The sequence below is a fragment of the Acomys minous genome (genome assembly GCF_964271855.1).
Source record: "Acomys minous genome assembly, chromosome: 15".
Classification (NCBI taxonomy): Eukaryota; Metazoa; Chordata; class Mammalia; order Rodentia; family Muridae; genus Acomys; species Acomys minous.
This window is the reverse complement of record NC_140497.1, coordinates 22,692,905-22,764,993: the sequence shown is the minus strand read 5'-3', so window position 1 is coordinate 22,764,993 and position 72,089 is coordinate 22,692,905.

Genomic DNA, 72,089 nt, shown 5'->3' with positions numbered 1-72,089 from the left:
ACAGCTGACCCAGGGTGGTGCACATGGCCAGACAGCTGACCCAGGGTGGTGCACATGGCCAGACAGCTGACCCAGGCCAGGGCTCTTTTCTTTCTAGATTATTTTCAGTTATTGATGCCACAAGAAACCTTGGTGCATTTGTCTTTTCTCCACCTCCATATATTGTGCCCATTCCATTATTTACATTTTCACTTTCTTCCCAAATTGTATTGAGTGGTTATCTATAAAATATAAGTACACTTGTATGAGCATGAACAGTGTACCTCTGAGCTCACCTGAAAGTCAGAGCATATGAAAATAGCTGCACATTTACCCTACAATTCTGTGATTGATGGTTTGACGTTTAGGTAATTGTAATTATTTATAGACAATATACGCTGTTGCATTCAATCTACATTGTGTGCCTTTGCAATATGACAATTCACATGTTTTTCTTACTTTTTCTAGGACAGTCAATGGTACCATTGAAGAAAATAGAAAGGAGGAATAAGGGCTTAAAGTATAATGTGGATCGATGTAAGAGAGGGAATAGATGATAAAGAAAGCAAGGGGTTTTGTGAAGTCATTTCAGAATATCTAGGGCTTTGCAATGTTGCCTCTCAATTTAATAATTCAGTGTTTTGGGGATATAGAGTTTTTCAGTGATCTAATACAAGCTAAACAGGGGACGAATAAAAAAAATGGTTATGTGTTGCTTTATGGAATGTATTGTCAGCTACTGGATTTAATTCTACCAGTGGATGCAAAGTCACACTGCACAGTATGAGTTTGATAAGGTCCAAGTAAGTGTCAAATCAGAAATGAATATTTCATGGTCTGAAATTATGGCTTCTAAACAAATGACTTTTAGGTAATTAGCTTTTAATTTTCTTCCTGATATCTTATAAGGGATGGTTGTAGAAATAATAGTTCAGTATATTAATAGTAAATGGACATAATAAAAAATCTGAGGTGTGGAGAGATAAGATCCTGTTTATGAAATATATTTAGATACAGAGGATGTTGTGATTAGAAAAGCAGCAAATGAAAGATGATGCTCACTGCCTAATTTTAGCTTCTGTTTGGATTACTTTTTCTGTTGACACATTTAGTTAATAAACTCCTGCCTAGGATTCTGTTTGTCTATCCAAATAAAAACTTTCACAATTCATTATAAAAGAGTAGATGAAGTAAGGGCATATGATCTGCTCCTGCAATAGCCATGGTCATTTTGGACCATGTTAATATGTATACAGGGGCAAGACATAAAGATACTGTAGCATCAGCATCCATACTTGTCTCAAGCAGCACCAGAAAAAGCCTTGGAAAAGAAGTATGTTGTACTTGTTTCATAATTCAAATATATTAGAATAAATATTTGGATTAGATTTCCTTTTCTCTTTTTACTTTCATTTCCCCTCCCCCCTCTATGCTCCCACCCTATTTTCGTTTACTCTCCCTCACGTCTTAAGTATTCTCAGCTTTAAAATGCCAGGGTCAAGAAATGCTCTTACACCAGCTCTTCAAGTAAGTGGCCAAGATGAGAGGGACACACCTTATGGTACCCACACTTTATGCCTCTGTGCTATTTAATTCCTTAATATTTATGAATTAGTGAAGTAATAAAATTGGATTATTTATTGATATTCAGGAGGAAAAGGATATACTGTGCAGATTATATAGTTTAGTGCAAATTGTTCATATATACCGAGAAATATAGTCAGTTAATTGGAAGTAAGAAAAAAGAACACATATGTAGTTGTCCTGTCAGTAAAAAATGGTTTTGGTTTTTTGATAAAAGAGTAAAAACTAGTAAAGGACTGCATGAATAATGAGGTGGGTGTAATACTATGGTATATTTTTCAATGAAGAATATTACAATACATCCCTCTGTCTGTTTTCCATATCTGGAGTTAATGGAACAGCTTTTTCAAAGTTAATTTCTAATAACTTTATGGGGACCAAAAATAATAGTGTAGAAGATTATGTTTTTCCTCATAGGCAATGTATATTTTCATTATTAAACATTTGGAAAGTATAGACAATTAATGAATGCAAGTGACCACTTACAATGCATTCTGTAGAGACAATTAGTGTTAATGTTTTAGCACTTCTTCCTTATAGTTTAATTGTTTTGGTAATTTTACATAGTCTTTTTAATATATGAAAATGGTTAATTCTTTGTGTGAATACAAAATAAATTCAAGTTCTGTTTTGGAGAAAACTAAACAAAATTGTCAAAAAAAAAAAAGATATAAAGAAGATTATTTTAGGTCCCTAGAAGACAGTAACAGCAAATTGCAGCTATTGTTGATGACAAGATTGGTGACCAAGCTTGGTAAAAAAGAGGAGAAGATCCAGTCACAGCCATAAATTCACTGTGTTTTGTATAGTGTGCCCTAACTGTAGTTATTTTCTATAGCTAAGTCTTGGGTCTATTCCGTGGGAGTGGTCCTGATGGAGCAGGAACATCTGTTGGAAGCAAGCATGCTCAGCATCGAGAATGTGGATACTTGATGTGACTTTTGACCACAAACTTGCGATGTGAAGAGACCTCACCTCAGGCTTTAGCTGCTCCTTCCTGAAAGGGGACTGAGGGTGACAGACAGGTGCATCCCAGCTGCAGGTGGTTTTCTTTCTGATGTCGATTCCGTGAAGAAATGATATGGGTCTAGTGAGTTGTGTTCCCTCCCCCTTGGCCTCCCTGGCTTCTCAAATGCTCTTCTGGAACATGGCTTCCTCATTTTCCCATCACGGTAGTTGCTCAGGGCATAAGTGTCACTTTTCTCAGGTTTAGATAAGCAAATGAAATCAATAAATAAATCCCTTTAGTATTTCCCACACAGTAATGGGACTCTGTTTATTACTTTTATTCAGTTTTCTGGTCCGGAAAAGGCTGAAAATAAGCACCCAGAAGAATGAGACAGCAGATGGCTTTCCTGTGATGTAACCTAACAATTCCTGAGACAAGATTAGTAATGACAACCATATATAAGAAAAGAGCAGACTTAATGTAAGCTGTTTAATAATCTCTTGGTTCTTCTAGAATGAGTCAGGGGAACAAGAGAGTATGAATATACAATACACTAATCAGTTAACATTTTAACTTTCTTTATGAATATGCAGGTGTTTTGCCTGAATATATGTTTGTGCACCACAGGCATGCCTGATGGCCAGAAGATAGTATCAGATCCTGTGGTACTAGAGATACAGTTGGTTGGGAGCTGCCATGTGGGTACTGGGATTTGACTTCTGTTCTGTAGAAGAGCAGCCGAGCTCTTAGCCACCAAACCTTCCCTCCAGTTGGGATCATTTTAATTTTCAGTTACCATTCTTTGAGCTTTATTCCCCGACTTTTTGACAGAGATTTAGGGATGCTGTTAGTACTTTTAGTGTGGAGGTCATCCCTCTTTTAGACTGAGACTTAAGCAGAGCAGAGCTTGCCTCATAACTAAAAACAGAGTAGATCACTCATGTAGGTGATGGTGGGTAGCAACAGTGGCATATGAGAGGACACGCAAGAGGGTGCATACAGCCTGGAGGAGTCTCAGAAGGATTTTCAAAATTATTCAGGTCTTAGAACATATTATCCCTGAGACATTAGGGACTTGGTATCAATCTTCCTGAGGAAAACTGGGTGTGATCATCTTTAATGAGAATCAGACCTGAACAGTTGTTTGATGGAGAACACTGACCAGCTGATCTGAAGCAATACTGGGCTTAGAAATATGTTTTATAGTATTTATATTATTAGACAAAGGAGATTTGGTCCAGTCATAAGAATTAAATGTTAGAAGTTTCACAGATAGAACCAAATCATTACTTTAAAATTAGGTTATTAATTTCTTTGTATATATTTAAGGAAATATGCAAACATATATTGCATATTTAAGGTATTTGTATTTTATATGCATATATTTGCATATGTGCAAATCTGCTTACTGTCACATTAGACTAATGAGTGCAGCAGCCCTCTTAATTTCACAATTGCACCACTATGGGACTCACTATTAGGTACCTACCAGTTATTGCTCTAGAAGGCACAGGAGGACCTAAGTCACAGCCTCATACCATGGCAACAGCAAGGTGATGCAGTTTAGCAGAGAAAGGATAGTTCAGTGTGAACCTCTTCTGTCTACATTCTGAACCAAGACAGTTTGGACATTTACAATTTACATTTTTCCCCTTTGTTGACAGAAAAGTGCATCAAGCAGGCAACACATTTCTTTAAGAGCAGTGGTGCATTTCACAGCACTGACAACTGTCCACTTGGCTTTTTGAAGTTTCCAGAGTTCTGAGTTGTTTTTTCATGAATAGTCTACGGCATTTTTTTTCTTTACCTTTTCTACTTAAACTGAAAAAAAAAAAAAAGGAAACCACCTACTTTAAAATATTTATTGCATGCAAATAGATAAGTTCTCAATTCTGTTTTTTTTCTCCAAAAATAATAAGCATCAGTAACCTAAAACAGTCTTTGGATACAGTTATTAGATGCCCTAAGAGCTTCTTGTGGCTGATTATATTATCCACATAATTAATAATCTGTTATAAGCCCAATACATGTCTTTATGTGCTGATAATTCCTTTCAGTCATATATGACCAAACTTTCTTGTGGTAAAAACCATTAAAATGAGAATAGGGTATACAAGGGAATCTTAAAATTCTCTGTTTTGAACAATGATGAGTCAGAAATATGGCCTAACAGAAATGAAGCACTTGATTGTATTTTATTCCTATCACCATGAGGCCTCATGACTTACTGAATAGCTGTCACTAACAATGCAGCGAGAAGTTCAATGGTTGAAATATAGAGTTGTTTTTTTTTAAACCAAGTTATCTTTCAAAGTAATGGGTTTTATGATAGCATTTTTATACCAGTATGAAATTATTCCTTGTCTTTATTCACCCTCCTTTTCCATTGTCCTCACCCATGAATCTCTCCCCTTTTTGTTACTCAACTGCCATCACACAGGTGGTCTTCTGCCTTCACGTCATGTGTATTCCATAACCCTCTCTCCCCCAGTTCCTGAACAGCTCTCCCCCACCATTTATAGTTTCTTCTTCTTTTATGTCATATATGTGTATGGTATATACACATACACATACTTATATATGTACATAAATATATAGATTATGTATATGAGGTAAAATGTTGAGACATTTCTTTCTGAGTGTGGCTTATTTCTCTTATAATAATAATCAGTCTAACTATTTTCCTGCAAGTGTCATGATTTCATTATTCTTTACACACGCGTGAAAATTCCATTGTGTATGTGAAGCATATTTTAAGTAGCAAGCTATTTAGAAAATGAGCAAACGATAGACGGTGATGACATTGGTAAAATGGCTTGGTAGGTAAGGGTGCTTGTCTCCAAGCCTCATGACCAGAATTTGAGCCACAGGAGCCAGTGGTGGAAGCAGAGAACTGCACTTACGTTTCCTTGTGAGCTGCCTCTCTACACTGTCCCCCACATACACACTCAGTAGTTAAGTCTAATAAAATTAAGTTATGCAACTTAATAGTTTACCAGAGGGAGATCTATAGATGGCTTAAAAGTTTATTAAAATGATGCTCAAAGTTATTAGCTTTCAGGGAAATGGAAATTAAAGTTATAATGATATATCATTATCAGCCTATTCAAATGGCTAAAATATAAAAGTTACTGAGAAAACAAATCCTGACCAAAGTTTTGAGATATTGCCTCACTTGGGTATTGCTATAGGAATTTAAAATGTTATAGCCACTCTAGGAAAGAGTTTAGAAAGTTTACACAAATGCCAAACAAGCAATTATAACCACACAATTAACTCACAAGTGTGTTCACACAAAACTTATTGAATAATTATCATAATCATATAAACTTCATTTGCAGTACCTAAAAAGTGGAAACAGCCCAGAAATTCTCCACTGGATGAATGTTGAAATACATGTCACGGAACGGGACTCAACAATACAAATAAATGGACAGGCTATTGGTATATGCAGCTGCCAGAATTAATCGTTCTCTGCAGAGAGAATTGTGACGAATGAGAAAAATAGGAAACCCCAGTCCCCCAAACTAACTTAATATATGATTCTGTTTATAGAACATTTCTGAAATAGCTAAAGTAGGAAACTGGCAAACATGGCGGTTGCTAGCTGAGGTAATGGGTGGCAGAGGAAGGGAGTGCCTGTGACTATAAATACGCAGCTGAGGAATGGTTTGTGCTGATGGAATTGCCCACACCTGACTGTGTGGATGTCAGTCTCAGGGGTGTATTTCACACTTACATCTTTACGCTTCCATTGGAACAGCTGGGCTGGAGGTACATGGTATCTGTGCTATTGCTTACAACTGCTTAAATGACTCCATGGTTCTCTTACAATGTAAAGTTTAATTAAAATTGATATTACATAGAAACCTATTGAATATTTTCATTCATGATCTAGCATATAAGAGATAATGCATATGTCTCATACATAAGAAAGGGAAACATCTTAAGAGAAAGGGCAAATCCATATAGATAACTCATGAATAACCATAAACAAATTTTGAAGTAATGCCCTTTATTTAAACAACAATTATGGAATAATCTAGATTATAAAGCTATCATCCACTGAAGCTCCCAATTCTTTAAATTTTTCTTCCTGTTCAGTTCTTATTTGGGGTCTGCTTTATGACCACTGCCATAGGTGTAGGCATCTTTAGAGTCCCCCATAGGGCCTGACACTACATTGTGTGGACTGGGATGTGAGGCCTTGCCAGAAGCACACGCTTGTTTATAGAGGGATGACTAATGCTACGTAAATCAGGTTCTTGCTTGGGTTACTTGCTAAGTTGAGGTAAAAATAAAATAAAATTAATGTAAAACTCTTTGTTTTTGTTTTTTCTGTAGGTTAGTCATTTTTTTATTTAATAAAGTTTTATTTTCCCAAATGTACAGCTGCTTAAACCTGCTCATGCATCGTCACCAGCAGCTGGGGCATCTCCACCCTTTGTGTTTCTTTGTGTAAATTATTTGGGCTCTGTGCCTTGAAACCAGCTTGGTAAGTCCTTTACTAAGTAGCTCCTGAAGGGCTGCCCTGCTCAAGGACCCCTGAATCTTCAGTGTCTCAGAGACCACAGCTGGAGTAGTAAGCTTATAGTTGGGAACTTCCTTACAGAGTTTGTCATATGTGCCTTTGTCAAACAGGACTAAATTGTTGAGCTTGTCCCGAACTTTGCCTTTGGACCACTTCTTCTTTTTTGCCTTGCCACCAGACTTATTTACTTACTAAATCTTTGTCTTTTTGGCTGACTTCCTTCTTGTCATTCTTGGGTGGCATGGCGAAGCTAGGAGAGTGATTACAACCACTGCAGCCTCACTAAGATGTTGGGGGAGAGTATGTTAGTCATTTATTGGCATTCGGGCTATAATTTAGACATATAATGTATTAAAAGGCAAACTTCTAATACATTTTGCAGTTCATGACCACTTCCCAGGAAAACAAATATTTGAAAGATTGGAGATACTTATATTAATGTACATGCAGTGTAATTCTGAATTCAACCAAGCTCATAGTTTTTATTTTGGAATGTAAACATGTATAATATTCTGAAGGCATTATGTATATAGAAATATTTATGTATCTACTGTATATGTGGTGAATGTTTTATACGATCACAATCACAGTTGAATTTCTTGTACTATAATGTATCATTTGGTGGAGGATTATTATTTCTAACATATCGTATGCTTTATAAATGAGAAAAATGAGTACCTTAACAGAAAAAAAGGCAAAAGCCATGATGATAAATATTATGAACAATACAGGAATACTCAACAACTTCTTAAGAAAGAATTGTAGAATAAGACAAAACCTTTTAATTACTAAAATGACTTCTCCCATTAAGAAAAAGCCAGTCTAAGACCACAGGGATGATTTAAAATATGATTTACAGAAGTATGCAGAACTGTTGGATAGTGTGCTGTTAATGTCATTCATCTTTTTTCCAAATCAGGGCGTATATTACAGTCTGAGTGGGAGTTTATTGCAGTGTTGCCCATGTCTGTGCCCCTCTGTGACTGAGGTTCTCCCAGCAAAGCTGTTATGGAGCTGTTTGTAATTTGGGGAGCTGCAGTGCCTTCCAGTCTTCCAAAATGCTTTTCCAGTAAAAACAAAACAAAGCAAAACAAAATAAAAAAAAATGGTTGATGTTTAGGGAGTCTTTAAGTTGTGTTAAATGACAGATTCAGCTCTTAGTTATGGTTTCTATTGCTGTGACCAACACCTTGACCAAAAACACCTTGAGAAGGACAGTATCTGTATCATCTTACAGCTTATAGCCCACCATCCAGGTAAATCAGAGCAGGAACTCAAGGCAGGAACATGGAGGCAGGCACTGGAGCAAAGGCCATGAAGTGGTCCTGCTAACTGGCTTGCTTGCCACAGCTTGTTAAGCCTCCTTTCTTATGGCACTCAGGACCACCTGACCTTAAGTGGAATTGCCCACAGTAAACTGGGCTCTCCAATGTCAGCCATGAAGAAAATGCACCCAAGGCTTGGCCAGAAGCCAATCTAATGAGACCATTTCTTCAATTGCGGTCTTTCCAAATAACTCTAGTTTATGTCAAGTGGACATAAAACGAACTAGGACAGGTTCTTATTAATTTTGACAGGGATGTAAAAGGTAACATTATTTCAACTTTGTTGAAGCAATGTAGACGAAAGAGCTGCAGGAAATAAGTAAGAAAATGTAAAAGACTGTTATTTTGTAGCTACTGTTTAGAAAATGTATTCTCTTTACAATCAATAGCTTATGCACAAAAGAAAGTAATTGCAATATTGTTTGTAATGGTAGAGTTAAGAGACCATCAGCAGAGAAATGTTCACATTACATCACCACATACAGAGTTCCATTCAGGCATATAATTATGTCTCTGACGAGTTTTGCTTTTATAATATGGAAAAATACTTAAGTATAGTGTTAATTGATTAAGCAATGAGCTTATGTTTAAAAGCGGCAAGAAAATATAGTAGTAGGTCTTACTGCTAATCAATGGATTTGTGAGGCATTTTTCTCATTTATTCTTTGAATATGACAGGTTGGGAAGTTTCAGCATACAGCCTCTGTAATCAGAAAAAAATACCCTGTTATTTAAATTGTCTAAGACTTATATTCAGCATTAGAAATACTCATACATTTATGTAGCTAAAATAGGTAATAAAATTGGAGTACTCCAGTAGCAAAATCTCAGCTTTGTCTTTTTCTGCAGTGTTTTGGTACTGCTTGAATTTTGCATTATTTACCTCTTAGACCTGGAATGATAATAGGTGTGTTTATGAGGAGGGAAACATTGGACATTATGATTGCATTCTATTGTAGTGAGGAGTCTGAACAGTTCTGGTGTTTGGTGAACTCAATCTACATTTTCCTTTGCCTACCTTCCTCCCTCCCTCCCTCCCTCCCTTCCTTCCTTCCTTCCTTCCTTCCTTCCTTCCTTCCTTCTTATCCTCCTCTTTCTCTACCTCCTTCTCCCTCTTCCTGGGTGTGTGTGTGTGTGTGCATGTGTGCATGTGTACATGTGTGCATGCGTGTACATGTGTATGTGTTTGTATGTGTGCATGTGTGTGTGTGCGCACGTGTGTGTGTGTATGTGTGTTTGTGTGTGTGTGTGTGTGTGTGTAAGAGTGTTGCTGCTAATCCAGGTCCCTGAAGGACTCGGGGAGGGGGGAGTATTACTCACAACTTGGCTGGAGGCAGAATGTCTGCAATTATTCTCGCTGCTTTTAACTGACTTTGACTTCTGTCATTTTAACCAGAACACCTGGCTCTCTGCCATCAGAAGGTAAAAACTGTTGATTTTTTCAGAGGTCATTTTCCCTTTGGTTATGTTGTTGGTAAAAAAGTTGCATTTGAGTCTGAAATTGGAAACATTTTTTCATGAGGGAATCTGAGTGTAATTCTGTGAAAGCCTTTCCCTTAGCTATGAGAAGATCTGCATATATTCTGCCCTTCATTTACATCGATGTGAAAAACTGACAGTTCTACCATTTAATGCTTCTAGTCCTGTCGTACAGTTATTAACTGACATAACTTTGAGTCAGATGCAGCAAGATCCTCTTTTCCTATGAGGACCTCTTTCTTCCTTTTCTGCTATTTTGTTAGTTTCCTTGTTTGAACTAATAGCCCTGCCCTGTAAAGACATTATTTGCTATAAAGAAAAAGGTAACTCTTTCTGATGTGTTTGTTCTTCCAGCAGTTAGAATTCTTTTCACATACATTTATTTGTTCTTACTCTCCTGAAAGAACTAAAAGTTTTTATCACATTAGCAAGAATATTGGGAAATGTATATACATCTTAAGGTTCATAGTGATTTTGTCAATTGCATTTAATTCTCACACTGCTTGGAACACATTTTTACCCATTTTCCATGGGGGAAAACTTTTTATTAAATACCTTTATTGTGTTTAAAAAATATTTGGGGATTGATAGCTCTTTAAAATACTTCTTCCATTGTAAATTTTAAAACTCTATTCACAGGTCTTCCATAAAGAAACAAAATATCCATAATTTGGCACATTCAAATCTAATGTTTAGAAAACATGTACCTAACAAATATCTACTGAACATGTCACCCAAACACAAAAGAATATACCTTATCATCAGGACCTCACGGAACCTTCTCCAAAATTGATCACATACTAGGTCACAAAGCAAACCTCAACAGATACAAAAATATTTAAACAACCCCTTACATCTTATTAGACCACCATGGATTAAAGCTGGAACTCAACAACAACAGAAACAACAGAAAGCCTATAAAATCATAGAAGCTGAACAACACCCTACTCATTGACCACTGGGCCAAGAATGAAATAAAAAAATAGAAATTAAAGAGTTTCTAGAATTCAATGAGAATGAAAGCAAAATATAACCAAACTTACTGTGTACAGTGAAAGCAGTGCTAAGAGAAAAGTTCAAAGCTCTCAGCGCCTTCACAAATAAATTAGATATTACGAATAAAGCTATAAACATAGTTGAGCAAATGTCCTTATTGTATGGTGGAACATCTTTCAGGTATATGCCCAGGGGTGGTTTAGCTGGGTCTTGAGGTAGCACTATTTCCAATTTTCTGAGAAAACACCAGATTGATTTCCAAAGTGGTTGTACAAGTTTTCACTCCCACCAGAAACAAAGAACTGTTCCCCTTTCTCCACATTCTCACCAGCATGTGCTGTCCCTGGAGGTTTATATCCTAGCCATTCTGATAGGTGTAATATGGATCGCAGAGTCATTTTGACTTGTATTTCCCTGATGACTAGGGACGTTGAGCATTTCTTTAAGTGTTTCTCAGCCATTCAATATCCCTTTATTGAGAATTCTCTCTTTAGTTCTGTACCCCATTTTTTAATTGGATCATTTGGTTTGGTGGTGTTTAATTTCTTGAGTTCTTTATATATTTTAGATATTAGCCCTTTCTTTGATATAGGGTTAGTGAAGATCTTTTCCCAGTCTGTAAGCTGTCACTTTGTTCTGTTGACAGTGTCCTTTGCCTTACAGAAGCTTTTCAGTTTCATGAGGTCCCATTTATTAATTGTTGATCTTAGAGCCTGAGCTGTTGGTATTCTATTCAGGAAGTTATCTCCTGTGGCAATGAGTTCTAGGCTCTTCCCTACTATTTCTTCTAATAGATTTAGTATGTTTGGTATTATGTTGAGGTCTTTAATTCACTTGGACTTCAGTTTTGTACAAAGTGATAAATATTGATCTATTTGCATTTTTATACATGTTAGATCAGCACGATTTGTTGAAGATGCTGTATTTTCTTTTCTCATTGTACGGTTTTGGCTTCTTTCTCAAAACTCAAATGGCCATAGATGTGTGGGATTATTCCTGGGTCTTCAATTCTGTTTCATTCATTATTCTATGCCAGTATTATGTTGTTTATATTACTATTGTTCAATAGTACAACTTGAGAACAGGGATGGAGATTCCCCCAGAAGATCTTTTATTGTACAAGATTGTTTTAGCTATTCTGGGTTTTTGTTTTTCCATATGAAGTTGAGAAGTGATCTTTCAAGGTCTGTAAAAAGTTGTGTAGGTATTTTGATAGGGAGTGCATTGAATCTGTAGGTTGCTTTTGGTAGGATGGCCATTTATACTATGTTGATTCTCCAAATCCATCGGCATGGGAGATATTTCCATTTTCAGAGAACTATAGAATATGGCATTTAAACATATTTTTACTGTTTTAAAGATTCATTGACAGTAAGAAATGTTAGCTCCTACCTCAAAGAAGAGAATAAACATCAAAGAACCTCCTAGTGGAGATGGCTTCAAATGTGGCAAACCAGCCACTTGGCAAATGTTCTGCCGTAAACAGAATTCTGCCTAAAAATAGGCAAGGTTGAATGCAGGCAGAGTTGATGGCCAAACTCTGCCAAGACAGGGTAAGCAAGTCCTCAAGAGTTCCTGCCTCAAAAATAAGTATGTCAAATATACTAGGCCAGAAGGCTGAAGATAATGCTCCAACATTATAGAAACTTTTGGGTGACTGTTCAGGCAGGAAACTGTCTCTGTCATTGCTTTTGCTTTGGAAGCTGCAAACCTGCACTTCCTGTTTGCTCACATAATTAATTTTATTCATTCTCAAGTCTCTGATGGGATTGAAGACCAGATAATTTAGTTTTACAATTAAGCTTAGTTGTTTAGGGGTTAAGAGGTTTTTGCATCTAGATGGATGTTTTAAGTTGATAGAGATGAGATATAATAGATATTGATTTGCATTTAGGATTTTAGACGCACCAAGATAGAAAAGATTTTTTTTGGTGTGGTTGCCAAATACAAATAGCCAAAACACTATGAATATAACATTAATAGTTACATTTTGTGGTTCTTCTTGCTGTATGTATTTTATTTTATATATGTGTAATAATATAAATGTATATGTAAAAATTAAAAAATATTTTAAAAAGAAATTGGAGAGATCCCATACTAGCAGTTTAACAGCACACCTGAAAGGTCTAGAACAAAAAGAAGTGGACATATCAAAGAGGAATAGATGACAGGAAATCATCCAAATCAATAAATTAAAAAAAAAAGAGTCAATGAAATCAAGAGCTGTTTCTTTGATAAAATAGATAAGATAGACAAACTCTTAGCCAAACTAACTAAAAATCAGAGGAGGGTATCCAAATTAACAAAGTCAGAAATTAAAAGGTGGGCATAACAGTAAACACTGAGGAAATCCCAAGAATCATGAGGTCTTACTTCAAAAGCCTGTATTCTACCAAATTCAAAAATCTAAAAGAAATGGATGATTTTCTTGATAGATTTCACTTACCAACATTAAGTCAAGATCAGGTAACTAGTTTAAACAATCCTGTAGCCTATAAGGAAATAGAAGCAGTAATCAAAAATCTCCCAACCAAAATAAGCCAAAAACCAAATGGTTTTATGTCAGAATTTTACCAGACATTTGAAGAAGAGTTAATACTAATACTTCTCAAACTATTCCACAGTGTAGAAACAGAGATAGCATGAACAAACTCTTTCTATGAAGCCATAGTCAACCTGATACCCAAACCACACGAAGACTCAATGAAGAAAGATAATTTCAGGCCAATTTTACTCATGAATATTGATGCAAAAATTCTCAATGAAATAGTCACAAACCAAATCCAAGAATACATAAAATACATCATCCCCTATGACCAAGTAGTTTTCACCCCAGAGATGCAGGGATGGGTCAACATATATTTATGATTTAAAATCAAGTATTTTTCTTTCCCAGGACATGTTAGTAATTTTGAATCACAATGTAAGATATTTAATGGGACTTCTTTTTAAAAAGTTAGCTTATCAATGACTATTTTATGGGGAAAAAAATCCTTTAAAGGCCTTAAAGAGATATAAATACCCTGCTTCTGAAAGCAAGATACATTGAGAAGACATTCCTCTAGAGTATGATTTCAATACTAACAGAGCCAGTACACCAACTGACTTCCTGCTTAATATTAGGCATTTTCTACTTACTTTTGGACTGCAGCTGAAATTCTAGACAATCTTAAAAGGGGTGGGTGGGTAGAGAGGTAAAGAAAGGTAGAGGAGAGCCAAGGCTGGCCACAGCAGTGGAGCCTTCTGACCAGAGGGCACCACCAGCCAGACCTCTAGTCTCTGCCAGGGGGCTCGCTTGCTGAAGTAGAGAACGGTAGGAGATTTGCAGTCTGCATTTATTTCTCAAGGCTAGATACAAGTTGAATGTTTATCCCCCTGGCAGTCCATACAAGATTTGCTACTCTCTCTACAAACGGTGTATTTGTTCACTGCTTTGTGGACATTATGTGAGTACCTACAGTAGAGAGCATTCTTTTGTGAGTACACTTTTTAACTTTTATTCATCTTTCGTGATATGTGTTTGCCACCCACTTCTATGTCTGCGTGAAAGATAAAGACACCAGGCCCTCTGTATTCCCCCAAGCCATCTTACAAAATTAAATCAAAGATTTTTTTTTTTATGTAGGAAGTGAGTATTTCACACTATGCGCCTGCTCCTGACCCAGCCTCATCTATTGTCCTTCCCTTTTATGTACTCTGCAAGACCAGCAGGGACTTTTCCTTTGTCTTGTGTAACTTGCCCCAACCTCCATTTTCATTCTCTTGATGGACACCTGTTTCAAAGGTTCTCCTATTCTCAGGTACCCAGAATCTGTTGAAGAGTTTATCACAGCACACATCCTTGAGTCCACTTCCACTTGGTGTTCTTGTGGGCCTCCTAACAGTGGCACTCAGGCTAGGAGCATGTCTATGACTCTTGCCAGCCTGTAGGACCCCTTTCCTCCCACAGGTCACCTTCTCCAGCCTGGATATGAGGTATTGCCTCATCATATTGTACCTTGTTTCGCCATGTTTGGTTGATACCACTAGAAGGCCTGTTCTCTTCTGAAAGAAAATAGAAGAGTGGATCTGTGGGAGAAGGGAGATGTCAGGAGGGACTGGAGGAGAGGATGGAGGGCGAACTGTGGTTGTAATGTAAGACATGACAGAAGAAAAGTAGTAAATTAAAAAAGCAAATCACAATGGGTACCAAACCAAACCCCTCTGTGATTTGTGATTTATGTAATATAAATATCTTATATTTTATATAATTATATATAGCTCCATGCATATTCTTTATTATATTCTTTGCATATATTCTTTATGCATAGTATATATATATTTATATATTATTTATCATACATATTTTATATACACATATATATGTGCATGTCTATTTATATATATGTATAAGAATATATGCGTAAGAATACACACACATATATGGAGAGAGAGAGAGAGAGAGAGAGAGAGAGAGAGAGAGAGAGAGAGAGAGAATCTTAGAGCAACTCCTATGGCATTTTTATGTTATCCTTATTGTAAAGATACATAACCTGAAGCTCCAGTGGGTTCTTTCATAAATACTTTATACTTTATGGCTGAATTCAGCATGTTCTTACTTGAGACTCGACCTGATCCACTGCCTCTAAAATTAACTCTCATTCATCCTGTGGCCTGTCATGGTAATGGAACAGCAGGACCTATCTCTGAATACTGAAGGTAAGCCTCGTGTTAGCCCTGCTGGAGATGGCTTCTGCTTTCTTCTTGTCTTTTTGTTCTTGGCATTCAGGGTCAACCCTTGACTTACATTCTATAGTCCACATACTTCTTTGCCTTCTGTTCTGCATCCTCTAGGTTACCAAAGGCATATCTCTTATGCCTTCACATGTACAGCTTTTCCACAACATTCCAGAAACGTCAGAATAATCAATAGTTTATTTTCTCCTTTAGACATATACAAAGCATGAAAAAAAGAGATACCTGTAGATTTTACAATATCATTTTCACTTTTGGCAAATACCTCTATGTATAGCTGAGGATAAAATAGAAATTATTTTCAAAAGAATTTTTGATTGAAAATTTGCTTTTCAGTCTTTTGTTTAATTAATACATAACCTATTACTTAAATTCTTTCTCCATAAATTGTTCTTTTCTTTCATCCCAATTCTCTTGGGAGTATTGTACTTTTTCAGTGCTACTTGGAAACCATTGCTATGATTTTAAAGATAATCAGCTCTTTTCAGTCTTGTTCTCAAAGCTATTACCTTTTTAGGAATAACAGCAGATACTTGCTTTTAAGGAGGAACAGGTTTGAATATTTTTGCAGCCATTCAGTTTTCTAATAATTCACTAACTGGAATTTCATATTCCATGTCACTTGGTGGGTACCTGAAATAATTTAGCAGTTAGTAAGATAACAGGTATGTGTAGCTCTTCCTTCTGGAAATGGGATATTTTTATACTCTGAAATGAACTCACGGATCAGCACTTTTACAACTGTACAAGCCTGTTCACACTGGGCAAGCTTGAAGTTTGGCTTATGGATTCTGCTGAGCAGCACAACAGCCATAGTGACAATATGAACAATCATACAACTCTCCTGGTTCTTCACACTGATGCTTTGCCTATTTGGCAACTTAGAGTATCAGAGATTAGTTATTTATTAGACTTACTCTGTTTTTGTCAGGCAAGTCAGTCTTTACTTTGCTATACTCATAAAACAAAGATTTCTAAGCCTATATTTCAGTTGAAAACAAGAATATAAACAAAGCTTATAATTAACTGGATTTTGTTTATTTGTTTGCTTTTGTTGCTGTTGTTTTTTGAGATGGGATTTTTCTGTGTAGTCCATGCTGTCCTGGAATTTATTCTGTAGACCAGGCTGGCCTCAAATTCAGAGGTCTTCCTGCCTTTGTCTCCACATCCCGAGTGTTGGGATTAGAAGGATATGTCCCTCTGCCAGGAATAAATGATCAACTTTATACACGCGTCCAACAGAACTTTGCCTAATACTATGAAAACAATTATAGCTGCTTTAAAAGCATTGCCACAGAGCAAGTGATAAAAAGAAAAATAATGTGAAAACAGTGAGAGGAACTGGAGGCTGCATTCTTTTCACTTATTGGCCTTTCCTAAATCTTGGTCCTAACTCCACAGTGGGCTTGAAAAACAAGTCCAGACTAGGTGTTTCATGTATGTTTGTGTAAGCACATGCTTTCTATCAGAGTTCACCTTTTTTCGAATGTGTTAAATTTAGAATAAAATTTGGATACCTCGTATGTGACTTGTGAATCTAAGTACAATGAGAAGCTCATGGTAATGCTTAATGTCAGAGAAGGATTAAATAGATTGGAAATTAGGTGCCTTCCAAAGTCACCAATATCGCTATTGAATCCTGCCATCCATCCATCCATCCGTTCATTCATTGCTGTCCTACGTAATAGGGAATTGGCTACTCCCCACTAAACATGTATATATTCATAAATTATAATGGAATTGGCTGTACGGCTATTTAAGAAAACATGAGAAGAATTAAAAGCACTTTACTGTTGGGTAAGGGTATTTCATTTTCACTGCCATTCAATGATAGCATTACACTAAGATGCTAAAGAAGCAGTGGCAATTTATATCAATATTAAAAACCACACATTCAAGAACCTACAGAACTCACATCATAGTTGCCATGAACTCTAATGAAGAGGTTTTTGTCAACGAAGACTGAATAAATTGCATGGTTCATATACATGTTACAACATGCCAATGTTTATTTATTTATTTTTTATTAAGGAGAAGCAGACGCCATCATCTTTTGTGGGTCACATCCTGAACGTATGCCATCCTGGCTACATCATAGCAAATGAGAGTTCCCAATCTAACCCCCTTTCCCCTTCACAAGTGAGAGCCCCTCCCCAAGCCCTCTATGTTTAATCAGAGAAAGTGCCCCAGCCTCTTATCTTCAGATGCTGCTGCTTGCTAAGTAGATCGAAGATAACAGCAAGTGGCAGGAAGAGCCCTTCCAGCAAGCAGAGGTCAGAACATCGCTGCTGAAGCCCTTGACAGTGGCTTTAGACATTCAATATCACAATAGTATTCAAATTCAAAATATAACCACTACCGCCCATCCATTCCTTAACAGTTTAGGATTTTGTTGTTGTTGTTGTTGAAGATAGACTGCTGGTTTTATGTAAAAATGTAGCACCTAACATACAAAGAGTTAACTCCTATTTTTAAATGTTTATAATGAGAAAGAATATTTCTAACATAACTGCAAAAGGAAAATCTTTCGGCTTTGGGGGGCTCTTACACTATGAGCTAGGAATGGAGACAGTGGAAGTAATTGATAGAGTACCCATGACACCCTGATGAGCATGTCACATGGGTTCCTGCGATTTGACATGGAAGTCTGCCTTTATACTGCAGTGCGAAACCTTTCTTTTAGAAGCATTTTTGAGATGTCTGCATTGTTTGAGTGTTGATCCCATCTGTGTTGGCCTCTCAAGTGAAAGGCAACATGGCAGAAGCCTGTGATCCCGAGTGTGAAGTAGAAGAAAGGCACTGACTGACTTGTTAGCCAGCCTCTGCCTGCCCTTCCTGCAACTGCATAGAATCACATCAAAGGCCCCAAAGCTGTTTGAACAGCTGCTTTAAAAAGAAAGCTCTCTCCGTCTCTCTGCAGTATGAGGGTCTGCATAACTGCACAAAACGCATGGTATAAAATGAAGGAACTGGCAGGAAAAGCCTGTCAAGGAAGAACTCCATGATCCTGGGGTGACTGTATCTTTTCAAAGACCAAGTACCTTCTCTAAATGAAATGCTGCGTACAGACGAATGAGGCTACAGGCAGATTCTCCTTCCTTCTCCCCAGTGCTGATTTCTAGATGTTGTCATAATCCATTTATCAGAAGTTTGTTCCTTCCTCATTGCATTCCTCATCCAGGTATTTATCACTGACAGTTCTTTACAGAGTCATTATCAGTTCGTTTCTTTTCTTTTTTTCTTTTTTTATTTCATACTCCATCAAACAGAATTTCCTTCCAACTATGTTCAGGCTTTTTACATGACACAACTATAATTAGGGAAGATGTGAACAATTATTTATAGATATCTACATTATATTCAAATATGTACTAGCTAAAATGTGTGATTTACCAAAATGAAAGGTGTGAGGGACTTGTCTATCCACCCCCTTTACCACCAGGCTAAGAATTAAGGAGCCAAACTAAAGTAAAATTGAGACATAAGTGGGAGATAAATAAGGTGTGTGCTGCTGAAGTACTAGATAGTAAGTGTCCAGGGGTGGCTGTGCTCCTCTCTCCAGCCAAGCATCCCTTCTGTGGAGGTAGGGCTCAAAAGTGAGAAAAGCAAGCGAAGGAAAGATCTTTTCCAAGAGTGAGGAACAATAGATGCAGAATGGTCCATAATGGTCCCTGTATGTGCTGCTAGGCAACAGCTCAATACATAAAAACATTGGTAAACACTTCACTTGTCTAGATTCTGCAAAAGTTAAATATTTACCAGGGGATCCTGCTGGAGAAGAAGGCAAAAGATGAAACAATTACCCTGAAAAGGGCAACTATAGTCATTTGACAATTAGAAAAATAGGAACAAATTAAAATGCACTTCTTATATAGGTTAGCCTTCAAGCATTATAATCCTTGAGATGGAATCAAAATTATGTTTATTTGTGTATTTTCATAGAAATAGTTTTATAATATAAAAGTATACTTATAGCTGGGCAAGGTGGCGCACTCCTGTAGTCCCAGGCCTTGGGAGGCAGAGGCAGGCAGATCTCTAAGAGTTCAAGGCCAGCCTGGTCTACAAAGTGAGTCCAGAACAGCCAAGGCTACACAGAGAAACCCTGTCTCAAAAAAACAAAACAAAACAAAAAAGTATACATATATATATATTATGTTGCTATAGATTACATTTTCTGAAGAGGGTACCCTCAATACATTGCTTCCCATTTAACTTTCTAAATTGTGTTGAAGCTGTCCATGGAGAGACAGGATCATTGCTACCTTTTATTGGATATGAAACAGTCTCAAAGACAGAGTTCAACCAAGTAGAAGTTAGGTCAAAATTTATTGCTCAATTTTGAAATCCAGCCACAGCTGTGTGAAAAGATATAGACCATCATATGTTGAAAGTTTGCGTGGAGAGTCCCCAAAATGAAAGTGCAGGACCTAGCTGACTCTTAGTGCCATTACTACATGTATGGATAATGGAGCCTTCAGATGCATCTAACATAGTGTCATGAACATACTCTTCCTCCAGAGGCCGCAGACATCAGGAGAACATCATGCTCACAATTCTGAACTCTCAACCCACAAGATCTACTTGTCTTACAGCAACAAATTATTGAGTGATTGGTTACACAGCCACAGTAGAGAAAAAAAAATCAACCAAGTTGTTATGTTGTCATGTATGCTAGCTCTTGATATATATTTAAGAATTTATGTGTAGTTTACAAGTAATCTCACCTTTAAAACAATGAAAATGCCATTTCAAAATAGCAGACCAGTAAACCTGCCAAATTCTAAAATTTTTAAAAAATTTTGACCAGCGTCCCTAAAATGTGTTATAATTTTCCTTATTTTGTAAAGTGTTCAATAAAGTAGACTAAATTAAAGGCTACACTAATGTCCCTTGTCCCTTGAGCCTTTCCATACCTGACCTGAATGCTAAGTAACTGCTGCAGCAATCTGTTCCTGTCTTCCTTGTGGCAAAGACAGAATAGTCTTCCAAGAGGCACAGCAAGGGAAAGTTAAAGAGTGGCTGTGACAGAAGACAATCAACTTGTGATGACCTGGACATGATTGCTGTGTGGGCTTCATGAAGATTAGAGAGAGTGCGCTTTAGAAGTAGTGTTGAAATAATACAGAGAGAGAGAGAGAGAGAGAGAGAGAGAGAGAGAGAGAGAAGAGAATATATCCGAAGAAATAAATATTCTGTGTGTGTTTGTGTGTGTACATATACATATATGTGTATATATATGTTGTTACTAGTTAAAGCACATTTATTCAGCATTTTTTCTTAATGTTTGGAAACATTGTATTCATGAAGGGCAGTGCATGTTGTTCAATACTGGGCAACTAGTTTATTAATAGGCAAAATTATTCCCCTGAAATGTATGCTTCTTATTTCAGGATAACGTATTCACCTTTTATTCTTTGTCAACACATTGGCAGTCTCAGCAGGCTGCGCCATGAACTCAGGTGGAGCAAACCAGGTTGATTGTTGAGCCAGGACCTCATTTATCTTATGCAAATGAGTGCTCTCTTTTATTCATTAGAGGTTATGAACAAGCATTGTGCTTTGACATTAAAGTATTAGCATTTTGTAGAAACTTGAAAAAATGTTAGCCACCTGGTAGGTACTCAGAATTTCTGTTCATTGATCACCCCCGCACAGTATCTTTGCTCAGCAACGTTAGCTTGTTACTAGTTGTATAAATGTTTCAAAGTTTGCAGAGAACATAGAATTCATCTATTAAGTGGATTAAATGACGGGTAGCGTAGACAAAGGATTGTCACACACCTCTAAAACAGTACCTAACAATTTCCTCTTGTTAAAATTGGTGCTGAAATTGACTTCTTTAACAAAGTGGAAAGAAAAGAAAGTGTGTGTGTCTCTGTGTGTGTGTGTCTGTGTGTGTGTGTGTATTGCAAAGCAAAATAACACCATTATTTTTCCCATTTTTAAAAAACTGCTTCATAAACTAAAGTTGCCTAAAGTTTCAGGATTTCATTCTGAAGCACTAAACATAGAAACAGACTATATATTAATTGTAGGGATTAACGGAGTATCTAAGGAGTCACTAGGCAATGAGACTCTCTCAACACTGGTTACATGGACATGTCTCCTCCCTTTCTGACAGGTATGTACATGCCAGGTTAATACAGTGGATTATCTGTGAAGTGGTTATAAAATCTAGTTAATAGTCTCAAGGGGGCCTGAGTTCTGTTAAAAGATGGCAATAAACATAAATCCTCAACACCGCCACTATACTTTTCGAAAATACCGCACCTGGCTTTGGCTTTCTCATTGTGCTTCAGTCTAAACACCTACGGCTCTTGATGCCTCTCAGTTATTTATATCATGTGTATCAGCATGGGGTAGAACTTTTGGTTCAGATAGAAATAACTTTGAATGTCATTTCTACTATGTATTACCTATCTGTGTGACTTAGAACTGCTTAGCATTCTGATTCTTCCTGTCTCAGATTTTCTTATTTCATACTTCAAATAACGAGCTTGGCACAGGGCCCTCTCTGTAGTAGACATGAAGAGGATCTGGCATTACTTATAATTATAATTATTTTCATGTTCTTCACTGTCACTATCAGCCAGAACACTTCTTCTCTTACCTACCCCTTAGTCCAAACCAGCAAGAGATCTGATTTATGTTCCTACCTATGTCGGTGCCTTTCCATCTCATTTAACCCATTAACTGATGGACTATACACCATCTTATTGCTAATATAATGGTGTTTGGCACCTCTAAATAGCAGACATTTCTTATCTCTCTGTTTCTATGGATCAAGAATCCAAAACCCAGTTTTCTGAGATAGTACCAGATAGATTTCCAAAGTGGCTGTACTAGTTTACATTCCCACCAGCAATGAAGGAGTGTTCCTCTCTCCCCACATCCTCGCCAGCATGTGGTGTCACTTGAATTTTTGATCTTAGCCATTCTGATGGGTGTAAGATGGAATCTCAGAGTTGATGTCCCATGAAAGCCTTCACTTACCAGGAAACTGGGACAGAGGGGAGGATATCATATTGGGACTCTAGATGAGAGAAGCATGGGAGAATAGCAAAGTAGAAGGATCCAGAGGGTCCTAGAAAACTACAAGTAGAACATTATGATAGGCAGATTTGGGCCCAGGGGTCCCACTCAAACTAAGGCACCAGCCAAGGACAATACAGGCAGTAAACTTTAAACCCCTACCCAGATCTAGCCAATGGGCAGAACATTCTCCACAGTTGAGTGGAGAGTGGGGTATGACTTTCTCACATACTCTGGTGCCTCATCTTTGACCATGTCCCCTGGAGGGGGAGACCTAGTGGCACTCAAAGGAAGGATAGCAGGTTACCAAGAAGAGACTTGATACCCTATGAGCATATACAGGGGGAGGAAATCCCCCTCAGTCACAGTCATAGGAGAGGGGAATAAGGGAAAATGGGAGGGAGGGAAGAATGGGAGGATACAAGGGATGGGATAACCATTGAGATATAACAAGAATAAATTAATAAAAAAATAAAAAATAAAAAAATTTTAAAAAAAGAATCCAAAACACTTTCATTGGGTAGAGTCAAGTTTTCTCATGAGGTTATAATCAAGCTTGTGGCTATACCTAATATCTTTAAAGACTTGGTTGAGATGTAGCAATACACTTCTAAACTCAATTGTGTGTCTGTGTGGAAGAGGGGGGAGGAGAAGAAAGGAGAATACCTACTTGTTGTACAATATAGTCTCAGAGGTGATGAGCTCTGGTGTAGTGTAGCATAGCATAGAGGTTGGAGATGTTGGAGGTCACATTGGAGGGAGCCTCTGTTGAAGTTACTTTTCCATCTCTGTGATAAAATATATCAGCAAAGTAACCTAAGGAAGGAAGGATTTATACCAGCTCACAGTGCAAAGTCCATTCCTCATGGTGTAGAAGTCCAGGCAGGTGGTTTACCTTGTATCTGTCACCAGGAGGGAGAATTCAGCAAATGCTGCTTATTATCCTACTTTTTCCTTCCATGTAATCCAGGATCCCAGCTTAGGGAATGGTGCTGCCCACACTGGGGAAGTCTGCCCATCTCAGTTAATCTATCAGCATAATTTCCTATAGGCATGCCCAGAGGCCCATATCCCAGGTTATTCTAGATCTCATTGAGTTGAAAATTGAGATGAACCATCACAATTTCATCCTTTCTGGACTTGATACCCTAAGGTATCACTTTAAATAATAACCTTTTATAACTGCAGAAAAGGAAACAAAGAATGTAAGAGCCAGCTGTGGTGGATGACTATGTCGAAACATCTTCCAGATACAACAGGACAGCTGCACATGTGAACTCCAGGCAGCAACAATAGTTTGCACAAATGTGTATAAGATTAATCAAGATAAAATCCTATCACAAAGAGGGGAGATGGCCATGATGTAACAGCTATACCTGAGAAGCTTTTGGCAGTTGATATCTGTCAAGAGAGACAAGTCAGTGTTCTTTAAGAGCATAGCACTTAGCTGGACTTGCATGTAATCCCAACACTCAGGAGGCAGAGGCAGGTGGATCTCTGTGAGTTCAAGGCTAGTCTAGTCTACAAAGTGAGCCCAGGACATCCAAGGCTCACAGAGAAACCCTGTCTCAAAAACCAAAACCAGTATCAGTGTCTGGTTCTTCTGTTTTGAAAACATATAATTTCTCACAAGCATTATATAGTACTAAAATTATAAATATATAAGGTGTACATGATGCACATAACAGTTAAGGCCGATTCTTTGATCTTTCTATGAGCAGGAAAAAAGACTTCTGTAAATCTTCATTTGTGCCATATGAAGAATGGCATCTAATAATAAATCCATTTCTTCAAGGCTGCCAAATACAAATAACCAAAACACTATGAATGTAACAGTTATATAGTTCCTGATTTTTTCGTGGTTCTTTTTGCTGTAGGTAGTTTATTGTGCATATGTGTATGTATATGTAAAATTAATCAATTAAAAAAAAACAAAACAAAGACACCAAACAAAACAAAACCACACAACTAACCAAACATACTGTACAGCACTTAGTGAAGTGACCATGCTCCAGAAGAAGGCCACACATCCAAGAATATATTGGCAGCACAAATTGGGGCTCCATAGATGAAAATAAAAGGGGACACAAAGTTGGGGATCTAGGGATGGGGAGATAGATATGGGGAGAATTGGGGGAGCCATGTGAATAAGATAAAAAAAAGTTTGGCATGAAATTCTTAAAGAACTAATCAATATTTAAGATCCATGTGTTTCTACATTCTAATAGTGCTTAACTCCTCCAAAAGTTTAGAAGCCCCAAATCTACATGATACTCAAAGCAGTATCTCAAACTGTGAGCTTTATAAAATTAAAGCACAGCTTACATACTTCCAATGTTACTTGTGCAGAATTCTCACTCATGTGAAGGAGTGATCAAACTAAGGTAAGACCAAAATCCAGCAGGAAAACAAGTACATGCTGGAACTCTATATACAGCATCTGGGGCTTGCAATAAAATTGGCTGGGCTCACATATGTTTACGTAGCCCCAACCTTCTAGGTTGGCTGTCTGCAGCACATATAGCCTCTCTTTTTAAGCCATCTCCATCCCAGCTTTCTGACATCATATATCCAATGAAAGTTAGGAGGTGATTCTCAGGGTGTGAGTAAGGGAGAGCTTCCTCCCTTCTCTGCTGTGATGTGGCCCCAGGGGTTCCTTCCTTTTCCTCACCCCTTCCCACCTGAGTCAGTTGGGAAAGCCAACCCTGGAGTCATGAGAGTTGGTGAGATGGCCATGTCCTGCCCAGCTACAACATTCAGGAGAGAAGGCCCTATACCTTCTGTGGTGAAGGTATAGGGGTGAGCCAGCCCCAAGGGTATGAGAACGGAAAAGCTGTCCAACCTCTTATAGGCTGCAGCCCTTGGGTGAATGTGCCATATGCCTTGACTGGGCAGCACAGTGGACCTGGCTCTGGGTGAAGATGAGCTTCCCCAAGGGCACAAGAGCAGAAGAGCTGACCCTGCCTCCTGCTGATGGTAGCATTGGGTGGCCTAGATAGAGCTGTGCTGGCGAGCTTACTCTGATGGTACAGATAAGGGAGAGCCAGCACATTGACCAGTGCAGCTCTCACCCAGGTATCTGAGTTAGCCTACCACAAAGTTTATATCATCTGCAAACAGTTGTAATGCCTGAAAGGGCCAGTCCTGCTGATCCAAAGCTGCAGGATATCCATGACACAGGGCAATAACAGGTTAACTGGGAGGAATCCCAGTTAGGATCCAGTATTGATGGTATCACAGAAGCCAGAGATCTCAACCCAGACCAATGACTCATTGCAAGGAACATTTGCAAATGTGATGTGTGGACAGAGGGATATACATTAGTTTACACTGTGACATAGTACAGCGTCCATGGTGAAATGTTTTCTATGCTTTGTTTTTCTTTCTTTCTTTGTGTGTGTGTGTGTGTGTGTGTGTGTGTGTGTGTGTGTGTGTGTGTGTGTGTGTGTGTTTTGTGTGTTTTATTTTGGGGGAGAGGTTACAAGGGCAAACTCAGAGCCACTTTCTAGGGATTCAGTCCTGATCAAATTGCCTGGAATACACTGATTCCTGAAACTATGGATCAAGTCTCAGTGCCCACCTCTGTGCTGGGTAGTTTTTGGTCAACTTGACACAAGTTAGAATAGTTTGGGAAAAAGGATTATCAGTTGGAAAATTACCTCTGCAAGATTGGCTGGTGGGCAAATCTGTAATGCATCTCCTTAATTAGTAATTAACACGGGAGAATCCAACCCATGGTGGGTGATGCCACACATGGATAGTGGTTCTGGGCACTATCAGAAATCAGACTGAGCAAGTAATAGGGAGCAAGCCAGTCACCAGTGTTCCTCCATGGCATTTGCATTAGTTACTGCCTCCAGGTCCTGCCTGGAGTTATGCTGTTGGCTCTATATGGACCCCAACCTCCTTGGACCACAGATGTAACTTCTTCCGTATTCATTGTAAGCTGACCTTGGCAAAACAGTTGTCCAAACAGATGTGTTTGTGTCATCATCCCCTTTAGTTTGGATTATCTTCTTTTAAATGAGTTTGGACCTTCACAGGAGCGAGCTTCCAATGGGTAGAGTCTTTCCCTCGTTGTCCTTATAGAGCTCAGGAGGTTTGCCTTCAATTGTGCTGATCTCTTTAGCAGTGACACCTGCTTTCTCAGCACTGGCTTGAATCTCAACTTACATTGAAATGTCTTCTGTAAAAATAAATAAATAAAAATCATCCTATTGCTTTTAAATTTGACTTAACCTAAATTATGAGATACAGACAAAATGAAACCAAAACCTTGATTAAAATATTTCACGCATTGCCTCCAGTCCAGTTCCTGATAGAGCCTTTGCTATCCACTGAAGCCCCTGTTCAACTCATGGGTTTTATTTTGTCTAACGAGTCAAGGGATAGGTCATAGTGTGACCAAGGTAGGTTGGAATAACAGATCAGTTTGCATTCCAGTGAGAACAAAGGGAGCACTGTATGTCTGTGGTCATCGCACTCTGTCCATTCAGTACAGTCCTCTACCCTAATCAAGGCAGTTCTGGAAAGGCGATGCTCAGAAGGCTATCTCCCAGGATGCCTTATTGAAGTCTGTCTAGATCGCATCAAGTTGACAGCTGAGGCCACCGTTCACAGCCATCATAGCTACGCCACCTACAGCTGGTTTCCTCACTTCTTTCTCTAGCTATTACTTTCCCTATAATAGGACAGAGTCATGATCCAGATTTAAACTACCCCAGTGTGCTGGATCTAGGGGTAGAACTTCAGTAATATGTGAAGTTCTATATGTGAAGCCCTGGGTTCAGTCCCCAGCAATGAAAAGCAAAGTATATTTTCTTCTGGAAATGAAAGGACCACCATGTTCATGATTCACAGCAGCTGTGGTTGCCTGCGCAAGACCTCCTCAATGTCTAGCTCGTCAGTATGCTGGTATGGGGAAGGGACATGGATCCCATGAGTCAACCACATATAAGTAAGAAGCTATGGACAGTTGCTGCTTCTAGGAGAGAGAGAATAAGATTTCTTAAGGTTGTGGCTCCCAGTGGCCACGATCCAGTAGATGGGCCCACAGCCAGGAGCATAGGGAAAACCAAAATTGTACCCAACAGGTTATTGCAAATAAGAAAGAGGAGTAACAATTAAGGTGGGGTGAATAGGGAGGTCAGGGTGGGTCTAGGAGAAGCTGAGCTGCCTGAGTATGAGCCAATACATGTATTAAATTCTAAGATAATTAATACAAATATTTGTAAAGACATATATTTATGTTTCTAAGTATATTTTTGTCTTGTACATATACTCTATTTTTATGCCCCAATTTTTGTACTTAGAAATACTTTTAAGAAATATTTCTCCTCCTGTCTGACTTGATAGAAAGCTCCCCAGTGTACAAAAACACAGTAACCATCCCACATCTCTTTCGAGTGCATAGCATGAAGTGGCTTTAACTCTGCTGCTCTGTGAAACCAGTCTATTCTCTGTGGAGGGAATGCTTTCAAAAAGCTACTCTTTAGCTTTTGCCACAGAAATAAAAATCTGTCTCTGTGAAGTTTTCCAATTCAAATGGACACACACACAAAATGCCCAATGCTAGAGGGGGAAAAAGAAAACAGGGAAAATTAGCTACTGTCTTAGTCTGTGAAAGAAGGTGGTATAAATCTACAAGGAAAAACAATAAGGAAAAGTAAGCTGTTCTGTGGAATGGCAGTCAAGAGCCAGAGGATAAAATCCAGGGCGAAGACTTGGTGGTTCCAGGGCTGGCACAAAACACCAGCCTCTGACCATTTCTGTCTAAAATAATTTGAGTGTTTTGGGGCTAGCTGCAAGAGAAACCAAGGATAAAGCAGAGCAGCTGCTGGGCAAGTTCCTGTGATGTTCTCTCAGGAGCCTCATGAGCTGAAATGCTCTCCAGCAAACTGACAAGGAGAGAACTCAAACTTCTCATGGAAGCTGCCACAGGAAGATGACACCTAACATTTTTATCTCTGACATTTCCTCAAGGAAAAAGACTGGAAATTGATAACAGTAAACTGAAAAGCCAAAGAAAGCCTTTAGGCAAAGCAGATTGTACTTTCTTTAATACACAAACAAATGTCAGGTTTCTTCTGCCTTGAAAGCATATGTGTTAATTTACAGGCTTTCAGAAATCCTAAGTAAAATCACGGAGTTCGTGAGAATCACAGAAAACCATATTTTGACTCATAGTTCTACCAACTGTGACATTGTAGCAGTTTTATTTAACAACTTAGAACATTTATTACTTCATGTGTAAAATACACATAAACACCAACACATGGTAGGGCCTTTGTAATCGTAGGTATATTTAACACTTAACCTCTGATGTTGTCCCAGTTTTCTGTAATTCTGGGTGTAAGGGGAATGAAAAAAATTGAATAGTAAAATGTTGTCATATTTAGAAGCAATGGAACAATAATGAAACTTATCCTTGTTTAGTAAGATCCTAAATTTATCATCATCATCATCATCATCATCATCACCAACACCATCATCATCACCAACACCATCATCATCGCCAACACCATCATCATCACCAACACCACCATCATCACCAACACCATCATCATTATCATTGCTACTATTGTTTTGGAGACACGATCATACTTTGCCACCCAGGACACTCCTTGAACTTGTCCATAAAAGTAATTTTATTCTTTTGGCTCAATTATTATTTGGGAGGCAAATTGTGTCCTTCTGCTATCCCAGGCCTAGTCCTGGAAGCTTCTAGATTCCAAACAATCTAATCTAGGCCTAGAATGTTTTAGACTCTGAGACTTACTGCTTAATGAGCTCACCCTTACTTGTTCTTTCTGATCTCCGGGCTGGCTGGTTCAGCTCAGCTGTTCTGGCTCAAACTCTTCTCCCATCTGACTTATTTAACTTGGCTTCTCACTTGGCCTGGAATTGCTCTGCTTGGCCTCGAACTAACTCAGCAATCTGCTCTAATCTTCTGGCTTCTCATTTTCTGGCCTGTTCTGTCTTGACCCGAGTTCTCTCTCTTCAGTCCATCTCTCTATTACTGTCCTGGTAAAACTGCCTCCTCTCTCTGAAAAACAGCCTCTTAGGTAACTTTCCTTTCTTCTCCCTTCTTGTGAGAGTTGGGTATATCCTATTCTGTCAAATTCTCTCTGATTTGTCTCCTTTTCTGCTACTCAGTTAGACATCACTTTCAAACATGGGTGCTTCCTTCTACAAATTAACTTTAGTTTCCTTTGGGATTAAAGGCATGTACCAGCACACCTGGATCTAAGCTTTTATTTCTTTTTAAAAAATATTTTATTAATTTATTCATATTACATTTCAATTGTTAGCCCATTCCTTGTATTTTCCCATTCTTCCCTCCCTCCTGCTTCCTCCCACTCCCCTCCCCTATGTCTGTAACTGAGGGGGACCTCATCCCCCTGTATATGCTCATAGGGTATTGAGTCTCTTCTTGGTGACCTGTTATCTTTCCTCTGAGTGCCACCAGGCCTCCCCATCAAGGGGACATGGTCAAAAATGGGGCACCAGAGTTTGTATGAAAGTCAGACCTCACTTTCCACTCAACGGTGTAGAATATCCTGTCCTCTTTACCTAATACTTGCCCTATACCAGGCTGGCCTTGAACTCAGATTGGTTTGCTTCTGTCTTCTGGATTAAAGGCATGTTGTATTCCAGCTGGATCACACAGAGCTAGACAGTCTTTGGATGGGATCTCTTGCCACCTAGATCACATAGACCTAGAAAGTCTTTGGATTGATCTCCTGGCAGAAAAGCCATGTTCTGAATTAACATTCCTCTACACTTGTCCCAACCTCCCTCAAACTGAGAGTATAGATGTGTGTCAATATGTATGGCTAGCGTTGATTATATCTTGATTTTACATTAACCTCTTAAATGTGCACACATTTTTGTCATGTAACAAGAACTTGAACCGTGAATGGTTTGAAAACAGGAACTGTAAATTTTTTACTTCATCTGTAATAAGTAAATGAAGGTCTTGTTTTCTTGTCTTTTATCTGGTACAGTGGTTTGTTCATAGGAAGTGCTTCGTGAATGTCTGTTAGTGTAAACTATTGAACTTGGAGTGATTTGTTAGATCTAGCTCTGGAACACACAACATGTTTTCCTTCCTAACAGCCTGACTGTGCATCAATGTTAACATACATACAATTAAATAAAATTTGGAATCTTGTGAAAGGTTTCAGTGGCCTAATTAAGCCCTTAATGGGCTTTTATGTTATTTTCTTTTTTAATCTAGTAACTTGTTGAGTCTCTGTGATCTCTCTGGTCATTAGCACACAACCCCGAAGTGGAGGCTATAAAAGTTAAGATGTAAAATGTAAATCTGTGACTTTTTTTTTAGAGTAACACTTTTGTTGCTTTATTTGTTTTTGCCAGAGGATGTTATCACAGCAACACGAAAAAGAACTGTAATTATAGAAATACAAATCTCAAAATAAAGCATGTATAGAAGAACTAGACTTTTGAATTAATAAAATGTTATGAATATCATACTCCTGGACTTTAGTACAACTTTTAGCAAATGTTAGTTATGAAGGCATTAATGTAATACAGTAAAATAAAGCCTGTCAACCAGCGTGGGAAATACATTGGTCTTATTGGTGGCCATTAGCAGTCTCATGCTGTCTCTATACGCTACTTTCAGTTTTATCCTGTATTTCTGGTGTACCAATGTTGGATTTCTCCTTCTTTTTATTTTTACTGAACTACTAAAATCTACTAGAGTGCTTTGTACATAGACTATTATAAAACATTTGAAGGATACTTACACACAAAAATATAACAGAGTATTTCTGAATGTTCAGGGATATATATACAAACTAAAACACAGGGGGAAAAGAATATGAGGATAACATTTTAAGAAATATGCAATATGATGATAGTCTTCAATATGTACATAAATGGAATCAGAAAAAGAACTTTCTAGTTAAATATCAATACTACATAGATGCTTTCAGTTGATAGAGATGAGATATGATAGATATTGATTTACATTCAGAATTTTAGACTCACCAAGATAGGAAAGATGTTTTCTTCAAGGTTGCCAAATTCAAATAGCGAAAACATTATGAATGTAACATTTTTATAATTTCTGATTGTTTCAAGATTCTTCTTGCTGTATGTAGTTTATTGTATTTATGTGTAATAATACAAATGTATATGTAAAGTAAAGAAAAATTAAAATTAAAAAATTAAAAAAGAAAACTCAACCATCACTAGATTTTATACATAAATCAATAAAACAGAAAGAAGAAGCTAAGTTCTGAAACACAACATGCAAATATGTCTGTCAGATATATTGGGCCAGCAGGCTGAAGATGATGCTCCAATGTTAGATAGAGATTTGGGTGACTATTCAGGTAGCAAACTATCTCTGTCACCTTCTCATTTGGAAAGCTACTAACCTGCTCTTCTGGTATACTCAGGTAATCAAGTGTATTCCTTCTCAAATCTCTGATGGGGTTAAAGACCAGATAGTTTAGTTTTACAGGTAAGCTTAGTTGTTAGGGGGTTAAGATGTTTTTAGATCTAGATAGATGTTTTAAGTTGATAATGATGAGATATGATAGATATTGATTTACATTCAGAATTTTAGACGCACCAAGATAGGAAAGATGTTTTCATCAAGGCTGCCAAATACAAATAGCCAAAACACTAAGAATATAACATTTATGTAATTCCTGATCATGTCACAGTTCTTCTTGCTGTTAGTAGTTTATTATATGTATGTGTAATAATATAAATGTATATGTAAAAATATTTAATAAAAATTATAAAAATAAAAATAATATATGATAGAGTTGCATTCTAAATAATGAAGAAAATTACATAAGTAATGTTAGAAAAACTGAGTAATGTTTCTTTCTAACTAATTCAATTATCTCACATTTTATACCAAAGTAAACTACAGAAATATTAAAATGGAGCACACAAAATCTATAAATTTTTAAATCACACAGATTCGTAAGTTTGGATGAAAAAAACATAAAATAGGATCAAAGGTGATTTTTCTTTGCTTTATATCTGCTTGCAAGCATATTTCATTGTCTAGACTTGTTATACATCATCAATCTTTGGAAACATTGGTCAGTTATTTTAAATATGACTGGGACACTGGAGTAAAAGTAGTTTACTGGTACAAGGGGCTTTCAGCTGTGTGTGGTCCTGCCCATATGAGCTGATAGCAACAATTAATAACTATGTTTAAACATGAAGTTCTCTGGAAGACCTCATTCCTAAGACATACAAAATCTCCCTCATCCACTCTACTTTGCTTTAAAAAACAAAACAAAACAAACAAAAAGTGACAAAACAGGGTCTGTCACTAGTCGGGAGCTCAAAAAGTGATCCAAGCTGGATGGTCCTTAACTCTGGAATTACAAGTGCATACAACCACACCGGGGTACTTTTAGGTGGGCTCTTTTTAATTTCCATGGATTCTGTTTAGATGCAGACAAGGTTGGTCCTCATCCCAGAGAACTGCTCAGCCATGAATACATAATAAGCCAATGGTAGGGTTATGTATGTGTTCTCACCTGAAATAATGTGGCAGCTTGGCTCTTGGCTTTGTTGGATGAAAGCTTTGCTCCTCAACCTTTATGTGTAACATATGTAATAGCGACTTGTTCTTCAGTGCCATAAATAGGAATGCTTTTCTGTTTTTGAATGACAATTATCAGAAGAATATTTAAAGGTACCTCTACATTTGACTAATCACAAAAATATGTTCTGCTTTCTAAATTAAGTTCTTGAGAGAAGTAAAGCTGCAATAGTTCATTACCAGTGTAGTGCATTAGATAGGTCTCAAGGGTGTTCAACTAGACTGTTACAGTTTAAATCTGAAATGCTTTTCCATGTTAGAGGCATGGTCTCCAGATAGTGGTGCTATCCTGTGAGGTTCTAGAATTTGACTAGGTAAGAGGTAGCTGAAGAAAGTAGAGTATGCCTTTGAGGGCTGCCTCTTGGTCATAGAGGGGGTAGATTTTACATTCTCCATGTTCCGCCACTGTGGCGTTCTGCCTCACTGTGGCCCAGAATGAACAGAACTAAGAACTATGGGCAGAAAAATCTGAGACTATGAGCTAAAATAAGCCCTTCTCCCCTTGATCTGTTTATGACATGAATTTTGTCACAGGAGTGAAAAGATGATGGATGCGTTCTTTTATCTATGTGAACTTGAGAGAATCCCTATACATAAGGAAGTAAAAACATTTTAGATCTGAATAAATTGAATCTGAGGAATGCTCAGTAACTGCCAGCTGGCTTGTGGGTCAGGCCCTGTCCACACCATCGGACTGACCTTCCAAGTTCTTCTTCAAAAATGCATTAGAGTTGCCAGGACATGGTTTAAAGGTTCGGTGTTCTTGAAAATAAATCAATCCCAACAGTTTCTCTGGTGTGGTTAGTTCTTATGTAGTTAAATATGTAGACATTGTTTTTTTGTTTTGTTTTGTGTTGTTTTTGTTGTTGTTGTTGTTCAGTGTCATGCCTCTGGGTCACATTTGGTTCTGGTTTGGTACCATTCTTGGGTGAAAATTCAAATGGTGTATTATTTCTTCGTGGTATAGATCTACAGTTAGGGAAAAGTGGCAGAGGGTGACAGTGACTGTAAATACTGGACATAGACCTCTGGTTGAGACAAAAGACTGGGGATAGCCATGGCTGTGAGGATCCTTGGTGAGTGTTTCTGCTCAGCTCTGCTTCCCCCTGAGTGCTGAAGATGCCTTGTCAGCATGCTGCTGTTCCTGGAACGCCCCTTAGCACTTGTTCTCGGCAACACTTTTTGGTGCTTCTCTTGTTCACTTCCTTTCACTGCCCTCTGTGCTGGGATTAGGTAGCAAAGGTGGCAGCTCTGGGCCTTCAGAGGCCAATGTGCTGTTCAAATGCAACCCAAAAGTCAGTTCTCTAATTAGTTGTACATTGCAATAGCTTTAAGAAGAAGATCACCAAGCTCAGTTAGGGACTCTGGGCCCAAAATGCATGCAGAGTCCAACCAGAGTCTCAGGGTCAGGACTGCTCAAAAAGCTCAGCTAGAGTCTCTGGGCCCAACCTAGCCACCAAGTGCAGTTAGGGACTCTGGCCCCAAACCACACTGAGACAGAGGGGAGGACAGCCTATTGGGACTCTAGATGAGAGAAGCATGGGAGAATAGCAAAGTAGAAGGATCCAGAGGGTCCCAGAAACCTACAAATAGAACATTATGATAGGCAGATTTGGGCCCAGAGGTCCAGCTCAAACTATGGCACAAGCCAAGGACAATACAGGCTGTAAACTTCAAATCCCTACCCATCTCGCCAATGGACAAGACATTCTCCACAGTTGAGTGGAGAGTGGGGCATGACTTTCACACATACTCTGGTGCCTCATATTTGACCATGTCCCCTGGAGGGAGAGACCTGGTGGCACTCAGAGGAAGGACAGCAGGTTACCAAGAAGATACTTGATACCCTGTGAGCATATACAGGGGGAGGAAGTCCCCCTCAGGCACAGTCATAGGGGAGGGGAGTAAGGGGAAAATGGGAGGGAGGGAAGAACGAGAGGATGTAACAAGAATAAATTAATAAAAAAATATAAATATAAAAAAGAATAAAATAAAAAAAGATCACAATACAGTGAAGAAGAGTAGCTTATTTCAATAGGATGTTTAAAACGCATACCCCGGAAGAGATAATGTTTAAATTAGAATGAAAAGAATGGAAGGATACAGTTAAAAGACCATTTCACACTACAAAGCAACCAGAACTAAAACTATGGGCAAGAAAAGGCCCTTTGTCTAATTCCTTCTAGTCATTAGGGTTAGAACACAACAAAAGAAAGGAGAGTGGGGTGAGCTCTGTGGAAATATGTAGGATATAGATTATACCTTGAGCTGCTACACTGTGTCTGGCTTCCAAGAACATTGAGAATATGACTAGAAGGTCACATGAGATCATTTCAGAAAGAAAAGAAACAAAATCATATCTGAAAAGAGACAGTCGAGACCAGGTTGGAAGTTATTGAGATAGACCAAGGGTAGTGGAGGAGTATGAGAAGTTGTCTTGCTCAATGGTTGAGTGTGGGAACTCAGGGAACGTGAATGCTTCCTACCTTGACTGCTATGTTCCTCTGTTGCACTCTCCTCCACCACACAGGCAGCCATCCAAAGAATCAGTCAGGCTGATAGCCCCAGAGGCAAAGGCACAGGTCTTCCCTTGCCTGGTTTTTGCCAGTAGCAGTATTCAGTGAACCTGTAAATATGTTTTATTGTGTGCCTCATGATAATGTAACAATGATGTAGGAAGCCACTCATACTTAGATCTCGGATGAGGGATTAAGTTAAACCACCATCTACACCATTGGAGTTCAGTAGTTGATGGGCCACACCGTCTACTTCCCTTTTTAAGTTAATGCCCTAGATATCAGGTAAACTAATGGGATGCGCTGTAACGTCTTCATGCATATATATCATTATACTTTGCTCTTATTCATCCAATTTTCTAATCAGGGACAAATAACTTTGAACTTAGCACCATCTAGAGTTGAGGTCACAGCTTCATCGGTTTGGTATTGCTCAAACGTAGATGTGTCATTTAGTTCCTCTGGACCCGCTTTCTCCTTGAGAAAATTGTGGTAGACAATTGTCATGATTCCAAGGCTTAAGATGCAAAAGAGGCAAGTGATGAAGGACATACCACTTTTGCTAGCAGTGGCATAGTGGGAGGAAACAGAGGTTAACACACAGTTGTATTGACGAGTGCCATAAATCAAATGCTCTGTGTGTTTGTGCTTTATGACTATTTTCTGTCAGTCTTTAACATTTCAGATGTACCACCTTCCTCTTTGGTGCAGATCTGTTTACTCTCTAGGGCTTTGTGGGTGGTTTAGTGGGTAGTCAGGAAAGAGGGTGACTAGCAGAACATAGGTGGAGGGTGGCAAATGAAATGCAGGCTGTGGGGCCATGGAAACTACAGCAGCTGCTTCTCCAGTGATAAAATCCAAGGGCCGCCTGCAGGTGAGAGAGCAGCTATGGGCAAAACAGCCGGGTGTGCCTCTGAGAAGCTGGGAAGACTGCAGAATCAGCAAAGCTTTTGAAATGTTCCTTTCTTGGTTTGGAAGATGGGTAACAAGGATGAAGTGAGTCTGTTCTTCAAGAAGTACACTCTGTACAAGATGACAAGGACAAAGAACTCGATTCCAAACTCCATCAGTCAGCACGTAGACCTCTATCCTGCCCTCTGACTTATTACGCCTCTAAAGAGAAAAACACATGTTTTATACCACATATATATGTATATGTTACATGTATATTATATTGTAATAATGTAAAATACACTATCATGTAATATATATGCATATATGTATATATATATCACATATGTGTGTATGCAGTTATGATTGTAAGTGTGCATGCATGCTTGTCATGGCACATGTTGTACAATATAATATCATGTAATATATATGTATATATGTATACATATATATCACATATGTGTGTATGCAGTCATGAGTGTAAGTGTGCATGCATGCTTGTCATGGCACATGTGTAAAGGACAGAGACAACTGCTGCTAGCGGTCCTTGCTTTTCTGCTGGTTTGAGGTAGGATCTCTTTACTTTCGCAGCTATGAATAAGCTGGCTAGCCCACAAGTCTCCTGTGATTCTCTTGTCTCTGTCTCCTCTTTCTGCCATAGGAACACGCTGGGACTATACATGTGACCTACCTTCTACAGCTTTTAGCTGGGCTCTGGGATTTCAAAGCATAGACCCTCATACTGGTGCAGCAGGCACTGTGCCCATTGAGCCATCTCCCCACTCTCCATATTTTTTTTCATTTAATTCTGGATCTTGTCTCCATCCATAAAACACACCATTTTGCTATTGTGCTGCTTTGGTAATAGTCACTTATATATAGCCCTTGTTTATTGAGTACTTTAATGTCAGTTTTCATATTAACTTGATCCCAATACTTTAATCAATTTAATTGAATACAGACCCTTTGTAGATGATAATTAGGGTTCACTAGTGAAAGAAGCAGCACTGAGGTTTAAAGAAGCAATAGCACTTTCTTCATTTCCTATGGCCAGAGTGGACTAGTGCTCTCTCTCCCACCTAGGTTTGTCAGCTCCAGAGACTTGTGTCACCCTCCCATTGGGAAGGCAATCCCCACTGTTCATGATATAAGCACAACCTCCTCCTCCTCCTTCTATCTTCTCTTTACAACTGAGTTTGCATTCTCTGCCCTTGGATGCGCATGAAGGAAAAGGCATTTATTCATCTTACCATCCATTGCCTTTCTTTATAAACATGTTCCTGTGGTCCTTCTGGAGAGGGAAAAAAAAGTCAGAATAGGTGCCTTAAATCCTTATCATTTTTTAAAATTGATTTTTGGGAAAAAAAATCATAAAATGTATTTTGTTCATCTTCACCATTATCCCCCCAACTCCTCCTAAATTTCTTCCCGACCCATGCAACTTTACGTCCCTCTTGTTTTGCTCAGCGCCATCACATCCACTTTGTGTTACCCATATGTTCTTGTCTGTGCGACCCTAAGTGGGGTGTGGCTGGCCTACCAGAGTCACCACTCTTAAAGGAGACTAACTCCAGCTGCTCAGTGGATGCCTCTTCTGACTTCAGAGGGCTCCTTGATTCAAAGAGGCCTGCTCCCTAGGGAGTTTGCTCACACACTGACACGTTTGGGTAGGGAACTCATGAATGATCTCCTTTGCCAAAAATGATGCACCTATAACATGCAAAGGTAATCATTTTCTGCACCAGTATGTCATATTTTCTCTCCATCTTGCAAAAATTTTACTCTTTGAAATCCTGGGGAGCTTTATGAATTCACGTTAAGAGTACTTAAACTCTTCAATGAGGACACTTTCTGAACAGTCCTTTGGGGATGCTTGCTGTCTATTTCAAGGTTGAAGATAGTATTGATTCTGTGTTTTGGAGCTCCTAGGTGTAGTGGCCTACATGAGATAGGACAACTGAACTGGAGTTTGGCTTGCATCCTAAATAAACTAAGGGTACCATGTAGGTGGAGTGGTTCATTTTGAGGTTTTTTTGGTTTTTCATTTGTTGTGTTTTGTTTTCCTGTGTATTGTGCCCTTTTTTAAAAAAAAAATGCAAGCATCTTTAAAAATTTTTGAGATTGAAAAGTTTTTTGATTGTGATATACTTACTACATTTCTCCCTTCCTTTTTGTGCTCCCCCCCCAAATTTACCAGATACCTCTCTCTACTCTCCTTCAGATTTTAGCCTCTTTAATTTTCCTAGTTGTTATTGTACGTATTTATGTATATACATATACACTCCTAAATATAACCTGTTCAGTCTGTATAATGTTACATATATGTATATTTTCAGGGATGACCATTTGGCACTGGGAAAACTTGAGAATTTGAAATAAAAGGGTTTTTTAAGGGACACATAGTCTTGAATTTACACTTAAGCAAGAACCAGCAGCGAATGCAGTGCCCTACTCGGAAGTGAGACAGTTTGTCCTCTCTAGGTACTTATTTTTTCATCATGCAATGTTACTTTTTCAGCATCTTCATGGTTTTCACCATTTTTTACGTTACCAAATGTTGAAATGACTTAACACAATGTTTTCAGTGTAGGGCCAAAGTCTAAAAGCTTTTCTTCCTTTCTCAGTTTGTTTGCCTAAAACCTGCAAGAATTCATGTGGTCAGAATGTTAACTTAATTAAATGTATTAAGTTGCATGTCTGATAGTTTTCTTTTATATTTTATCCTAACCTTTCAAAAGTTATCATGGGACGTTATTAAAATGTACTACAATTCATAGTTATTTATGTACTAATAGTAGATTATTTTAATAGATTTTAAATTTTAAAGTCATTAATTTTATGGTAAATGTTCCTCTTATGAAGTATCCTAAACTCACTCAGAAATTGGATATATGAGATATTTTAAATTATTGCAATACCTGTCATTCATCTTGGGACTAGTGACTCAGGAGCTCTGTTTTTAGTTAATTTTAATTAAAAACATTTCTACTCAAAATACTGCTTAATGCCAGATAATTGCTAACATTGAATATAGTTATTTTTGTTAAGGGCCAAAGAGCTAAAACCATAAATTATGGTGGCAGACACATGGTTCACCGACAAAAGTATATAAAATATTGTTCCGAGCCTCGTGTCAGTTCTGATTCACTCATCTCCCCTGTAATTCTTTGGGGAACTTTGTGTAAGTTATCATTTTACAAACATCCCTATCACACCGAGCTCTGGCAGCTTGCTGCTTGCTTACTGACCAGATTGCTGCACTGAAAGAAGGAGAAGAGAGAAACCCAAGTTACATGTGAACTGCTCTTGGATAGTCTGCGGCAGGACAGCGTCAGAGAACCTAAATATTTAAAAGCCATGAGGCAAGCTAGGTGAAACTGGATAGCTCACAATTGCACAACTGTAATACTGCAGGTAGTTATAAAAAGGCACACAGAACCCCTTTCTGTAAATACGTGCTCACTTTTCCTGCTTTGCAGCCTTGCAGACCCATAATCTACAGAGGCTGTTTGTATAAGATGTGGCCAGTAGAGAAGTGTTTGTTGTAAGGTGATTGGAGATGACAGCTTTTTCGGTTTTCCTGTTTTCTTAATATCTGTTATGCAAACCCCTACCCAGACCAAGCCAAGGGACAGAATATTCTCCACAGTTAAGTGGAGACTGGGGACTGACTTTCACATGAACTCTGGTGCCCCTTATTTGGCCATGTCCCCTTGATGGGGAGGCCCGATGGCACTCGGAGGAAGGATAGCAGATTACCAAGAAGAGACTTGATACCCTAGCATCATATTCAAGGAGAGGAGGTCCCCATCAGTCACAGTCATAGGGAAGGGAAATGGGGTGAAAGTAGGAGGGAGGGAGGAATGGGAGGATGCACAGGATGGGATAGCAATTGAGATGTAATATGAATGATTTTATTTTTCAATTAAAAAAATAAAAACTATATATGTTATGCACAAGGTTTCTAAGACTGTACATTCTTCCCGTGTTTCAGTATCCCTTTCTTTTGAAAATTAATAGTTATATTCAGAAACACATTACATTGTAAAGATGTTTTTAATAGACGTTTCTTAATAGATGGATCTCACTACCAAGGTTCATTTTTGCTCACTTCTACAACATTTCCTAGGACATGGAAGTGACAAAGAAGCCAGGAGTACATGGACTCTGCATTCTCTTCTACTTGTTTCATTATCCCTCAAAGAGACAACGGACCAGGAGATGAGAAATTGTAAAATAGATCAGCTATTTCATTTCAAAGAATAATTTCACTGAAAATTGCATAAAGGGCCCAGCTCATTTTAGTTTGTTTGTTTTTTCTTTCCTCGAAATATTTATTATATTGTTTAAAGGACAAAGCACTTGGGTCATAGTTTCTCTAGTCTCCTTCTCTGCTACTCTTCAACAAAATAAAAGAAAGAAAGAAAGAAAGCTTTCCCATTAATATCTATTTTAAATGTACTGAAATATTGGTATAAAAGACAATATCTTTAAGAAAAAATTTAAGTATGGCTTTCTGCATGCTTTATGGTAGTTATAATTTATATATTTATTTATAGAAATTCTTATTCCAAATAGATTTTAAGGAATTAGCTTTCAGCATGACAAGTAACAAAACTTATGCAGTTAACAATATCCAAATATTTTAAATACTGCAAGGATATCTTAGAACTAACAGGATTCAGCACTTTTGCTTACAGTGCTATGAGCAGAATATACAATATTGTACAATGGTAGATGACCATAGCATAAGCACACTGCTGCTTACTTCCAGGTTAGGTAAGTAAGTGAGAGTATACATGCTTTTAAAGAGCATGAAGCATGTAGAAGAAACTAGATATATAATAGAATCCATGAAATATAAGGGGAAATAAGAGTGGCACAGTTCTATAAGCAACACCATACAGACCATAAAAATAGAGAAAATAAAGAATAAAATTTAATTTGAAGCAAGTGTTTGTGTGTCCATATAAGACCCACAATAAGAGCATATTTTGTTACATGTTTTTACATAAAGGCAATATAAAAAGACAAATGTAGAAACTATACATTCTTTATACCACAGCCCTAGTTAGAATGGACACAACCATTTTTTTGTGCCTAGTTATTTTTCATTTAAGTTAACAAGATCTTCATGAAAGCTAGAGATATAATTCTTTTCTATTCCATAAAATAGGAGAGGAAGGATAACTATCAATTACTTTTACAAAGCTGGTATTATACTTACCCCAAACTAGATAAGGATAAACCGACGTAAAGATAACGTGCCAACTGATCATAGTACAAAAAAAAAAAATCACATAAAATATCTGCACACTGATTGCAAGAACACATTGAAAAGATCATTTACCATGAACAAATTCACTTCATTCCAGATATGCTAGATTAGATAAACATATTCAAATCAGTAAATATTGATACAGTGCATATGCAGTCAAGGACAGAAACTGCATGGTCATCTCAAGAGATGGAAAGAAGATTCCTTGACAAAACATAATATCCTTTTATAATAAAAGCTCCATAGGCCCTGGGAATGGAGAAAACATGTTTAAACATAATGGATACTATATATTACAAGTGTCCAGCCAACGTTATGCTAAATGGAGGAAAACGGAAGCTGTTTCTGCTATGATCAAGAACAAGACTGGGGCGTTCATCCTCTTCATTCCTAGTCAGTGTAATGCTTAAAGTTGTGTGTAGAGCAATAAGACAGAAGAAGAAAACCTAAGTGATAAAATAGGAGAGCAAGCAAAGTGTCCTTATTTATGTTTGATATGATTCTGTCTGTAAGTGACCCTGAAGACTCTACCAGAAAACTTGGTTCTGATGACTACCTTAAGGAATGTGGCAGGCTACAATATTAACATGCCTAATCAGTAGCTTTTCTATATACAATCAATAGATACTGTGAGGCAGAAATTGGGGAAATAACCATACCAAATAGTCTCCAAAACTAAGAAACAAAAAAAATTGGAATAAACCTAATTAATGAAAAATTTGAATACTAAACAAATAAACTGTTGAAAGCTTTAGAGGAAAGGAAAGGCTGCCCATGCTTTTTGTTTGGAATAACTAAAGTTGTGAAGATGGCTATACTACAAATTGAATGCAATCCCTATTAACGTTTTAATCCCATTTTTTTTTAAAGAAATAGAACATGGAACTTTATCCAGGACAGAAAAAGCTACACAGAGAAACCCTGTCTTAAAAACTGAAAAAAAAAATCCAACTTTATATATGCAGTCAAAAAAGCCATAGATAGACATAACAGGCCTAAGCAAAATGAATACTGCTGGACTACCACAATGATTGGTATTAAATTATACTACAGAGCCATAATAGCAAAACAACATGGTACTGGCACAAAACAGACATGGAATCAATGGGAAATAAGACAAATATATAGTCACACGAGGTTCCAGTTACCAGATTGTGTACAAAGATGTCAACAATACACAGCAGAGAAGAGCGTCTGCAACCAGTGGTGCCAGGAAAACTGAACATCCAGATGTAGAAGAATGAAACTAGATGCATATTTTTCTCGTTGTATAAATATGAACTCCAAATGGACCAAGGACATTAATGCAAGACCTAATATACTGTTAGAGAAAAGTATAGGGGGAAAAACTTCAAAATAGACAAGGACTTTCTGAATACGAGTCTTGTTATTTGGGAAAGATAGGCAATCAAAGGAAACCGTGTGAAATTTGAAAACATTCTGCACAACGAAGAAAACAATGGAATGAAAAGACTGGAGAATTGTAGGAAATCTGTTCATCTATGTATGAAATGGCTATCAAAATTATGAATCAAATCACTATGATCTCATCTTATATAGTCTGACTAATAGCCATTAAGAAAATAACAAAAAATACTTGTAAGTTTATGCAAAGAGGGACTCTCTTACATACTACTGGTGTTATATATTAGTCCAGCTGCTAAGAAAGTCAATATGTAGATTTCTCAAGAAATTAGGGACATGTCACCCATGTGGCCCAAGTATATCATTATTAAGTACTTACCCAAAGGATACCAACACAGCATATTACAGAGATAATTACATAACACAATTATTGTAGCACTACCCACAATAGCAAAAGTTAAGGACACAAATTGTGTGTTCACCAACAGAGGAATAAAAGAAGAAAATATGATAAATATGTGATGGGACATTTTCATCCATAAAGAACATTTATGTCATTCGCCAGAAACAGATTCACCTGGAGTAGCCATATTAAGCAAAGTAAGCCAGACTAAGCTATTATATATATTCTCTTATTTGTGGGTCCTATGTTTTATATAAATAAATAAAATTATGAATATATATATGACACAAAAGTAGAAGTAAAACTATCTAAGAAACAAGGAATAATTGAGGGAGGAGTGACAGTAGGATGGCAGGGAACATGGGGGAATATACATAATGTTTAGTGTATACTTAGAGGAAACAAGAGAATAAAGAATTCAGAAAACTTTTTAAAGAAAGGAAATAGAACATGAATAAATATTGGAGAAAGTATTAGAAATTGAAACACTAACTAGATAAACAAAGGTAATAAAATTTGTTAATTTTTTTAGTCTTCAAAGGAACGTTTTAACAATCAAATGTTTGAAAAACATCATTGAGGTGACATTGACTTTCAGTAATGAAAAATGAATCCAACTTGATGTACTATTTTCACTTTATTTTGCTTAGTATAGATTAGAATTTTCATGCTTACAGTGATAACACTTCAAATTATTGTCACTGATTGCAATTATATGGTGATTTTCATTCAACAAATATAATGCATGTACACGTTTTAAATAAATGATTAAAATGATTTAGATTCAAATGTTTTAATTACAAAATAAAATGATAGATATTTTATAACTGTAAATATCCATTATTTATGTATTGCACTATTTTATTCAATGGAGTCCAAATCCCGAACACCTGTAGTTATCAGACACTGCTATTCTGTCAAGAATTGAGATATGGCTTTGATACAACCAGATTTTTTTTCCCTGAGTAACCCCAAGTTATTCTTGAGGCTTGCACAGGACCTACCTGTCTCCTTGGAAGCCTTACATCTCCATGGAAATGATCTCAGATACTAAGCTTGGCTGAGAGAATCCTGAGTTCAAGTCTAGGCTCTATTATTCACTGTATTTGTGACATTGAGCAGATGTTTTGCTGGCTTCTCATTTGTGAGGGTGTTATCAGATAAAAATGAGCTCCAAATCAATAACTGGAAACTTAAATGTGGTCTACTTAGGCATGTGCAAAAATATTCTTAAAATTATCCTTCTCATCCTAGTTCAAAATCTCCATCTCTTATACAGTAACAATAGATGACATATTCTTCTTACTAACTATAATGGGTAATTTTTAGATAATTGATTACAAAGCCAATGATGTATAATTTTTCTGGCAAAAAATTATCACATGTAGTAACTGCCCACTGAGGCATGCAATAATGTTTTCCAACTATCTATTACTAAATACCAAATTTTTATCATTTATGAAATATATCAGTTGTAAAAATCTGGAGATACACCCAATTTAAGCGTGACTCTCATATTTCCTGGAAGACATCAGGATATAATGGGTAACAAATCAAATCTATCCAGCTTACAATGCCTGTCAACGGAAAAACTTGATGAGCAGCTGTGTGCTCCACTCCACTGTCTAAGTGATTGGTGCCAGTTTATTGAAGGATTCCAGCTGACTTAAAGAGGCTTACAAGACCCCCCAAGACTTCTTTGTCATGATAAAACACAGACAATGTGGTTAAAACCCGCGGGGATAGCAATTGCTTGCATTTATTCACTTATAAATGCACACACACACACACACACACACACACACACACACACACACATATGCACACACTCCCATCACACCTCCTGACAATTTTTGGCAACAGAAGGCAATGCCAGATAAGATGCTGGCGTCATACCCAGCCTTTCCTATGACCTCTGCTTGGGTCGTCTGACTGATCTCTGCGGAATTTAGACGTAATTGTATCAACAAAAAGAACCTCTCCAAATTCTGAAATACAGCATTGCCCATTAGTTCATTTTGCATGCTGGGAAAACTATATTTGGCATCATCAACAGCTGCTTGCATAAAATGTTCGGCACTAAAATATGATTGGTGAACACTCAGAATTTTATTTCGTGGTATTACTTGCAATTATGGAGATGTTGACAGATCAGTTTCCATTGCATCAAGACTCTAGGAAATAAAGTGGTCTGTAATATATATGTAGCCTCTCCATGAAACTTTGTTAATTTTCTTGATCTTTCAATTTTTTTTATAAAGGAAAATAAATTTCTGTTTTAGTTGATTTTGCTCTGACTGCCAATTGGTATCATTTACCATCTCATAAGCTATTCAAATAGCGATCCGATTTTAGTATATTTCTAGTAAATGGATGACCCAGGAATTTCAGTGATGTTTTGTAAAAATTTTGTAATGACTTCTTGACCTGTGCAAAATAAGGATAAGGGGTTTAGCTCCCATGTGACTACCCATGGGTTGTTGTTGCCTTGTAATTGTGGTGGTGATGATGGTCAGCCAGCAGAGGCTGTCATGGTTACCAGAAGCATAAAGGAGCCTGGGTAATATATGAGTAGGGTATGAGCCAGATGTGTTCTTAAAGAATAGGAAGAAAAGAAGAAAATCGGTAACTCACATCCCTGCTCTCATGCTCAGGGATCAGTGCAGAAGTGGTGGCGCACGCCTTTAATCCCAGCACTCGAGAGGCAGAGGCAGGCGGATCGCTGTGAGTTCGAGGCCAGCCTGGTCTACAGAGCGAGTCCAGGACAGCCAAGGCTACACAGAGAAACCCTGTCTCAAAAAAAAAAAAAAAAGATTTATAGAGCCAGAGGGTCAGAGATTTTGCTGTGGATTAGCTCATAGAAATACCAGAAGCTACATCCTTTTATTCTCACCAACATGCCTGCCTCAACATGATCTTTTTAAAAGTGTACACGTGCTTAAATAAGTCTTTGTGTATAATTTTTTAGACTGCGTTGATGAGAAATACTGGCCTGTAATTCCTCACAATGTTGGGGTAGAAAATTGATTATGGACACATAAAGCTCAATACTACTTACGTGTGTAGCCCATGGGCAGTTTGATCTTCGTGTGTGCCCCTTAGTGAGTTGAGCTGGTGCTGTTTATGGCATGGTCTTCTTAAAAGAGCTAGATTACTATAATTTCTTCCTTAAACAGTTAAAAGAATTCAGAGAATTCCTCTTAGGTTGAATTTCCATTCTGAAAGTAGCTTTAATTGCTGCTCTTGATTGTGAAAAGACTTAAGATTCTTCAGATTTTTATGCCAAACTCTTGTTTGTTTGCTTTTTCATTTATTTATTCATTCATTCATTAAATTTACAATCTGGTAGGAAGTCCCTTCCCTCCTCTCCTCCCAGTCCCTTCCTCCCCTTCCACCCCCCCTCCAACCACTGCCCACCCACCCCCACTGTGTTCCCTTTCTGTCTTCTCAGAGAAGAGGAGACCTCTTCCGGGTATCAACCCACCTTGGCAGATCAAGTAGAATTGGCCACATCATCTCTTGAGGGTGTCCAGGTAAGGGAAAGGGATCCAAAGGCAGGCAACAGAGTCAGAGGTAGCCCTTGCTCCTGGTGTTAGAGGCCCCACATGAGGACCAAGCTGTGCTTACATCTGTTACATATGTGGGGGTAGGAGGGGGCTAGTACTGTCCCATGGATGCTCTCTGTTGGTTGTTTGAGTCTCTGTGGGCCTTAGTGGGTCAAGGTTGGTTAGTTTTGTAAGTTTTCTTGCGGTGTCCTTGACCTCTCTGGCTGTTGCAATCCTTCCTCTCTCTCTTCCGTAAGATTCCCTGGGCTCTGCCTAAATTTTGGCTGTTGTGGGTTTCTGCATCTGTTTTTATCAGCTGCCAGGTGAAGCCATTCATATGAGTGTTATGCTAGGTTCCTGTCTGGTGGTCCCTGATGGCAGCAGGCCTCTAGAGATGCAGGCTGAGCTGTGGGGTGGGAACAAGGTGTGCAGGGAATGGGCCTGCTTGTGTTAAGTTGCAGTCTTTTAAGAAACTGGCCATTTCTCCATGTTTATTTGCTAAGAACTTACTTAGAACTCCATTTCTTACCTACTTGACATCTTCAGGATATCTGCTAATGCTGCTTTTGTGTCCCCACCTGATCATCAAAATGTGAGTTATATTATCTTTCACACTTTGACTTGCCTACTTGTTATCAGTGTTTGAAACTGTGTCATTGTTTCCAAGAACAAGTTGTGGACGCTGGAGGTTTTATTATCCTTGTTTGGTGTTGATTCTGTAGCTGATACTCTGTTTTCACTTCAGTTGTCCTACTTTTAGTACCAAAATACTTCTTTTCGTGATCATCTGGTTAAAATCTTGCTGTCTTTTAATATACAAATTAATGACATATTATTTTAAAATCTATATCAGTTGGTATGTTTAAACCATCCAGCAGGTCCATGTCTACTGTTTCTATTCTGGTTTTTGATCATTCATTGCCTGTGCTTTTGTTTTTGTTTTTGTTTTGTTTGTTTGTTTGTTTGTTTTGAGACAGGGTTTCTCTGTGTAGCCTTGGCTGTCCTGGGACTTGCTTTGTAGACCTGGTTGGCCTCAAACTCACAAAGATCCACCTGCCTCTGCCTCCCAAGTGCTGGGATTAAAGGTGTGCGCCACCATGCCTGGCGTGGTCTACTGTTTCTATTCTGGCTTTTGATCGTTGATAGCCTGTGCTTTTGTATGCTTGGCAATTTTGATTTTTGACAGCAGACATTGTGTACGAAAATTTGACAGGATCGTGTCGTAATGTCTTACCTGAAAGAGGATTGCCTTTTCTCTTGGGAAAAACAATGAAGTAGGGAGAGATGAGCTTGGTCCATCAATGAACTGACATGGTCTAGTAGTCACATGTCAATCTTCATGAGAACTTTCTCTTTGCTTTGCTCTCTGTCCCCCAGACTTCCAGATCTCAGCTCACAGGTTTCAGCTGAAAGGACAGACCCTTTCTCTTCACAGGTACTCTGGCTGCTTAAATGAGAAATGTGCCCCATAGCTTATGATATTTGGACACTTGGTCCCCAAATTGTTGACTGTGTTTGAGGAGGTAGGTTTAGGATGTATGGACCTGCTGGAGAAAGCATGTCCATGAGAGCTGACTTAGCGTAAAGCTTTGTTCTACATTCAGCTTGCTCTTTCTGCTTCATGCTTGAGGAAAGGGATACGAGGTCTAAGCCTCCTGATCCCCCTGCTGTGTTTGCCTCTTGGTCCATGCTTCCTTCCAAGCCCAACCCTTAGCCCTTCTCAGTTAGAAGCTCGAGTAAACAATTCGCTTTATATATTGCCTAGATCATGGTGTTTTATCACAGCAACAGAAAAGTCACTATAAAGTACCCCAACTCTTTTTCCCTCTCATAACCACAGCATAGCAGACAGCTCTGAGACACTGTTTCCTTTTCAAGCTCTCTGCCCTGCACTGCTTATGAATAGGTAACTGCCTCAAGTGAAGTGTTTCTTCTTCATGGATCTCGATGTGATCTGTCACATTGCTGATGTTTAAATCACTCTCCAGTGCATTCAGACAACATTTCCTTTCTGCATTTATAGTTGTTTTTCTTGTATTAATATGATATAAGCTACTCTGTGATGGCTGGAAGCAGAAATCCTGCCACTAAAGGATATTAAACATTGTAATGATATCATCTGATTTGCATTTTAGAGAGATTTCCCTGAACATCAATATCCTCATCTGCACAATGAAAGATTGAGGTAGAAAATGTTCTCTAAGGCCTGTTCATCTCCAATATTCTGAAACCCATGAGAGCATTAACAGTATGTCATACTACTATTTCAAGCTGTAAAAACCACTGGCTTCTGAGTATTAATCACTTAATGCAAAAAGTACTAGAACTAGAGGAAAAATGGCCAAGAAGATGGCTTGCATCCCTGGTGTCTTCTCTATTTTAATTCCAGTCTTCTTCTATGAGCATCATTTCTTTCCCAAGACTGGTACCCAAGAACTAGGTTTGTTTTTGTTCCCCACATCCTAGATGCTGTCTCCTTTTCAGGTTGTATTCTGCTTCATACCTTTTTCTATAATAATATCATAGAATTAAGTTCCACCCTGAAGCCTGCTGTGTTCTGCCCTACGTGCTCAAATTCTTAGGTTACTGAATATTATTACTTTATTAAGCAAATCCTACTAAACAGTGTGTGTATGTTTGTGTATGAGTGTGTAATAATGATCATAAAAAAGAGGTTATCAGTTTGGAAGGGACAGAAGGAGTTGGAGTCAGAGAAAGCTTAGGAGTGATAGAGATGCAGTGCATGTAATTGAAGAGCTAAAAACAAATTAAATAAAAAAGAAACTATGATGCTCATCATCTTTGAGGTAGTCTGGGTGTTGCCAGGAGTTAGCTTGTCTTGTTGTCAAAGAATCTTTACAATATTAAAAGCTTCTTAAATGCCATATTCTGTAAGTCTCTGAGGCCTTGGACACCTTCTCTATTTTATCTATCTATATATAGGAACATATCTGTCTGTTAAACCTAGGATGTATATTCTTGTGATTAAAAGTAGGGTGGTGGTTGACATGACCATAATTTGATCAACTAACTATTGACTTGTATTACTTAATTATCCTAATCAGCCTGCAATAGTACTTTCTAGGTATTGGAAGTAAGCTTAGTATTATAATTGAGTTGTTTGGGTTCAGTGCCTCATGTTAGAGTAGAAATATATATATATAATGTGTGGGGATAATAGTTTTAAATTTGAATTCTTTATCAATGTATCAAAGTTAATCTTATTTTGTGTTAATATTCAAAATTCTATACCAATGAATTTTTAAAAAACCTTTTTTTTGTTAGTAGCAAGTAAGGCCTTAGGTTAAGGAGTATATTTAATAATCTAGTTTTTACCCTATCATTCCTATATATTTCTATATCTCCCCTTCTTTTTTTTCAACCCCTATCTCCATATCTATGGAAGAAAGATAGAGGTAGAGAGGTATCCCTGAATCCAACCTTGTTTTCTCTCTGAATAAGACCAATCATAACTTATAAGCAACTTCCAATGAAACAAGCATATGAAGCCCAAGGGAGCAGAGATCCCCTTATGGGGATGGCTTCAAATGTGGCAAACAAGGCTTTGGGCAAAATGTGCTCATTTCTGCTACAGACAGAATGGGCAAGCTTGGATACAGATGGAGTCAACAGGCAAACTCTGCTAAGACAGGGTAAGCAAGTCCTCAGTAGCTCCTGCCTCACAAATATGTCTGTCAGGTATATTGGGCCAGAAGGCTGAAGATGATGCTCCAAAGTTATAGAGAGTTTTGGGTGACTGTTCAGTCAGCAAACTGTCTCTGTCATTTTTTTTTTCCTTCTCATTTTGGAATTTGCTAACCTGCACTTCTGGTTTACTCAAATAATTAAGTATCATTCCTTCTCAAGTCTCTGATGGAGTTGAAGACCAGACAGTTTAGTCTTACAGTTAACCCTAGCTGTTTAGGGTTAAGATGTTTTTAGGTCTAGATAGAGGTTTTAAGTTGGCAGAGATGAGATATGATAGATATTGATTCTCATTCAGAATATTAAGAATCACCAAGATAGGAAAAATGTTTTCTACAAGGTTGCCAAACGCAATTAGCCAAAACACCTTGAATGTAACATTCAAATGATACTTAATTGTTTTGTGGTTCTTCTTGCTGCATGTAATTTTTCCACTTGTGTGTAATAATATAAATGTATACAAAAATAAAATAAAATCTTAAATTAAAAAGTGATAAAGTAAAAAAAAAGAAACTATGTAATTTATCATAATAAGGGTTTACACTTAGATAGTTAATGATATCTGGTTGTATATAAGAAAAAACAAATTAAGGCTTAGTAAAGAGAGTTATCTGTATAGGAAGCCATTTGTGGCAACTATTAGATTCTACTTCAAAGTATTGATGGCTAATATAAACATTTAAGCTTGGTTCTGAGTTTGAGATAAGCAAAGGTGGGAGCATAGTAGATTAACTGAGGTCTGCGGGAGATGAAGGAAAGCACAAGCTACACACCAAAAGTCTGTGCATTCTTTAGTTAAGACAGAACTAAGAGCTCTCTTATTTTCAGGGGCAATCTTTGTATTGAGAAGTTTTTATTCATTCTAATACAATAGCATTTATTATATGGAATATACCTAATAGAAAACCAAGAAAATAATCCATGGTTTCATCTGTAAATAAATGGCTAGGAAATTTTAGTATTCATTTTGTCTTTCATATGTTTTTGTATGGCTAGACTTATCCATAAATCTTTGAAAAATACTGTTTAAAGTGTTTATATAAAATACACACATTTTGTCCTATTGTTATCAGAGTGAGCACTATTTTCATAGTGTATATAAACATGAATTGTACTACAGTATATATTATATTTATATATTCCATTTCCAGTGGTCCTTGTTCTTTGAAGCATTTATTTAACCATTGCTTTATTGTTAGATTTATTTTGAATTATAAATAATATTCTGAGCAGAAAACATTTTCAATGAAAACTGCTATAAATTTCTGAATAAAGACATTTAACCTCCCGTTACCTCATCACTGCCTTCGATAATTCACTTAATTTTTTGCCTTTTATATATTTCATCCTTTTTTTTTCTTATTTCTAAAGTCTCACAGACATGCACCCTATTATACATTTATCTTCCCTTCACCACTACCCCTTGTTGATCTTAGTATTTATAGGCTTGACAAGTCTTGTAAAATAGTCGTCTCCGAAGATGCACATCTCCTTTGACCCGACTATAAATATCCCATTGTTTACATCATCCCTGCAAAGCATCCCTCTAGGATCAGCTCGTCTCATATTCTGAAGTCAGAATTGCTTCAGTGTCTGCAGTGAATGGACTAATTGCTCTCCAGGTCACCAAGATGGATGGGCAGACTCAGAAATTGTCTAGTGAGTTCAAATGGAGGTTTCTGCCCAGTAGATGCCTGTGATCAAGGCCCTTCTGAATATGGCTAGTGATGTGAAATTCCCAGCTATTAACAATATCAGGATGCCGTTACTAAACACAAGGAAGTGGGAGCAGATAAGTTGTGAATGGATGGGAAGCTAACTTTTTCATTTGTTGAGTAAACATTTAAAAAGACATTTTAAGATGACATCAGAAAAAATATTCTTCTCTGGACTTCGTACCTGTGTGCCATAAAAAGGGGCCCAATCTGGAAGTCGACTTTCCAGAATCTAGGAGATAGTGTGAAATTTACTAGAATTCCAGGTGCAATGTGTTTATCTGCCAGAGAGGCTCACATGCTTCTAAATGTTCGTGGCTTTCTCCTTTTTTCCACCTTGATTAACTACCTTTGGTGATTGTTTTGTTGTATTTTTTTTAACAGCTTTACCATAAATTTGCAAACAGCAGCTCTTCCAAAGCCTTAGCATCTGGAAATGGTGGATATTACCTAAGGAGATAAGATCATTTTGACATCTGAAAGCAGAACAGTTTAGAAATTGGTAATCTATTTGGGGGCCAACTTTCTGTGTAAACTCTTAACCATTACTTCAACTTTTCTGAAATGTATGTTTTCTTAAGAGTATAGTAAGGACACCTTGGCTTTCTTCTGGCCTGTCTTTCCGGCTAATTTTATAGAATTTAAACATGAACAAGAGTCATTTGTGGCAGTTGTGCTTTTCCAAATGCTCTTCTGCTTTTGGATGCCCTATCTGAACATTCGATAGCTTCTCCAGATGTTAAAGGCTCATGTTTCCTTCTGGTGAGTTTGATTGTTGATCCCTCCCTGTGTTCCTCAGGATTTCTATTATCTCTCTGACTTAGGTAAAGCTTTTTATAAATGGTCGATGTTTTAAAGCTTGGATTCAGTTCAGATAGACGATATTTCCAAAGGACTCTTGCTCATTTGTTTCTTCCCTTGAGAATGTTGAAAACGGTTAGCTTTTCCTCCTGCTTGTGTAAGGTGGGGGTAGTGTTGTTTGTTCTCCCTCTTAATATATCGAGGATATTGACCCCTTCCCTAAACCTCAGGTCAAAGGAGAAGTGGTGGTTGTTTTTGATTGGATGATTGCTTCCATATGCTTTGCTTCTGGAGGGCTCTTGTAAAAAAAAAGACTCCACACACTACTAGGGTTATTTGTTTTGTTTTGTTTTAAAAGGCTTGTAAAGCATGTTATGGTTGTGTAGGCTTTGATGGCAAGTAGATCATACCTTGAGCTTTAGTTCAACACTTACTCTAAGTGTGACCTCAAGCAAATGATTTCACTTACTAGAGTATCGGTAGCCTAATTTACGAAAGTATTGTGATCAGTATTAACAGTAGAGCAGAGAAATGCCTCACTACTTGTGAAAGTCACATAACTAGTACATTTCCCAAGGTGCTTAGCCTGCTCTCTGAAACATATATTTAATAAATATTGTCTGAAAAAGTAAAGACTTAAAAAAAAAAAGAACATAATACTCTGACTTCCTTGTGAAAAATTGAACTTCTTGCATCTTCAAGGTTTATTGCTGCTTTATTTAAATTTTTTATATTTTGGAATTAAATTATAAATATACCATTCCCCTTCTCTTTCTTCTCTCCAACCCTCCCAGAACAACCCCTTGCTCTCCCTAAAATTTACATACACACACACACACACACACACACACACACACACACACACACACACACACACTTCTAAATATATAAATACAGCCTTCTCCTTCTGTGTAATCTTACTTGTATGTATATGAGGATTCAATAGTGGCGTGCGTATTTTGATGCTGACCAATAGCTCTATAAGTGGACATAAGGATGACTCCACAATGGGGAAAACACGACTAGCAGTGGAAACTACCTAGGGTTGGTGAGGTCATGGGACTTAGAGGAGAAGCTACTACCACCACATTACTAAACCAGCATAACTGCTAACTGCCCTTTAACTTTTCATAATTGTAAATGATTTGTTACAGAGAAGTCACAGTTGGAGGGGAGGCGGGATCTTCCCTCTACCTTAGATTTCAGGGCCTTCTCTGAGAGTTGATTGTGAAGGTAACCTTAAGTCTACCATTTTCTCAGTAGCTCTTATTGGTATTTTGTTGTTGTTGTTGTCTTGAATTTCCTTTGTTTTCTTTTTGTATTGCACAGGAGGGAAACTGGGTAAGACTGGATGGTGGTTAGAAAAATCTGAAAGGTATTAGAGAAAAGGGAAATAGATAAAATACATTATATGAATTTTTAATAAAAGGAAAATATATTAGGCTTTCAACATAATTATTTGGTCGCTTTCAATGAGTCTATACATTAGCTGTTCCGTGTAACCCAGCCCTACTGTAAAAGAAGGTCCAGGACTCTGGGAGGCACTGGACAGAGCTACCATATCTGTTATAGTGAGGAGAGCATCAGCAGCAAGTTCACCAAAAGAGTTACAGCACTTCCACCTGCTACTCACTGTGCCACAGACCTAAGCAAAGATTGGCTTTGAAAGCACGCACCTCTCCTTCCCCCACCATTCTTGCCCATCTTAAGGAAACGTTTGGGGCATCCATTTTTTTGTGTTAACTGAAGTTTGCTATTACAGTGCATGCTGCAAATCGCAGGTTCCTGGGCTTTGGATCAGTTACATCTTGTGAACAGAGCTGGGTTCTTTTTGTTACAAATAGTTTTGGTCTTAGATCCCTCCAGCACCTCCCATATTGCATATATTACATGTAAAAACACACACAGAGGAATTTCAGGCAGAGTCTGAAGAATTCTCTGTACTTGTAGAATTAGTTACCTATAAACGCTGTCAAAAGAAAAAGCAACACTTTTGGATGATAAAAATAGTTGAGCCAGATAGTTGTTAAATCGCTCCTGTTTTCCTTTGAGATCATTTTGCCTAGGAGGTAGGAAACATTCCTGTTTTGATGTATTTCTCTGAAAAGATGCTTTAAGAATGTATTCTGGAGCGACATTTATTAGTTTTGAATTCCTTCTGATCCTAACTTGAAAAGGTATTTTCTATGGAAATTTTGTGTTTCTTTCCTTAAAACCCTCATTTTTTTTCACATTAAAGTGTATGTTCAGATAAAGCAAATCTCGTGCATTTACATGGGCAAGATCACACTGGACTTACTTTGCTCAGCTCTGCATTTATATGAAAATGTGGAGGCTGGGTTCTCTTGGCTTTGAAGTAGCTTGGAGTAATGTGCGTTTATGTAACTCTGGAGTGTTTGTTTAAATATACAATGCCATCCCCGGATTGTAAATATGAGAAATGGCTGCTTTAGGGCAAAATAGGGCCTCACGTATAAATTTGCTCTTTGAATTTTTGATTGTTTTAGTTCACAGAAATCACTGTGTGGTTTCAGAAAGGATTCCTATTTTGCATGAAATGTTATGCCATTTTTTAAAACTCTAGGTACTGGCTATCAAGTACTAGCTTATTCATAGAAAGAGAATCTTTTTCTAATGCCATTCAAGAGCTTGGCTTCTTTTGTGTTAAGTTTTTTTTGCTTTTGATAGTAGTAGTTAGCATTTACAACAATCTTACAATAATAGTTTTCTATAATCATTAAATTCTGACAGTAGCTCATTGGTACTTAAGGAAAAAAAGACACCTAAACAACAACAGCAACAAAAACCCAAACACATGTTCACTTAGAAATCGGTGCCAGAAGAGTGGTTACCTAGCAAGAGCTTGGTAGAGTAGGAGGAAAGGGAAACTGTGGAAAGATTAGTCAGTGTGTGAAAAATAAATGGGAAGTGTAAGTTCTTATGTCCCCTTGAACAATATAGTGACCACGGTTAACAATTCTTAGGTATCTTAACATTATTATCAGATTTCGAAGGGTCCCCTGGACCTGTATGCACCCCTGAGGTGACAGGCATTCTAACTACCCTAACGTAATTATTGTATAATATGTGCCTGTGACAGAGTAGCAGAACACATCTCATATATGGATTTCTGTGCCGACTTCTTCAGTAACTGTCCCTCCAGAGACAGTAGAGAAGGTACAGAAAGAGACAGTGACAGCTGTCTAAGATCACAAGCCAGGACATTTAAGATATGTGACTCAAAACAAAGCGGAGTGCTTCCAGAAGTTTATAGCACTCCCCCTCAGCTTCGGTTCTTACGTTCTTTGTGTCTTCTTTTGATACGGACAATCATCTACAGATAAACAGTCACAGTTGCTTATCTCAGCTCTTTGACTAGTTAGGAGTCTTTGCACTAGCTACTATCCATTGAAATAAAAAAATCCAAGGTATAAGTGAATATATACCGTTTGAGTCTTTCTGCTTCTGGGTTAACTCACTCATTATGATCATTTCTAGCTCAATCTATTTCTCCACAAATTTCGGGAATTCCTTATTTTTAATAGATGAGTAGTATTCCATAGTGTATATGTACCACAGTTTCTTTTTCCATTCTTCTACTGAGGGACACTTAGGCTGTTTCCATGTTCTGGCTATTATGAATAAGGCTGCTATGAACATGACTGAGCAAATTTTCTTGTTGTGTGCTGGAGCATCTTCTGGGTATACTCCAAGGAGTGGAATAGCTGGGTCTTGAGGAAGCCTTATTCCCATTTTTCTGAGATAGCACCAGATAGATTTCCAAAGTGGTTGTACTAGTTTGCATTCCCACCAGCAATGAAGGAGTGTTCCTCTCTCCCCACATCCTTGCCAGCATGTGGTGTCACTTGAATTTTTTATCTTAGCCATTCTGAAGGGTGTAAGATGGAATCTCAGAGTTGTTTTGATTTGCATTTCCCTGATGACTAAGGAGGTTGAGCATTTATTTAAGTGTTTCTCAGCCATTTGATATTCCTCTGTTGAGAATTCTCTGTTTAGTTCCAAGCCCCATTTCTCAATTGGGTTATTTGGTTTGGTGGTGTTTAATTTCTTGAGTTCTTTATATATTTTGGATATTAGACTTATATCTGCATACTAGCCCAAGAGGCATGTCCCATGAAAGCCTTCACTTACCAAGAAACTGGGACAGAGGGGAGGACATCCTATTGGGACTCTAGATGAGAGAAGCATGGGAGAATAGCAAAGTAGAAGGATCCAGAGGGTCCTAGAAACCTACAAGTAGAACATTATGAAAGGAAGATTTGGGCCCAGGGGTCCCGCTCAAACTAAGGCACCAGCCAAGGACAATACAGGCTGTAAACTTTAAACCCCTACCCAGATCTAGCCAATGGACAGAACATTTCCACAGTTGAGTGGAGAGTGGGGTATGACTTTCACACGAACTCTGGTGCCTCATATTTGACCATGTCCCCTGGAGGGGGAGACCTGGTGGCACTCAGAGGAAGGATAGCAGGTTACCAAGAAGAGACTTGATACCCTATGAGCATATACAGGGGGAGGAAAGCCCCCTCAGGACCAGTCATATGGGAGGGGAGTAAAAGGAAAATGGGAGGGAGGGAAGAATGAGAGGATACAAGGGATGGGATAACCATTGAGATGTAACAAGAATAAATTAATAAAAAATTTTTAAAAATCCAAGGTAGCTTGACACCATGATCATTTAGAAAAGCATGTTCTCCCTAAGACCTCTTTAGCCATGTGTTTTGACCATATTTACACTACTAGGCATAAATTTTCTCCTATGGAACAGACCTCAAAGCCAATCAAATAGTAGTTGGTTACCCCATAAGTATATTTGCCACTATCTCACCATTTGTGCCTGTTGGGTTGGTATTATAGCAAGAAAGATCAGGAGTATGTTAGACCTTTGGTCCTTTTCCTACCCTCTGCAGCCTGCATTGTACCTGCAAGCTCTAACATGTGGCCCAGATATACCATTTCTGGTCATATACCCAAGGGCCTTTATTTTTTTATTATAATATAATTATATCATTTTTCATTTCTTCCTGTCTACAAACCCTCCCATGTATCTTCTTTAATTGTTGGTGTGTGTGTGTGTGTGTGTGTGTGTGTGTGTGTGTGTGTGTGAAAACTTATAATCTTACATCTCCAGTAAAAATGTAAGAGGATAATACAGTACAGCTGGTATGAAAGAAGGATGACTTGTAAGGTCTAAAAGTGTGGCTGGGAGCAACAGGATGAGTGGAAGAGGGGCTCAGAATGTGGCTATCCAAAACTTAGACTGTATGAAGAAACCTTAATGAAAATTCACTGGTAAAAATATAATTTACGCAAGAATTTTTTTTTTGGTTTTATTTTAACAAAAGTACTTCTCGTGAGTGGACAGAGCTTTTCCCTGAAGATAAGTCATTAAATAAAAATCTAAGTGCCATGTATGTGTTAGCTCACTACAAGAGTCATTGACCATGGCCACCTGAGAGGTACCCAACACAGTACAGGCTATGGTCGTTGCTCTTGGTTGCCCATTGTCACTAGGTAGTAAGACCGTAATGCTGAAGATGCCGCAGGCACAGAGAAATCAAATCTTGAACTGGCCAGGAATCTCTCCCTGCTGTCTAGATCCAATTTCTTTGGGCTCAAATACTTCACTAGGATCAGTATTCCTTTTATAATCGATAAAACACAACTGTCACAAACATTAATAAATTTGATTTTATATCACATTTACACCCAGATTCTATCTTATGTAACATGTAAAACATGCCAAGAACTAAAAGTAATCTTGTTTATTTCTAGATATTAATATTTAAAGCCTACATCACATTAGGGTGTTGGTGTGCTTGTGACAGGAAGAGTGTCTTCACAAGCTGCAGTGTATGGTAAGCCTTCTCACAGCTAGAATACTACTCATGTATACTTTATAAAATATCAGAGGTGTCACAACTACACAGAGTTACAGTGGCTGCAACCTAGTCATGTGTGTGTGTGTGTGTGTGTGTGTGTGTGTGTGTGTGAGAGAGAGAGAGAGAGAGAGAGAGAGAGAGAGAGAGAGAGAGAGAGAGAGAGAGAGAGAGAGAGAGAGAGAGATTTAAGAAGCTGAGATTTAATCAGAGCCTTTAGAACTAAAACAAACCTTTCAGAATATATTGAAGAAGTTGCAAAGTTATTCTTCCTGTGTCTTATATAACTTTGCTGTGAGAAAAGAACTTTATTAAAAATACCCATAAATCCTCTATATGTGTATAGAATGTATCTGTTGACACAACCACCTGCCATGTACAATCAGCCTTGCATATCTATGCATTCTGCAAGCTGTGGACTCAACTAACTATAGGAGAAAATATTAGAAAAAAGTTATATCAGTACTCAACATGCTATTCTTTTTCTTGTCATTATTTCATGAATAATATAGTACAACAGTGATTTACATAGAATTTACATTTTATTAAATTTGGTGAGTAAACAAGGCATGATTTAAATTGTACAGAAGGATAAGGACAGATTATATGTAAACACTACAGCATTCAAAAAAGGAACTTGAATATCTGTAGATTTTAGTATCTAAACAAACTCCGAGGAATGTCTTTGGAACCACTGGTGTTATCTCTCCATCTTTCTGTTCTATCCACCTGAGAGAGAGAGAGAGAGAGACAGAGAGAGAGACAGAGACAGAGACAGAGACAGAGACAGAGACAGAGACAGAGACAGAGACAGAGGAGGGAGAGGCAGGGAGGGAGGAAGAGATGTACACAGAGAGAGAGACAAACACACATAAAGACCCACATAGACATATAGACACACATTCAGACACACAAACACACATATACAGAAACATAAATGCACACACACTCACACATTTTTTATTTTAAAAAATTTATCATGGTAAAATTTTTCTTCTTAGAAAAAAAATTTATTTTCTGACGAAAACAGTAGTCACTTTTTTTTTCTATGTATGAATGATATGTAGATTGGGTAGTAGCTACTATTTACTGAAACTTTTCTTTGTCAGGCTCTCCATCAGCTTTCTCCATCTGTCTGTCTGTTTAGTTATCAACCTATCCATCCATACGGTTTTTACTAATTTATTCCAAGATGTTAAACTTCATTGTTAATGGTGTTTACTGATAGCCAAAATTCCCATGGCTTATGTGGGCACCCAGAACATGCTGCAAGAATCAAATAAGATCTTTATCATCCATATATCTATATCTATCTATCTATCTATCTATCTATCTATCTATCTATCTATCTATCTATCTATCTATCTAGTTTTTGCTCATTCTAATATGTTCCACAATATAAAAAAGGATGATTACTTAGAAAAACTTAATGGAACAGGTACACTTTGTATTTCCTTTTGTAAGCACTGCAATATCTTGAAATCTGATTATATCTCTAAGGTTTTGTTCTCATAAGATTTGGGATTAAATCTCCATTGTCTTAGCTCAGGAGCAGCAAATAGTCACATCCTTAAAAAGTGGCTAAATTGTAATGCCAACTTTGTAATGCATTTCTGATTTATATGCATTCTAGCTTGGAAGATGTATTAAGTACAATTCACTCATTCTGTTTAGTGCTCTAAGAACCCAGATATGTGGGCTGTGAATTCAAGGCCTGAGTAATGATGCATCTTAGGATACGAAACCTCTTGGTGCCTTGATTGTCCATAGTGTGCCTTCCAACATTTTCCAGAAGATTTCTACCACCACCCCTTGAGATAGGTGTTTCTGCTTGTGCCCGACTCTCCACTGTATCCTGTGTACTTATATTTTGGTCTTCTAGAAGAGAAAAGGGTAGAGGAATGAAACCTTGGTTACCTACTATAGTGGTCATTCAACATAATGTAGAATGGGATAAGAGAGAGAAAACCTAGGGAGAAAATTAATGAGAATGGAAAAATTTTTTTAGTAATGTTCAAAGGGGAAATTTTTGTTTTAGTTGCCATAACAAAAGACAATTTAAACATTAGGGATAACTAAAGAACACAGAGGAAATACAGTGCAGCAAATACTTCTATCTAAATGGAAAAGAAGCTACATGAAGATATCAGATATGGAAGCAAAGGGATTAACTCTTGGCAGTGAATTTACTTTATATGCAGTTATTTTTCTGGCTGAACATAAGATGATGAGATGAATAGGTGGGTGAAGGCCTTAGTGAGAGGACATCCATGGGGGCAGGTACAAGGGTTTCAGGGTGTTGGCTATACCAAAGCCACACCTTACATACACCATCCTGTCCTCACTACCCTCCAAGCCCCCAGAGAGACTACATATCAACCTTCAGTGAATGATCTATTTCTACTTGCTGTGTGTATTTTTTAAGTGGTACCCATTCTTCAGTTCTAGCCTGACGAGTGTTCTCCATTTATTAATGTTCACTTGTTTAAACCTTATCTAGCATCTACATTTGAACATTACAAAGAGTGACATTTATTTATTTTCTTTTCTCTTTCAGATGTGCTCGTTTTAAATGTTCTCTCTCCAGACCAGTAGTTCTCTATCAGTAGTTTGCAACTCATGGCAAATGACCCTTTCGTGGGCGTCGCCTACGACCGTCAGGACGCACAGATATTTACATTATGATGCATAACAGCAGCAAAACTATGAAGTGGCAGAAATAATTTTATGGTTGGCAGTAACCACAACATGAGGAACTGTATTAAAGGGCCACAGCACTAAAGAGGGTCGGCAAGTGCTGTCCTAGACTAATCGGAAGTTCTAAATAGGAAGAGTAACTCTGAGCACAGAGTCAAAGGCTTAGGTAGACCCCATCCAACATTTCCATTTACAAATATGAAAACACTATAAATTGAAATCTGCTGTGGTATTCGAGGACAGGCTGTTAGGCAGTTTAATGGTTTTATTTTGCACCAATCACTTTATAATCCCAAAGATCACATGTACTGTAGAGTTATTTATTGTATTTATTTTGCAGATGAAGAACTAATATGTAGAGAAGTTGGCTTGATGGGGAGACGTGGCTAATAGAATATGGTGGCAGCATCAACGCCAGAACCAGTCCTTTATTCCTAACGTCTAAGTTCATGACGGAGGTGAAGCACAATTTCCCCACACATGCCCTCGCTCCATTTCAGTGGGTTTTGTTGTTGTTGTTCTAACAACACTGTCCCATTGTTTTTTTATAGAAATAATTTTTAAAAGTAAATAAGTACAAGTGCTTACAGACATCAGCCTTCCATATAACAACTTTTTAAACCACGTCTTTATGTACTCTATCTCTGTCCTCCAAAAGCAAATGGTGATGTACTGATATAAAGGCTCAACCACTTACACACAAACCCATGAATCAACAAAGCAATTCATATATTCATTATGTTATGTTTAGACCTATTCTTTCTCCGGGGTAGCCGGTTATATGGGGTATATAACTGAGTGATTTCAGGTCAAAATTAGCTGTAGTCAAACCATCAATTAGATTTTCACATGTGTCAGCACAAAGTTACCAAATTCCTGCAGTCAGGTACCTAGTTCTTTCCCAACATTCTTCTTGTCTTGAATTCTTCAGAACTAGCCAAGCCCAGACATGATTTAGATGTAGTCTAGCCCAGAAAGAGCAAGAAAGGGATTAAGTGATGTTCCCTGGGGTCCTTTTTTGCCTTAGAGCAAATACTCTTTATCATTCGAAGCTTTTGACTCTGAGTAATACTTGAACTCAATCCTCTGGCTTCCCCAGAACAATTCATGATACTGCCTCCTTGGTTGAAGTACTTGGATTTATTCCCTACTATTCAGGCTACATTCTACTTTTAACTTAATATGTTCTTTTTCATCCTGGTGGCTCGACTTTCACCGGCACAGCTTCCTTTTGTTATTTCCAGAGTTTATAGACTGTCACTGGGATTTCCTCTGAGTCTTTTAGCCAAGTCAGCTTTCCTTTGCTTCTCTAATCTTCTGTTATAACAGGCTTCCTGTTACTCATCTCTCTGCTCTTTCACTCTCAATTTGTTCCAGATTTTCTGGTGGAGATTCTCCTGTACCGAAAACAATATTCCAGGTGCAACCACTTGAGAATTGAGAGCAGTATTTACACTCCTTTTTAAATGTTATGTCTTCCCTTCTGTAGTTCAAAATGATATGCCACTGGGGTTGTCATTTTGCAGGACAAACTCACCTAGATGGTGAGAAAAGGTTAGAATGATAAAGAGTATCTGCTCTAAGGCAAAGAGGATCTTGAGAAATGTTACTTAGCCCTTCTATTGCTCTCTGGGCAAAATGTATCTAAATCATCACCTAGTCCCAGTTTCCATCTCGACAGCATCTAGTCCTAGTTTCCTTCCAGCAGGTCTCTCTCACAGAAGACAGATTCTCTATGTCTTCCCCCTACTTGTAGAGATCTGCATTTTCATTCATTTTCCCTTGGTTTGGGAAGCTGGCCTCCTCCCAATCTGACTTGTGTTTTGCTATTTGATCCCGAGATCTGTAACTCCTCTCAGGCCATCTGTATTATTTCTGTATTCTCACGGATGTCTTGCAACAGACCCTAGCTTACTGTCATCTGCTGATTTCATTAGTACACTGTTTACTATGTTCTCTAGATCATTAATAAGGATGGATAAACAGACACACATGACTTAAACAGACGTCTGTGCAAGTTCTCTTAAGTTCCTCAAGAAACTGATATATTCTATTCTATGTTTCTGCGTTATTTGACCATGCCTCATCCAACTTGTTCTATGCACACTCTGTTCTCATATCCAAGTGACTGCATTCATGATGTGTTGTTCTCTGCAGCACTTTATAATCATCCAGACAATTCATCAGGTTTGTCTGGCACCATTTACTCCTTATTAAATCCAACTTTTATTGGCTTTTTCCATTGCCCCCTAGATAGTAGCAGCTCTTTGCATCAATGAATATGCCCAGCCTGATTTCCTCCCATTTATTATTATTGTGTAAATGTAGACTGTACATGAGAAAAGAATATAAAGAGTAGGAATAGACTGTCTATGTGGCTGTTCTTGTGAAGTTAACATACACAATGTATAGTGATGATTGATTCTATCAGTTTGGTTGTACTAAGAAAACACTCTGTGTGTGTGTGTGTGTGTGTGTGTGTGTGTGTGTGTGTGTGTGTGTGTGAGCATGTGTGTGCACACACATGTGTTTTCACAGAGAGGAATAGTTGAGAGATGAAAACCCATACTGAATATGGGGAGCACTATCCAGTGGATTGGAGTCAAAGACTGAATAAAGAGGAAAAGCAACTGAACAGCACTGTTCCTCTTTTTCTGCGTCCTGGCTTGCTGAGATGTAAGCAAGACAGCAGCCTTAGGATCCAGCACCTCCAGCTGCCAGGCTTTCTTTGTCACGGTCGCCTGCACTTCCAAATCATTCATTCTCTGAGTGGCTCTATATCAAGTGCTTGCTCACAGCCACAGAAAAATAACTAAGGCGTATACACAGAGGTTTGTTCACATGTATCTTTGTTCAAGGTTTTAACAGAGACCTATCCATGCAAAAAATAAAAGACAGAAATCAAGTATGTGATTTTGAAATGTGGTACTTATGTTGTCTGACTTGTATTGAAAAATCAAATGACTGGATTTTGAAATCTGGCAGGAACCACAGCTGTGTCTAGAGAATATCTGTGATGCGCTTGGCACTATGGGAACACAATTATCTTAGCTCATGATGAAATCAACTCTGAAAGGCAGGCAGTTTTGGGTACACCACTAATCTTTATGGTGTTATCATGAAGATCAGAAAAATCTGACCTCTCTTGATGGTGCAGGTCCTGCCCTACAGCGGAAACAGGCTGGCTCTAGGACTTACTGACCATTCCGCATAGATATATGTACATGTGGCATACTCTGTTCAAATGTACATAGCATACCTGATTTTCCCCCACTCAAATGAAGAGGAGTAAATGATCTGTGTTTAATTTGGGGTGGAAATGAAGACAGTTAACACAGGATTCTTTAACTGTGAACTAACATTAGGCAGTGCTCTGAGCTTTTCCCCTATAACAGTGGTTCTCAACTTGTGGGTCACAACTCCATTAGGAGTCAAATGATCTTTTCATAGGGGCCTCCTAAGACCATCAGAAAACACACACACACACACACACACACACACACACACACACACACACACACACACACATATATATATATGTGTGTGTGTGTGTGTATTATGATTCATAATAGCAGCAAAATTACAGTTACAAAGTAGCAACAAAAATAATTTCATGATTGGGGATCACCATAGCATGAGGAACTATAGTAAAAAGGGTCAAAGCATTAGGAAGGTTGGGAACCACTGAGAGAACACAAATACTTTAGGATAGAGCTTTCCTGTTGACTTTACTCTTAACCTATATTGTTAATTTTCCTTCTGTCTCCATTTATATTGGTTTAATTAGTTATTCTCTGTTACAGAATCCAACAATAATTGTGGAAAGGATGTTGATGTCATGTCCCTTGAGCTAGAGGATCCTTTCCTGTCATAGTCTTTATGGTCAGCTGAACTCCACCCTCTGAGAACCACTTTGTTTATGCCCATTCAACATTTCACAAGCTGCATAACAAAGACATTGCTACTCATCAATTCAATGAGATGTATTGCAAACTTCAAACTTCTTTTAAGAAATATTTCGAGCCCTTTGATTGACCTAAAATATTAAATGCTTGATGTTTATGAGAGTGTAGAGATTTGGGCAGCACATAAGCATATGTATTTTGTATAATTTATCTTTTTATCCAGGGACCATAAACTCATTTGACTAAGCAGCTCATCTTTTACGATCTTTTCTTCCTTTTTCTACTATTTCTTTTCCTCAAGTGCTGATTTTCTTGTGTGCTTTACACTTCAGTTTAGAGATTTTCCTTGTTGAACAATGTAGTTTTCTTGCTCAACAACTCTGACATTTGAGTAAATGGAAGGAAAGTGGATGCAGGAGCTGCATGTTCATAATGCCACATTGCCACCCTGAAATCTATGCAGATAATCTACTTGGAAGGCTTTGAGTCCCACTGGAACAGGGAACCAGAAGTTTCCTGCATTGATTTATAGCACCTGCTACAGCTGTTTGGCTTGTGGCAGGCATTTTTATCAGCAGCCAAATGCCACTGCAGTTGCTGAGTGAGTCTAGATGGAGGTCATATTTACTGGACATGTTTATAATCTGCAGAATGATCTAAGCCATGGAGGGCTAATAGCCCAATGATCAATCAGTGAAGGAGGATTTCAGAGGTTATGTTCTTTATCCAGTTTCCTGTGTACTAATGAGATGGCTGAAGCTTGTTTGAACTCTTTCTGATTAGAACTCTTCTAAGACTCAGTAAAAAGCAAGACATTCATGAATCTAAATAAGAGGTGACTTGGTCGCCTGAATGGTGACTCATGCCATGGTGAACTGTTTCCCTACCCCTAGCAAGCTATAGTGTCAGTGGCCAGCCTAAGACAAGGTCAAGCTTGAACTGAAACTCTTGGTAGTACTTGGCCTTTTCCTACTGAATTCAAAGGACTCCTTTTATTTTTAACAGTTTTGTGTTTAAGGGATTTTCAATAGAAGTTTAAGCAGCTAATGTTTGAAATGTTTGTTATATGTTAGAAGTTTATTAATCATTTCTCACATATAATTCTCGTCAATCCCAACAACAAATTAATGAGTTAAGTCCTACATTTATGCCTATATTATAAATGAGGACAATGAGATTGAGATTGCTGATAGATCCTCCCTTAAACGTCCCATTCTAGATGTCACCGTGATTATGGTGCCCTCTCTCTGCTAAACATTTTCAAAATTTTCACGTACATTATTGGGGCATCATAACTTCTTCCCCTTTAAGACATCCAGCCTGGTGTCCTTCATTGTTATTTACGTGCAATCACTAGAAGGGCAGCCTTGTTTTCATGGTTCCAAACTCAGCTGTTGTAAGTTTCTGGGATTTTCCTTATTGACAAGAGAGCCTCTTTCAATTCCCTACAAAGTGTTGTCTTGTGTTTCCCCTGAAACCAATTCTTGTCCCTTTTCATTTATTGGTACCTCTTTCTCTGCTTAATTTACCATAATCAGAACATTTTAGTTTGGGTGGAGTTTTGTACTGAACCATATGAAAGAGGTTATACACTCTGTGGGAACATATGCTTTTCTAGAAGTCTGATAAAGTCTATGAATACAATAGTATCATTCATATATATATGTATGTATGTATACACACACACACACACACACACACACACACACACACACACACACACACAGTGACCATATTATCCCCCAAGGAATAACATTGTTTTTCCTCATCTTTTTAAACATCAATCTGTTTGCTCAAGAAGGCTGGAGTCTCCTGTAACTCCTCATTTCCCTTAAACACACACCTTATTCTACCTCCCCACTTTTTGGATTTTTCAAGACAGAGTATCCCTATGTAGCCTACAGAACAGGCTGGCTTTGAACTCAGAGATCCTCTGCCTCCAGAGTGCTGGGGTTATAGGTGTGCACCACCAAGCCTGGCTATTAAACTGTTCTTTAGCAACACTGTCCCTCATCTTTACATCCTGCCTTGCCCCCATTACCACTCTTCCCCTGATTTCTAGACAGTATGTACTGATGACCACTGAATGGATATGAGATTAGGATGGAAAAGAGACAGGGCAGCTCATTAGAGTGTACTCCAAATCTCCATGAAAAACTCAAGACAGATTCAGAGAGTGAACTTGCGGTGCCATCATGCAAAAGGTAGACCTAGAACGGAGAGCTACAGAAACCTGCTGGTGTAATGGGCTCCTTTAAGTCATCTCTGAAAAGTGCCCCCGGCTCTTAATAGTTTAACCTTTAGGCCTCCTGTTCTAACAGCAAATCATACCACTGGGGAATTTAGCAGTGAGAAAAAGCACAAAACTGAAGTAAAGAGTCTTTCCTAGACTTATTATCTAGCAAGGAGACAGCTTACCACAGCCATTTCTCCCCGGAGACTAGGGTAAGAAATTGGTGAGAATCAAATAGTTTGGGCAAGTGACAGTGCAATAAAGGTGCTCCTCACACTCTGCCTGGCACCTTCCTTCCTTTTAAACAAGCAAGACCATCACATGCTCATCAATATCTCTAATATTCTGGATTTAGCTGTTGGTTTTTCTTGCTTTCCTTCTTCTCCAGCCTTTTCTCCTCTCTCCCACCTCCCTTCTATTCCTCTCTGGTCTTCCTTCCTCTTTCTGTTCCCTCTTACTACCTGGGAATAATCTTTTTTGAAGCTGTGTAAGCCAAGCCCTAAATTATATAGTATGCTTTCTTACCTTACAGTATATGCCTCCCACAACATGGGTGACTCCAGAGACTGTGAAAGCAGGCTGTGTGTTTTGCCTGCTTTGTGAATTTGTGTTCAGCATTATCAACCTTAGGGTATATTCTTGTGCCTCCACAAGAATAGGGTATACATGATTGGGAAAAACAAAACAAATGTAAAAAAAAAAAAAAAAGATAGTGTGACAATTCTTTCAAACTAACTTGTGTTGAACTGCCTCCCCCCCCACACACACACCCCTGAACCTAGATAATAGCTGTGGTGAGGACAATGGGACACACACAGACAGAGACAGCTACTCCCCTTATTAGCTTTAGGGTTATATTCTACTCATTTGTAAGGCTGGGGGAATTTTATGGACATGCATTGTTCCCTGTCTTCCTCTGTTCATTGAGAACATTCACTTCATCCCTATAACAACAAAAGGGCTGAAGTCTGAAGTGAATCTGAGGCTGGCTTTTCCCTCTGGAGGTGAGTTCTTCCCTCAAACACTTCATTCTCGCTTTGAGGCCTCTTCAGCATCCCGCGGAGGGCCCTCTTCACCTAAGTGAGCCTCTGTCAGGGGAACCATCTGAGGAGTGATTCAGCAGTGTGTGGCACAGCATTGCCAAGAGGAGACAGTGCCACTCTGGCTCCAAGAGCTGAAGCCGCCTACAACGTGGTTCTGGCAGAGAGCCAGAGGCCATTCCTGTTCTAGGAGAAAAAATAAAAAAAAAGGAAGAAACAGAAAGACAGCGATCGCAGCCTTCCATCCCGGCTGATTCATACAGCAGCATTGACATTGAGCCTCCAGAGAGCTGTTCTCTTCCCAGCCTGGCTAAAAATATCCAAATTCAGATTTATAATGACAGGAGCTGATAAATTTGCTGGGGAAATGCAAGCAGTGTCACTGTCGTGCTAGGAAACCTGTTCTGATAAATTGATGTGGGGAAAGAGATTGGCAAACAAGGCACAGACCCGCTGTGCCACTTCCCCTGGGATGATGAGCAAGATGCGCATGCTTTCCTTGTCATCAAAGTCTCCTCTTTTTATCCAGTGTAGGCAGGAGAGTACAACAGATTACAAAGGAGTCTAAGGAACATCTTGATCAAAAGACTAGCATGACATAAAACTAAGCCTTATCTTCTGTCTAGCATTCAGAACAGGGTGGAACTCTGGCAAGAAAAGTATTACTAGAGTTTGGGAATAAAGATGGTTATTCCAAAGGTGTAATTATTTTAATCCATTGCCTCGCCCTATCCCATGGCTTTGTCAAACAACTTGCCATCCATTGCTACATTTGCTCCAGTCATTTGAGATCGTTAACTTTGGAAATTAATGTTGGCATCATTTTCTACCTTGGCCTTTTGCCAACTTTGAGCTGGTACCTAATGGGTAGGTGAATGATGCAGGCTCAGAGGTTTTCTCTATCAAACATTTGATAGCACCACACAATGTCATGGTTGCATTTTCTACACAAGGGTTACGGACTCAAGCCTCAGCTACCAGGTCCCCATGATGACTTGCGATGCCCTAATGTCATTGTCACTCAACAGCAGTGTCAGCAGCAGCATTCTCTACCTCAGTGAAGAGAAAGGCTGCGACTTAGGTTTCATGCAGCATATAAGCAACACAACTTCAGAGTTGAAAGCTGATTTTTATAGTCTTTCCTCTTGACTTGTTTTCTCTGTGATCAAGCAAAAATTGTTAAATTTGAGCCCTGCTTAAATTATTAGCAGATGACCAAAAAATGCACAAATATCACAAATAGGCAAAAATATCATTTTAGAATTCAATAGGAAGTGCAAGATGCAAATACTTGATGCACCTGTAAAAGAAAATTAGCATAGATGGATTAATGAGTAGATAATGGGCCAGAGACATGGTTAACTACATCTCAAGAAGCTAACATAATAATGGCAGAGGCTAGGTATTAGAACCTTGGTAATGATTCTGAAAGTCCTTAAACTGTGAAGTGTTTGTGACTTTAATTATATTATTAATGTTGGGGGGTGGGAAGATAAATTACTATAGACCAAAGATAAGATAGAGTAAGTAAGTACAGCATATTTTAATATTTCTCTGCCTTGTTGAAGTGGAAACTGAAATAAAAAAGTAGCTGAGACAGAGAGGCATGCAGTCTCCCCTGTTCACTCACCGATGACTCAAGTGAATCTTTTCTCAGTTAAGGAGGAGGAGTAGATTCTATGTACTTTTTTCTGAGCATTTTCTGTATATCTTTCCTAAAATAGAGCAGTTTCTGCCTGTATAGTGATTACAACACAGAGAGAACATGTTATTCAACGGCGCTGACAGGTGGGACTTCAAGGATGCACTTCTGAGGGTTCAGCACTGAGAAGTGAAAAGGGAGGCAGAGGCAGGAGAATTGATGTGAGTTCAAGGCCAGCCTGGTCTACAAAGTGAGTCCTAGACAGCCAGGGCTACACAGAGATACCCTGTCTCCAAAAACAAAACAAAACAAAACAAAAAAGTGAAAAAGGCGTAAATTAGGTGAGGTGAGAAATATCACAGAAGGACTGAACGCTTGCTACTAGGGCTTTGAAGACACATAGTTACTCAGCACTGTGGTTTGGGAAGGGCTACTTACCCTCTGTTTGCTTTGATAATTTTTATCGAGAAAATCTGGTAAATAGCAACCATTAATGGATTGGTTCCTATGTTTTTTATCTACATGGGGAAACAAATTTATGTAAAAACACTATGAGATTGGCCTGACCAGTCCCTACTCTTAGCCTTCTCTACTGCCCACCATCGTTGCCCTAATGCAGTTTTAATCATTGCAATGGAGCCAGAGTAGCCTTTAGCATGGATTTGGGCAGATATGCTGTTAAGCCCTAAATTTCATATGAACATGGTGAAGTGACTTGGGAGAATTGACAGTCTCATACGGTACATCTATTTTATGACAAAGTGAGCAACAGGTAGACTAATAAAGTTTTACTACAGATGGAGGGTAAAGAAAGGTTATAGACCTTTGTAAGGTAGGTTTTATGATTTCTTAGAGCAGAAGAGAGATGCTTAAAGTGTTTTTGTGTCATTAGAGAAGAATGCATAAGTATACCTAAGTATAACAGGGGACTTCCCAGGAAATGTTGGCTGGAAGTTTATTGCATTAAATTCTTCCTGCTTGACCTATTCTGTAGTGCAGTTAACCCCTGCTATGCCTGTCAGTCATCGTTGCTTAGCTTTAATTCTTTTCATTATAGGGTAACATCTACATATAGCATTTCTGTCTCTTAACTGCACATAGGGACTGCAAGCGTTGCTTCTTCCTTTGTAAAACTAGACAGCTTTCCTAGACACATGTTTGTGCTTTGTCTGATGTGTGAAATATGGCCCGTTTTCCTTGATAAAAGAGATGCGAATTCACAACCAAGAGGAGTCTGGTGT